We start from the raw sequence: 60,948 nt of genomic DNA, 5'->3' as shown, positions 1-60,948 counted from the left end.
GATGTAAAGTGAGTGTAGAGACGAGAAGCCAGGAATATCTGGTAAGTGTCTGTCATTATTAACCTGCACGTGTAAGGAGCTGGATGGATGGGCATTCTGAATCAGAGCAATGAGAGGCAGGGGCAATTTAGAGGCCAAATTCTGTTTTATCTCAATCAATTGGGTGTAAAGCAGAAATCCGTTCAGTGGGGAATAATCACAAGTAAAGCAAAATTAGTTGTTTTGGCAGAATTACTACTTAGGCTTACATCATAAACCGGAGGTTTTCAACTTTTTTGCATTTGCAACTCCCTCTGGAAATTTCGAATGGAGGTGCGAGACCTCTTTGGAACTCTATAATCTGTATGTATAGTTGAATTCTGTTCAGTCAGTTTTCAGTTTAAGTCTTTTGCGGACTCCTTAGACATGTCCGCGAACCACAGGTTGAAAACCACTGCCATAAACTATTATTCTTATCTACTCTATATTTATTACTGTTAGCTTAATTAAACTCACTTCATAGGTTACAATTTACATTAATGAAATAATAGGATTTTGAATTAGAAAATCGAATGCACTAGAACACCCTCCCCACCCCCAAAATACATGGTCACTCTGCAGTTTCTCAGTTTTCAGCCTCTGTCAGCCCAGAGTTTGGAGGACGTGTAGTTATAACTTGAGGAATCCTCTTATGTGAGCTTTGTTTACTGTTCTGAGTTCCAGCTTAAATAAAGTCACGTAATCCTGGGTGTGATGTGTTGGGTTCTCTCCTTCCACTCCCTTCTGGTTTACAGACCCTTTGTGCTCTGACAATTTCTCCAATCCTGTCATTCCCCTTGTATGCCTGAGGGTGCTGTCCAGTGATGTTGTTTTACAGTCCTTACTATTTCCTTATTTTCACTACGGCTCACACCCTGCTTATTTCTTAAATCAGTTTCTCTTTAATTGCAGTTTCTCTTTTATTACATGTTATTTCCTTCACATTTCACTCTTGTGAATGATTGCTCCGTTGCTTCATGATCCTGGGATTTTGTGTGCACACACGCACGTGCACACATCCCTGCAGAGGGTCCAAAAAATCCTCTCCCTACGAAAGGGCAACATGATCCTCTTCAGATTCTAAACTTTCATTTCAATTAATGAATTAATTGCCAGATTTTGTGGCTGTGATAAAAATCTTCCCAGTGTGAACTGAATGTAAACAATGCAGAACTCTCTGCCTGAGCCTGCAGTTTGTGTGTGTCATAGTTTTATTTTATTTTTTCTCTCCCCCTGTGTTTGTCAATGTGGTTCGGGGCAGAGCTGGGCAAATACCAGATCAGTTTTGTTTCCGTTTTAACCATTTCTTTAATATCTAAAAACAAGGAAATTTTATAACAAAAAGTAATTTGAACTTTAAAATCCTGGAAAAAAAATTAAAAATGGAAATGTTTTGATTGTTCATTCATTTCTTTTTATAACAAAACAACTGGGTGACGCAGATAGAAATCTATGAAACATTTCAGTGTCAACAAATCTGCATTTTCCCTGGAAAAAAAATTGAGTGCAGAAAATGTCCCCCAGCTCTAGTGCTGAGTCCTGCCCCCTGCTGCTTTGGATCTGCGTCTCCGAGGCCATCAATAATGCATGATCCGAATCATGTCAGACATGGGAACGTGCCTTTACAAGATTCTGGGGCCAAATAGAAAGGTGTGAGAATTCTCTCTAGTAACCACAGGATACTGTTCAGTGTCAGAGATTACTTAGAATCTGCAAAGAAATTCTCCCTCCTGCACACTCAGCGCTCTGCGCGAGGACCCCACACTCCATCCATGTCCCTGACCAGCCCTTTCCCTATTTTTTGTTACAGAGAAAGACAGTAACAAAGGCCTGGTCTACACTATGAGTTTAGTTCAAATTTAGCAACGTTAAACCAAATTAACCCTGCACCCATCCACACAACAAAGCCATTTATTTCGAAATAAAGGGCTCTTAAAATCGATTTCTGTACTCCACCCCGACGAGGGGAGTAGTGCCGAAATCTATATTGTCATTTCGAATTAGGGTTAGTGTGGCCGCAATTCAATGGTATTGGCCTCTGGGAGCTATCCCAGAGTGCACCATTGTGACCGCTCTGGACAGCAACCTGAACTCAGATGCACTGGCCAGGTAGACAGGAAAAGCCCCACGAACATTTGAATTTAATTTCCTGTTTGCCCAGCACAGGAGAGCACAGGTGACCACAGAGCACTCATCAGCACAGGTAACCATGCAGGCCGATAATCGAAAAAGAGCACCAGCATGGACCGTACGGGAGGTACTGGATCTGATCGCTATATGGGGAGAGGATTCAGTGCTAGCAGAACTTCGTTCCAAAAGACGAAATGCCAAAACATTTGAAAAAATCTCCAAGGGCATGATGGAGAGAGGCCACAATAGGGACTCAGATCAGTGCCACGTGAAAGTCAAGGAGCTCAGACAAGCCTATCAAAAAACAAAGGAGGCAAACGGTCGCTCCGGGTCAGAGCTGCAGACATGCTGCTTCTACGCCGAGCTGCATGCAGTTCTAGGGGGGGCCGCCACCACTACCCCACCTCTGACTGTGGATTCAGAGGCAGGGGTAATCTCATCAGCCATAACTGAGGATTCTGCGGACGGGGAAAAGGAGGAGGACGACGACAAGCTTGTGGAGAGCACACAGCACTCCGTTCTCCCCAACAGCCAGGATCTTTTTCTCAGCCTGACTGAAGTACCCTCCCAAGCCAGTACCCAAGACCATGACCCCATGGAAGGGACCTCAGGTGAGTTTACCTTTTAAAATATAAAACATGGTTTAAAAGCAAGCGTTTAATGATTAATTTGCCCTGAGGACTTGGGATGCATTCATGGCCAGTACAGCTACTGGAAAAGTCTGTTAACGTGTCTGGGGATGGAGCGGGAATCCTCCAGGGACATCTCCATGAAGCTCTCCTGGAGGTACTCCAAAAGCCTTGCCACAAGGTTTCTGGGCAGTGCAGCCTTATTCCGTCCTCCATGGTAGGACACTTGACCACGCCATGCTAGTAGCAAGTAATCTGGTATCATTGCATGACAAAGCCTGGCAGCGTATGGTCCCGATGTTTGCTAGCATTCAAGCAACATCCGTTCTTTATCTCGCTGTGTAATCCTCAGGAGAGTGATATCGCTCATGGTAACCTGGTTGAAATACGGGAATTTAATTAAGGGGACAGAGGTGGCCGTTCCTACTGGGCTGTTTGCCTGTGGCTGAAAAGAAATCCTTCCCTGTAGTAAGCCAAGCGCGGGGGGGAGGAAGATTGGCGCTGAGCTTTTCACGTGTGGCTAGCAGGGATCTTCCCTGATACCAGCCATGCGGCGGGGGGAGGGATAAAGCGATCATTCCAGAGAACTGGATGGAGGGGGGGTTAGTTTGTTTTCTGCTGCCGAAGGTTAACAGGAAAACCGCAGCACTCAACGAGCTTTGCTTGGTATGTGGAAAAGAAGGGCGCAGAAGCCGAAAGACAATGGCTTACTATGGCCACATGCAAGCCGAATTCTGTTGCCTGGACCTGCGTCTGTGATCTCTAGCAGCAAAGCCACAGGCACTCAATATTAAGAGGCAAAATGTGACCTTGCACAGAAATCACATGTGCTATGTAATGTGAATAGCGTCGTTCACCGTGAAAGAGTATAAGCATTATTCTGTAAAATGTATCTTTTTAAAAAATTCTCTCCTTTTTTCCCTCCCTCTAGCAGATGCAAATTTTTCAAGCCTCTCTCTTCCGTCCCGAAGGATATCTCAGATAAGGCGTCGGAAAAAGAGGACGCGAGATGAGATGTTTGCGGAAATCATGGAATCCACCCGCAATGAACGAGCTCATCTGAATGAGTGGAAGGACATGGTATCAAAGTACAGGAAAAGATGCCAGTGAACGTGAGGACAGGAGGGACCAACGTAAGGAGAAGAGAGACGCTCGAGATGAGAGGTGGCGGCAGGAAGATCAGGAGGAGGCAGGATGCAACGCTGGGGCTGCTGCGTGAGCAAACGGGCATGCTCCGGCATTTGGTGGAGCTTCAGGAACGGCAGCAGGATAACAGAGTGCCGCTACAGCCCCTGTATAACCACCCTCTCCCCTCACCATGTTCCATAGCCTCCTCACCCAGACGTATAAGAACACGGGGGGGGGGGGAGGAGGAGGCTCCGTGCACCCTCCCATTCCACCCCAGTGGACAGCCCAAGTAAAAGGCTGTCATTATTTTAACTTTTTTTTAAGTGGCCTTTTCCTTCCCTCCGATCCTCCTCCCAAACCCCACCCAGGCTACCTTCTCAGTTCTCTCCCTCTTTTTATAATCAATTAATAAAGAATACATGATTTTTAAACGATAGTGACTTTATTTCCTTTGAAAGCAAGCTCTGATCGAAGGGGGAGGGTGGGTTGCCTACAGAGAATGAGTCAATAAAGGGGGTGGGTTTTCATCAAGGAGAAACAAACAGAACGTTCACACGGTAGCCTGGCCAGTCATGAAACTGGTTTTGAAAGCTTCTCTGATGCGCAGCGCTTCCTGGTGTGCTCTTCTAATAGCCCTGGTGTCTGGCTGCGCATAATCAGCAGCCAGGTGATTTGCCTCAGCCTCCCACCCCACCATAAAGGTCTCCCCCATACTCTCAAAGATTGTGGAGCACACAGCAAGCAGCAATAACAATGGGGATATTGGTTTGGCTGAGATCTGAGCGAGTCAGTAAAGTGCGCCAGCGACCTTTTAAACAGCCAAATGCACATTCTACCACCATTCTGCACTTGCTCAGCCTGTAGTTGAACAGCTCCTGACTCCTGTCCAGGCTGCCTATGTATGGCTTCATAAGCCATGGCATTAAGGGGTAGGCTGAGTCCCCAAGGATCACGATAGGCATTTCAACATCCCCAATGGTTATTTTCTGGTCCGGGAAGTAAGTCCCTTGCTGCAGCCGTTTAAACAGAGTAGTGTTCCTGAAGACGTGAGCGTCATGAACCCTTCCCGGCCAGCCCACGTTGATGTTGGTGAAACGTCCCCTGTGATCCACCAGTGCTTGCAGCACCATTGAAAAGTAACCTTTGCGGTTTCTGTACTGGGTACCCTGGTGCTCCGGTGCCAAGATAGGGATATGGGTTCCATCTAACACCCCACCACAGTTACAGAATCCCATTGCAGCAAAGCCATCCACTATGGCCTGCACATTTCCCAGAGTCCCTACCTTTCGTAGCAGCAGCTCAATGATTGCTTTGGCTACTTGCATGACAGCAGCCCCCACAGTAGATTTGCCCACTCCAAATTGATTCCCAACTGACTGGTAGCTGTCTGGCGTTGCAAGCTTCCACAGGGCTATCGCCACTCGCTTCTCAACTGTGAGGGCTGCTCTCATCCTGGTATTCTGGCGCTTCAGGGCAGGGCAAAGCAAGTCACAAAGTTCCATGAAAGTGCCCTTACACATGCGAAAGTTTCGCAGCCACTGGGAATTCGTCCCACACCTGCAACACTATGCGGTCCCACCAGTTTGTGCTTGTTTCCTGGGCCCAGAATCGGCGTTCCACAGCTAGAACCTGCCCCATTAACAACATGATCTCCAAAGCACCGGGACCCGCAGTTTGAGAGAAGTCTGTGTTCATGTCCATATCACTCTTGTGGCCGCGCTGCCATCACGGCTGCGCAACCATCACCACCGCCTCCTTGCCTCGTTTTTCTGGTCCTGGTTCAGCATAAACTGCACGATAATGCGCGAGGTGTTTACAATGTTCATGACTGCTGTCTTGAGCTGAGCGGGCTCCATGCTTGCCGTGGTATGGCGTCTGCACAGTTCACCCAGGAAAAAAAGGCGCAAAACGGTTGTCTGCCATTGCTTTCAGGGAGGGAGGTGTGAGGCTGTACCCAGAACCACCTGCGACAATGTTTTTTGCCCCATCAAGCACTGGGATCTCAACCCAGAATTCCAATGGGCAGGGGAGACTGCGGGAACTATGGGATAACTACCTGCAGTGCAACGCTCCGGAAATCGACGCTAGCCCCGGTACATGGACGCACCCCGCCGAATTAATGTGCTTAGTGTGGCCGCATACATTCGACTTTATACAATCTGTTTCCAAAATTCGAATTCTGTAAATTCGGATTAATCCCGTAGTGTAGACATACCCAAAGAGACAGAAGATTGTGTCTGAATTTCAGCAACTGCGGCGGTTCCTGGAAACAAGAGCGACTCCTGCTGGCCCAGCTGGCAGATGTGAACGAGGAGATTGTGAAGATACAGAATGAAAATATCACCACACTATCAGAGGAGATTTCCCGTCTCAGTGAGCTGATCAGTGAGATTGAGGGAAAGTGTCAGAAGCCAGCAAGTGAAGTCCTGCAGGTGAGACTGAGTTAGAAATACTCCAGATCCCAATACAGGAACAGGACAGCTCCTAAAACATGAGCACGGGAGTCCAGCAGTCAGAGATCAGTGTAATTCAGCGTGTGCGTTCTGGAAATGTAAATTCTTCTTCTTTGTAGACTCACAGACACATTGATATTAGAGATGCAAAAGCCCTATTAGCTCAGCAAATCCATGGCCCTGGGGCCGAGCCAGGGCCTCTATTCCCCACACTTGCTAAATCCCTTCTTTCGAATTCAAAGTGTGTCATGTGGGACTTAGTTTTTTTCTCTCTCCCCTCTAGGACGTCAGAAGCCCCCTGAGCAGGTACGTGGCTCTCTCTCTCTCTCACTCCCCCTCACACTTCAGAATGCTGGGAAAGCGCTTTGAGAGGACGTTAGCACTGCATCTTCCCAGGGTTCTACAGCAAAATGTGTGGGGAAGGTCACACTTTGGATACAAATCCCCCCAGTAAATTTAATCATGAGGTTCTCACCCTTCTAGAGAAGACTGGAATTTCCCATTCAGTGGGAATGACTAACAAAGTATTTTCTGGACATGTCTGCCTCAGGATAGTGGAGATGGAATATGGGCCTGTCACTTCTGGGGCCCTGGTTACCATTCAGCCCAGGGCAGCATAGGTCACACCTGAGGACTGTTTGGAGACCTGTGTGGAATGAGCTGGGGGGGGGGGAGAAGAGAGTGAGTTGGTTTTTCAGTCTAGTTTCTAGTGGTCAGATTTCTACAGCACTTCACATGGGAACCTCCTGCCCCCAGAGCAGGGAGGCCATGGAGTGAATTAACCATAAAGACTCAATTCCCCATTTTTCCCCAGATAAGCCCCAGATAATGGGTCCTTTGAAGGGAATGTTGCACGGCTGTGGCCTGTGCTGCACCTGCTCTGAGGCTGGGAGAAAGAAGAATTGTAACTCCAGACCCATTAGAGCAGCGACTCACTAGAAATAACTTATGAGTCACTACATGAAATGTAACCATGTAAAACTGTTTCTCTCCAGGTGGGAGAAGGGGAAGTTCCAGCAGCCAGAGGAGATTTCTCCTGAACTCAAACTGAGACTCGGTGATTTCTCCCAGAAAACTGTTGCTCTAATGGAGACTCTGAGGAAGTTCAAAGGTAACTGGAAGGGATCTAGGATGGAAAATTTGGAGAAGCCTCTGAGACTGTGGGAGGAGAATGGCTCTGGCCAATTGGTTCATAATTAGATGATGCATCTATTTAATAGTTGGATGAGAATGCCACACACTTGGGGTGCAAATCACTCCGTTTGAATAATTCAAACTTTTATTTGTACCAGAAGCATGCCTTGCAATTACAGTTACTATTAAAATAAGAAATGACAGACATACTGAAAGATGTACTGGCCAGTTGGCTTCTCCTGGGCATAGGTGGGTCATAGTGGATTTTTCCTATGAAACTCAGACTGTCATATTATACACACATCTAAATTATGTATTTATTCTTTTCCCAATCACCTTTGAGTGTTATGAATATTTAGTATCTTATACACTGGAACCCCGCTATAACGCGCCCAACACAAATTCATTTATAACGCGGGGCGAGTCTGGCCCCGGCGGCTGCAGCAGGCGTGGGGGCAAATCTGGCAGGCGCGGGGCGTTTGGGGTCCACGCCCCAGCGGCTGCAGCAGGTGCGGCTCTCCCTCCGGCTGGAGCGCGGCCAGCCCAGCTCTCCCGGCGGGACCTCCGGACGGAGCGCGGCAGCCCTGCAGCCCCGCGACCCCGGCTGCAGCGCGGCAGCCCCCGGCTCTGCTCTCCTGGCCGGAGCATGGCCAGTCCCGCGACCCCGGTGGGACCTCCGGCCGCAGCACGGCCAGCCCCGCGGCCCCCCATTCCCCAGCTAGCAATCCCAAGTGCCGGCCCAGGAATCGGGCCCCGCCGGCCCTGGCAGCAGGAAGGGCCAAGTGGACAGTGCCCCAGCTGAAGGAAGCCCTGGCCACCCCCCTTCTCTCTCTCCCCTGCTCCCTTCCTCCCCCTAGCCAGGGTGCGGAAGCTGGACACAAGTACAGTGGAACCCCGCTATAACGTGACCCCGCATTTACCGCAATTGAATTTTTTGGACCCCAATGATCGCGTTATAGCAGGGTTCCACTGTATAACTTAGACACTAAACATACATGAACTTTTTAATTGTCAGAGCTTTTGCTGTCCAAACTATTTCCATGTTGTTATTATTTTCTTTTCTGATTGGCTGATTACCACTGATTATGCATAGGTCACTTTGATCCTGTTCTCTACATAGAAGTTTTGGACTTTGCTAACTGCTCCTTGGCAATACGTTATGGGTGTCTGTTGTATCTAAGCACATTGTGTGACCAAAACATCTTGTCCCACATAGGATCTTATGAACACATCACGGCAACTTAAGGAAACATTTCTCTTATGTCAAGCAAACTGCTAACCAGGCCACGTCACTCAGTATAAACGCACAATCTCGGTCTGTCAAAGTTACTGCATAAGAAATTACCCTTGTACCAACCATCTCCCTGCCTCAATGTCCACATGGATAAAATTATTTTATTATTATTCCTATTTCTGCCTATGGAGGACGAGGCCCCATCGTGCTGCTCTCTGTAGAGACGCTGAGTAAACAGACTCAACAGCTCACAATTAGAGCCAGGATTTCACAAACTCTGAACATCCCATTAGTGTCAAAGGGACCCAAGTTGGTAAAGTTACTTTTATGTCAAAGTCTTTGCATGATCTGGGTCTAGGTTACTATAAAAGGCAGCAAGTGAATGGGAGAAACCAATTGGAGTCTGAAGGGTGGGAGGGGATGATGAGGGAAAATTAAATCTCTTAGAGATTGTGTGCCCTGGGGTAGTTGTGAGGCTTCATGCACGTTGGTTCCATCACTGGGAGATGCCTGAATGAGAGAGGAAGTAGAAGATTTCAGAACTTTATATATTAAATACCTGAGTGTGTCTCTGGGCCTCTCGGTCTGTTTCTCTGTCATGATGAAATGAAAACACAGCTCTAGGAGTCCAGAGTGGGAATGGAGTTACAAATATGAAAGCCTGAAATCTCGTCTCTTTTCTCCTTTCCCTCTCCAGTCACTCTGTCGTCTCCACTGGTGACAAAGAGGTAGGGTGATGATATTTCTCAAAGTGATAATGGGACACCATGTGGGGCTAGCCTTCCCCTCCCCCACCCTGGCAGGGCTACAGGTGCTGCTTGCCCAAGCACTGCCTGCCCCCACGCACGGGTGTCACTGTTAGCTCGAGCCCCGCTTGCCTCTCTCCTGCCTTCCTGCCTGCATGGGGCTGGCATTGCCGCTCACCCCCCTGCACGTTCCTCTGCACCCCACTTTTGCCAAAAAAGTCGGGATGGCCAGGACAAGGCTTAAATGGGATCGTTCAGACAGGATGAGATAGTGTTTAAATTATGAGAAAATTCCAATGAAAACATCTTCATGAGATTGTAGCTAAAGTTACCAACCAAACCGACACCCTGCCATGACACACACAGCCCTAAAAATAAACACCTTGAACAGTGAGGAGATCCCACGCTGAAGTCACAGAAACAATCCTGACATCAACCTTGGTGTTGCGTTCATGTCCACACTGTTGCACAGAAACACTCTCCCTGAGCAGCATCCAAACACCCTTAACTCTGACTCTGGGGTTTTCACAGACAATCACAGGACTTTTAATATGAAATGGAGAGGATTGAGTAGAGAGCTCCCTCCTTTGAGGGCAGACATCCCTCTCCTTTATCCCAGCAGAGGGGATCTCCCCCATCGCTCTTATCCAACATCCTGCCTTTCCTTTGGGCTGGGCTGGGCTTTCCCATTGGAGCGTCTCACTGCTTCCTGGATTGGGGAGACGCTCTCCCTCTGATACTGCCAGCTCCTCCCTTCTCTCAGAGCTGGGGATGGGGCTACCCCACCCAATGCCACTTTTTACTCTTTGGTCTTCAGCAGCTCTTCCCCAATGCTGCCCCTTCCTCTCTGTTCCCTGGCCTGGGAGTGGAGGCTGCATTAGGGGAGGGAGGTTGCCTCAGGGGGTTAAATCTGGTACCTGCCACTTCTGTTCCCTCCTCAATAAAAGATTCTGACACCTTCCTGTCTGTGTCTTTGCTGCTGGGAATAGATAAGCCCCAGAATGGGAAGCTGGGAGCTGAAGCCTCTGCAAACCAGTGAGAAACTAATGAAGTGGGTCACACTATATAGACTGAGGAGCTGCAGTGACATCCATAGGCGCCGACTCCATGGATGCTCTGCACCCACTGGAAAAAAATTGGTGGGTGCTCAGCACCCACCGGCAGTGCCCTCCCCCCCCAAGCTTACCTCCGCCTCCTCTGCGAGTGTGCCGCCGTGTTCTGCTTCTCCCCCGTCCCTACCAGCACTTGCACCGCGAAACAGCTGATTAACGGGGCAGGGAGGGAGGGGGAATGCGGTGCGCTGGGGGAAGAGGCAGGGCCGGGGCGGGGATTTGGGGAAGGGATCCAATAGGGGCAGGGAGGGGCAGAGTTAGGGCGGGGACTTCGGGGATGGGGTTGGAATGGGGGCGGGGGTAGGCGCAGGCACCCACTGGCACCGGAGAAACTTTGCGCCTACAGTGACATCTCTGTTCAGTCTCAGGTGCCCGGGATCCAGGCCTGTCCCAGCCAGAACAGGGCTGCTGGGGAGTGTGAGAAATGGTCCCAGCCTCCCCCAGGGCTAAGCTCTGCCTCTTACGCTCTGATTCTCTTTCCCCACAGCGAATATGATGCTGGATCCAGACACGGCCCATCCTGACCTTGTCCTGTCTGAGGATCAGCAAAGTGCGAGATATGGATTAACCTGGCAGGATCTGCCCAAGAACCCTGAGAGATTTGACACTGAGCCCTGCGTGCTGGGCTGTGAGGGATTCACCTCGGGGAGACATTGCTGGGAGGTGGAGGTGGGGAGTGGGCAATACTGGGCTGTGGGGGTGGCCAGAGAGTCTGTGAGGAGGAAGGGAGAGATTAGCCATAGCCCTGAGATGGGGATCTGGGCTGTGGGTGGGCCGGTTCCAGGCTCTCACCTCCCCTGTGACCCCCCTGCCCCAGCGCCGGGCCCCCAGCAGGATCCGGGTTTGTCTGGACTGTGACCGGGGGCAGGTGACATTTATTGATGCTGGTGACAATGCCCTGATCTTCACTTTCCTACTGGGCTCATTCAATGGGGAAGAATCTCTCCCTCACTCTGGGTTGGATGGGGATCCCAGCTCAGACTGTGTCCCTGAGGGAGGAAGGGGCTGGAGTTTCTGTGTTGCAGGGATCCTGGGAGAGGGAGACCCAGGGATTGGGGAGTGTGACCTCCAGGCCACCAGGGAAGGGATGCTGCTGTGGGAAGGAGTTGCGAGTGGGGATATGTCATCTGGATGAAGAAGAGGTGGCTGTGCAGAGGGGAGAGTCAGGTACAGGGCAGGTTTAACCAGAAGGGAGAGAAGAAATGAAATGGGAAAAAGTGAAAATAAAGTAAAACAAGAATAAACAGAGAAGCCTGGGGCAAGTGGGGGGAAGCTGAAATGAGGAGACTGAAGGCAAAACAATCCTGAGAAGGGAAAAGCTCAGGGGGCACTGAGAGTGGAGGGATTAAATTCAGCAGAGACAACTTGGTACGTGAGTTGGAATGATCAGTGACATGGATTAGAGAAGAGTTAGAGAGACTCCGAGAAATAAACAGACCGAGAACAAGTGCTGGAGAAAATGATGGGTAAAACTGGATTAAATCAAAGAAAAGGGAAAAGGAAAGGGAAAGAGAGAGTGAGATGGAGATGTATAAACTGTTTCTGAAAGTGAGACTAACATTAATTCCACCCCATAGTTCATGGACGGTATTTCCACTTGGTATCTTTCAGAAAAAAGATTTCAAATTTTTACCCTGTGTTCTGGTTATGAAAGTTCCTGATCAGCTCCTTTTCAGCCTGAAACATATAAAAATATGCTTCTTGTCGATTTCCCTTTAATTTCCCAGCTGTGACTTTTGAAGGTAGACATGGGATTGTTTTCCCCTAAATTGTTTGTGTCAACCTGGCCCCAGAGAGGATATCTGGGTCACTTTACTTCTCAACTTCCCAACCTATCCATGCGTGACACCGGCAATCAAAATGCGTGACAGATGTTTGCAATCTGGAATACCTGGCTTTTATGGCACATAGCCTGACAATCAACAGATTATAATGGTTTTAACTATTGTGGTAATTAAATAAACTATTAAAAAAGAAAACTAAAATATCTATCAAACAAAACCACACAATCCCCACTCCCACACCATCAGAGTTTGTTGTACGGCCTCCCTGGTACCCAGCACACATCCCCACCACTTGAACCTCAGGAGAAATTGCCATTATTTCTGAGGCCAATCACAGGAGGGGGACTTGACACACACTTTGCCAGCAGGTACAGAAATGCTTACTAGACAGATTAGAATATTAGGGATCAGAGCTCCAGGGTTCTCTTCCTGGCTTCATTGTGCAGTGGTAGTGACAGGTAACCAGATCGTATCTGTTGTCTACATTCATCCCAAAAGGCAGTAGGAATGAATGGCTCCTGCCTGGACTTTCCATATTGGAGACCTGGGTTCCCTTCCCTGTTCCACCTGAAGTGACCTTGTGCAGCCACTCAATTAACTTGTAATCTGGAGGAGAAAGTGCCTAATACTTCTCTAGTTACTCGGGTTGGGGCTGTGATGATATTTGAACTCATGGGTTTCTAGCTCCTACTTTGTTGCACTTGGTCATTGGTAGTGGATATTTGCTGGCAGAAGAGTCTCTCTCACATGTCTATGAAAGACTGCCTGCTTTTGAAGCACAACAAAAGCACAAAAAAGCAGCTGAAATTAGTGCAAATAGTGAACTTCCCACTAATTCAGTGACTTGGGAGCTCTGCTGGCCACGTGGTGCTGATCCTCCTGCTTTCCATTTGGAAAGGGAACTAACGTACTTGAAGTATGTTGTTCACATTTCTTCCACCCATCAGCAATTGCTGTGATAGCCACAGGGGTGTTAATGGGAGGGGAGCTGCTCCAAAGGTCAAACTTGCACTTTTCCTTGTTGAACCTCATCAGATTTCTTTTGGCCCAACCCTCCAATTTGTCTAGGTTTGAGGCACCTCCCCACTACCTGCCTCTAGTGTGAAATGGGCTGCAACGCAGCGCCCCCCAAAATCCACAGCCTCTGGCAACCCAAGCCCGGTCATCTGGGTCCCCACAGCCAAAGATTTTTTTAAAGAACCCCCCAAACAAGAAACAAAAACAAAACAAATGCAAACCACACTGAACTACAGAGTTCCCTTCTATGGTTCTGCTACAGAATTTGAATCATGTCTTTGCAGATCCCCACTGAACACCCCACCACTTCCGATATGGGAAAAATTGCTGTGCGTGGACCAGCTGCCACTTTGCCAGTGGTTTACACAAGTATTTGCTAGTCATCAGTAGAACATTTGTGATCAGGACTCCCAGCTCCTGTTGCTTGCTCTGGTGTAGTCCAGCAGTTAGCAACAGGAGAACCAAAACACACGTCTAATGCTTTCAGACTAAAGACAGTGGAGCTGACTAGCTAAGACCTGGGGCTTCCCTGTTGGAGACCATGGTCCTATTCCCCATTTTGATGTCAGTGATCTTACGCAACTTCTTTTTAACTTATTTGTAAAATGGGCAACAAAGACATTCAATATTTGATTGCCTTCGAGGGCTGGGAACACACTAGCTTGGTCAGCGAAAAAGGGCTGGGAAGTGCCTGCAAATGCAAACAACACTCAGTAAAGGTGAGCTTTATACTCAAGGTCTCTTGGCATCTAGGTTGTTCCCTTTACCCCAACCCACGTATTTTTAGCCTTGCTGACAAGGGCAGGGGGGCTTGTGGAGGCTGTAGCCACCCCAAAATTTGCCTTAGCGGCCTCCCCCATAGCCACCCCTCCAAACCTGACACAGGGAGGGTACCACCCTCACTGCTCTGATGCTGCTGGCCTGGGTCTGATCCCTGCAATCTGCTTGAACCCCCCAGCTGATAGGGTACGGATCCAATTCTCCCACCCACGTGGCCCAGGCCCAACGTAACAAAGGAGCGGTTAGTACCTGGTCTGACCTCCAATCACAGCCCCCTTTGCTCTTCGCACTGGGCCAATCATCGACCAGGGTCGAACGGAAACATCCTCCCCGCACCCCCTCTGGGATGGCTAAAGTATAATAAAGAGAAGGCGGGACGTTCCCTTGCACACCAATCAGAGAGCAGGGAAGTGTGATAGGCAGGTGAGAGCACCAATCAGGCAGTGGAGAGGGCCTCAGTGTATCTCTTTGGCTGAGCTGGCTACACGGAGTCTCCGGAATGGTTGGCCCAGGGATTCCCCGCCTCCTGCCAGGCCTGCTCCGGCCCGGGCTTTGGCTCCGTTCGGGGTGAATCGCGGCCGCTGGGTCCCAGCCTGGCTCCTGGCGAGATCCCCGAGCCCCGGCGGCTGGTGCTGGGAGCCCGGAGCCCGGGCTGCAGCCGGGAGAGGGGAATCTCCAGCAGGGCCCTTCCCGCTGCTCCCCAGGAGCCTCTCCCAGGGCAGAGCCCCCAGCCCGGCCAGGCCCCTTCCCGGCCCGGCTCTGCCCCAGGGGGCCCCGCTCGGAGGGAAGGTAAGAGAGACCCGCCCCCCCGTCACCCCCGGGCTGCAGGGGGGGGTTGGCCCTTGGCTCCCCGCGGAGCTGGCTGCGATTCCCTGTGTTGTGTATCTAGGAAAGATGGCCCCCAAGTCCCATTGTGTGCAGGGCGGGGGACGCGACACGACACGTGGGGGCGGGGTGTGTGGGTAAGGGGGGAACAAGGAGGCCGGGGGCAGGACGGGATGCAGGGTCGGTGATTGCACTGAAGGGAGGTTGGGGTGATGCAGGGTGATCGGGGGCAGAGGGGGAATTATGGGGCTGACGGGAACGAGGCTGGAATGGAGGGAAGATGTGAGGGGGGGTCACTGCGAGGGAAAGGGGGGGATGTGGGGAAGCTGGAGGGAGACTGAGAGCAAGAGGAGACTGGCTGGGGAAGGGAGAGGGGAGGGGAGAGACACAAGGCAGCTCCCCCGCCCCATGGGGTAGGGGAGGGTGACAGGTTGCCCCGCCCAGCAGCCAGTGGGTCCATCCCCCCTCCCCCGCCAGGAATGGTCAAACAAGCCGGGGGGGTGGGTGGGCGGGCAGGAGACTTCCCGGAAGGGCTGAAAATTTACAAGGCAAAAGTCCACATGCAATCCCTCCCCCCCACTCCTCCACACACTTTTTACTTCCAGTTTAAAGACAATCTCATTATTTGGGGGGATCTGACTCCTGGGTTGACAGCACTGAACAGGGGCTGGTCTGATTTCTGCACAGGATTCGGTGTCCAACCAGAGTCACTGCGAGCCACAAGGAGTGGAACTGGGGTTTGGTTCAGTGGCAGTCAGTGTGTTCAGTTCCTGATTCAATACACCACAAAATGGTTTGGTTACCAGGCAGTGCCTAAGAAGGGGGCCTCACAGCTTGTTTCAGTGGGGAGATGAAGTTGGGGCATGGGGCCTGTGTCAGGTGGGGCAATTGGAGGAAGGAGCTGCACGAGGGGATGAGAGCAATCCTGTCTAAGAGGGAGAAGAGTTGAACAGCCTTTCTCCTTGGACTTGAAGAGTTATTGTTAACTTCTGGGACTAGGAAGCCCCCGCACTTCTTTTCTCATCTCCCTCCCTGCTCCTGTTGGCTCCCCTCTTCTTTTCTTCTACTGGCTGGGATGATTTAGTTGGGAATTGGTCCTGCTTTGAGCCGGGGGTTGGACTAGATGATCTCCTGAGGTCCCTTCCAACCCTGATATTCTATGATTCTAAGCCATTCTGATAGCAATCACATGCCAGTGTGTTATTTTGTTTTTATAATGAAAGTAAGATCAGAGTAGCTTTTATTTCATTTTTATCAATTATTGAGCTGAAAAATTGCTGAAACTTTATTTTAACTGGCAACCATTTCCCCCCTCCCTTCCTCCCCCCCAGTTCGATTCAGATTCACTGAGTAAGAGGAAAAATTAGGGTTTAAGTCTGGTTCCAGTTCAGTTAAAAATATCAGTTCAAACTGGTTCTGTTCTGGTGTGAGTCCAGGTGGGCAAATGAAATCTGCAGCTGCTGAACTGTCCATGGGGGCTGCCAGGACAACCCCAACCCAGGGAGGCTCAGTCATGAGGGGATGGAGGGGGGAAAGCTGGTTATTGCTAAGGGCTTGTCTACACTGGCAGTTTACAGCGCTGCAACTTTCTCGCTCAGGGATGTGAAAAAACACCACCCTGAGTGCTACCGAGTTTTAGCTTTGTAACATGGCAGTACAGACAGTGCACCAGCGCTGGGAGCTACGCCCCTTGTGGAGGTGGGTTTTTTGGAGTGCTGGGAGAGCTCTCTCCCAGCGCTATGCAGCGACTAACCAAGTCATATTAAAGCGCTGCTGCGGCAGCCCTTTAACGTTGCCAGTGAAGACGTGCCCTAAGGCAGAGGAGGCTGGTGTCTTTGTCTTTGGCTGTGTCTACACTGCCACTTTCAGCGCTAAAACTTTTGTCATTCAGGGGTGTGAAAAAACACACCCCGAGCGACAAAAGTTTTAGCGCTGAAAAGCACCAGCATAGACAGTGCTTTATCGCTGGGAGCCGCACTCCTGGCGATAAAGCTACCACCGCTCGTTAGGAGTGGGTTTTTTTATTGCCTGGACAGCTCTTCCCTGGTGATAAAGCAAGTCGATACTGCCCACGTCACAGCGCTGCTGCGCTGTAACGTGGGTAGTGTAGACATACGCTTTCTCTGCTCATGATATTAGAGTCCTAGAGTTAGTTGAGCTTCCTGGATCAGATGCTTCCAGGGATTTCCCTGCACTCCGTCCTGCTGCTCCCAACTCTCCCATCACCCACTTCAGTGGTCAAAACAAACAAGATGACGAACATATCAAGAATATACCAACATGTCACCTGAAGGTTCAAGTGGTGTTTCAACATCCAAACAGCCTGAAGCACAAATACAGCCACCTACTGAAGAAACAGTGTCTCCGCAACCTAAATCCCGATGTTTGTCGGTCACCGTCAAAGCCAGTTTTAGAAGTACTTGATGAGGCTGTTAAGAATGCTGGAGACACAACATGGTTCATGCGAACAAGCATGGCTGTCACTCCATACTTTCTATTTAAGCAAGGGATACCACACACTACAAGCTGGAGGCCAATGTTAAGTGCATTGTCACTTGTTAACCCTGAAATTGGACACTGATTCCAAAGAAGACTGGCAAATGCTTGCTATCTTTCTGCTAGAAACTCAACTGACTGCTTAGAAGCATGCATTGCAACAGTGAAAGTCTCTTGGCATTTGGAAAAAGTGAAGAACTCTTTCATCATCTTAAAACATTTGCATACATGGCTGATGAATGCACCCATGCAAATGGGTATTAAGTCAGTGTTTACATTGTCATGATGTTAGTGGTAGCCCAGTAGATACATTTCTAGATGTTCAGGTTGGCTGCATCTGTGACAACCCACATCTTAGAAGAGTTAAATGCTTGTCAATTGGACCCCAAACAGATGCCTGCTTGTGCATTTGATGGAGCTGCAAACTTCCCTGGAAGACACGGTGGAGTACGAGCTTTGCTCAGAGAAAAGTGTATCCCTAATATTTCCTATACACACTGCAGAGGCCATCTTATCTTCAGTACCCAGAAAGATAATGGAGCAAATAATTAAAGAATCAATTTGAAAACAACTAGGAGATAATAAATAAGTAACAGCATGGATTTTTCAAGAACAAAGCATGTCAAACCAACCTAATAGCTTTCTTTGACAGGATAACAAGCCCTGTGGATAGGGGGAAAGTGGTAGTTGTATATCTTGACTTTAGTAAGGCTTTTGATATGATCTTCTCATAAACAAACTAAGAAAATACAACTTAGATGGAACTACTATAAGGTGGGTGCATAACTGGTTGGAAAATTGTTCCCAGAGAGTAGTTATCAGTGGTTCACAGTCAAGCTGGAAGGGCATATCGAGCAGGGTTCCACAGGGATTGCTCCTGGGTCTGGTTCTGTTCAAACATCTTCATCAGTGATATAGATAAGGGCATAGAGAGTGCACTTGTAAAGTTTGCAGATGATACCAAGCTGGGAGGGGTTTCAAGTGCTTTGGAGGATAGGATTAAAATTCCAAATGATCTGGAGAAATGGACTGAAGTAAATAGGATGAAATTCAATAAGGATAAATGCAAAGTACTCCATTTGTGAAGGAATAATCAATTGCACACATACAAAATGGGAAATGACTGCCTAGGAAGGAGTACTGCGGAAAGTGATCTGGGGGTCATAGGGGATCACAAGATAAATATGAATCAGCGGTGTAACACTGTTGCAAAAAAAGCAAATATTCTGGGATGTATTAGCACAAGTGTTGTAAGCAAGACACAAGATGTAATTCTTCTGCTCTATTTTGTACTGATACGGCCTCAACTGGAGTATTGTGTCCAGTTCTGGGTGCCACATTTCAGGAAAGATGTGGACAAATTGGAGAAAGTCCACAGAGAGGCAAAAAAATGATTAAAGGTCTAGAAAACATGACCTATGAGGGAAGATGGAAAAGCCTGGGTTTGCTTAGTCTGCAAAAGAAAAGACCGAGAGGGGACATAACAGTTTTCAAGTACATAAAAGGTTGTTACAGGGGGAGAAAAAATGTTCTTCTTAACCTCCAAGGATAATATAAAAAACAATGGGCTGAAATTGTAGCAAGGGAAGTTTTAGGTTGCACATCAGGGAAAACTTCCTAACTGCCTGGGTAGTTAAGCACTGGAATAAATTGCCTAGAGAGGTTGTGGAATCACCTTCACTGGAGTTTTTTAAAAGCAGGTGAGACAAACACCTGACAGGGATAGTCTAGATAATACTCTAGTCCTGCCTTGAATGCAGGGGACTGGACTAGAAGACCTCTCCAGGTTCCTTCCAGACCAGTGATTCTATGATCTACTCCACTAGCACTAGTACAAGCTGCAGAATCTTCAAAAGACATTTAAAAAGCCATAAATTTAATGTCTTTGTTATAATCTCTTTTTCAACAAGAGTCCAAAAAGACTGAACGTCTTGAAAAAACTAGAAGATGCTCCAGGACTGAAGTTCAAATTAGTCCAACCTGGGAAATCCCACTGGTTTTCTCATGAGTGATCCTTGGATGTTGCCTTAAAATTACTGCAACTATTATTCCTGGCTTTGGAAAGTATGTACCAAGATGGGATGGATCTAAGTAGTGAGGCGGGTGGACTACTTTTGCTACTATGTTCAGAGAAGACAATCCCCATTCTCTCTCTTTTAAGTCTACTGTTAAAACCACTTGGGTCATTAAACAATGTCATCCAGGCATCTGCTACAACAGTAGTAGATCTTTGTCCAGCAATAAAAGCTATACTTGGCTCAATCAGAGAGAGATCCACTGAAAACGTACTGGAAGAAGCAAAGACTTCAGTCCAGAAGTTGACTAATGAAGGCACTTGTGTTGAATCCTTAAGTGAAGAGGAGGAGAAGTGTTTGTTAAGCCAGCTGAAAAAGTACACAGACTTGATTCTTACAAATCTACAACAGAAGCTTCTGGATTCCACTCAACCTTTTACAGATGCCTATCTTGTAAAACACCGATAGTTGAGTGGAGTGAGGCACTACCAGAAATGGGGCTGAGATGTGATCAGGACAGAATAGAGAATTTGAACACAGAATGGAATGTCATATGACGAATGAATGAAGATTTCACTTCAGCTTCGTTTTTATCGTCACTAGTGGCTCGACCCGATCTTTGTGTTATGTGTCCTGGGATGAAAGAAGTAGGAATGCATCTCTTGCTACTCCCAGTCACAACAGCTACAGTTGAGTGTTCTTTTTCATCATTGAATAGAATTTTGTGTTCTGAAAGAAGTCCCCTCCTGCCTGATCAGGTGAATGAACTAATGAACATATCACTTGAAGGCCTGGAAGTTCCATACACACAAGAAGCCAGCAAAGATGAACGCATTGCATTCAAGAAGTTCATTAACAGACTTGTGCAAAATTATAGCAGGAAACGAAGAAGGATGTAGATGTCGTGCTTCATAGAAGGCTTGAGTAGCCAATTTAAATTTGTTTGATTTTTACAACGTGAGTTAAATCTAATAAAATGAAAAAAATGTTTCACCATCAGTCCATGTTCGCCCTCACGGTCTCACCCCTGGGCCCTCATCCTTCCTTTACATTCGAACACCCCCCAAATTTCAATTCCTGGGGAAAATACTAGATGCAGTTGCTCCTCCCTTGTGATCTGGGAGCCTAGACTGAGCAGCTGCTGCTCCCTCAGCAGGGGTCTGTGTCAGGGAGAGACTGTCATTATAGCTCCCTCTGTGCCCAGCCCAGGTGGGGACTTGCCGCAGTGCTTGGAACTAGCCCCCTGGGGCAGCCCCAGGCTCTGCCAACATCAGCTCCTGAGCCAGAGCCTCCGAGTGAGGAGAGACACCTGGGGGAAAGGGCTGGGGCCGGGCAGGACAGTGACACTCTGCTAGTGAGTTTGTACCGGAGGGTAGGGGCTCCCTGTATGTCTGCGGCTCCCAGAGCTGCTGCCTTCAGACCCACACCCACTCTCACATTGAAGAGCAAATGCCTATGGGAACGGGACAGTCACCAGTTCTCTTCGGGAGAGGGACGGAGACAGGAAGGGGAGGGGTGAGACCGAAAGGGGCAGCAGGAGCAAGAAGTGGGGAGGGAGGTTTCCAGCCCTGCCCGGATCCATTCCCTGCATCCCCCTGGGCCGACTCACTCTCCTGGGAAGAAGGGGAGGAGCTGACAGAGGAAAAGCCAGGTTTTGCCCCAGCTGAGTCCCCGCACTGCATGTGCTGCCCTCCGGGCCAGTGTCAGGGGGAACCCCCAAAAGTGATTCTGCTCTTTTCTAGCATTTGTCTTAGAGACTCTGTCCCTGGGGGCGGGGGGTTAAAAGTGACCTGGTGGGTTCAATGCTGGTGGGAGGGGCCGGGTCTGTGTTGTAATAAAGTGACTGAGGGTTTTTTAAGCTAAGCGTTTTCCCAGCATGGCAGAACATCTGTCTTCAGGGAAAGACCCTGGGGGGAATCAGGGTATGAAATAGACTCAAACCCCTTCTGAAACCTCCCCCATCGCCCCTCTCGCCCTGACAGGCTGAGGAATCACGTCCATGTTTCGCTCCTGATCGTCCCATCCTCCTAGGAAACAGGGAAGTGGCTGTGGTGGAGCCAGCTCAGGTAGGGGATTTTCAGCGAGCTGCCGGGGGGCTGGGGGGGGGGGGGGGGGGTTGGGGTAGGGCAGGAAATACACAGGGTGAGGTGAGGGATGGTGGTGGTGTAATAAACCTGCTGGGACATGTTCAACCTGGGCCTGATTTTCAGAACAGGCCCATTGGCAGGGAGTGAACATTCCCCCATTTCTATAGTTACCATATTTCAAGTTCCCAAACGGGGGGGGGGGAGTTCTGTTTTTACAGACAGTTTCTTTCCACTTTGAATATCTAACATTTATAAATAACAAGCGTAACGGCCTCAAAAATAAATTTAAATTTGATTTACAATGTACCTCTTTGCATGCAGTCAGTCCTTTCCTACTGCGCTTCTTCCTGTTGTGCCCATGCACACGTCTCTGTAGAGCGTGTCTTTCTCCGCAGTGGTTGATTGCTCATCAAATAGCCATGAACGTCTTTGCCAGATGTGTGCCTGAAGTTGAGCTGTACAAGCAGGATTCCTTTCAGCAACTCAGTAGCCAATATCATGCCACCCTTATTTCTGGGCGGCTGCTGCTGGTGGCGGCCCTGATTTCAGGGCTGGGTGCCCAGCCAGCAGCCGCTACTGTCCATTAGCTCTGAAGGCAGCGCCCCGGCCAGCAGCAGCACAGAAGTAAGGATGAGAAAACCAGTGAACGTGCGTGCCGCTGTTAGGGTACGCCAGGAATAGCAGTTCATCCAGATTCAGTGCTGGAAAAAGGATGAGCAAGGAAAAATCACGGATATTTGTTCATATTTCAAAAATCTGCCTGGATGGAGATCAGAGGGTCAAAAAAGAGGTCATGTCTGGGGAAAACCCAGGCGTATGGTAACCCTAGGAAATATCCCCATGGACAGGGCTGGGAAAACAGACCAGTTTCTCAGTGCTGAAGCCTGAACCCACTAGCCAGAGGCTACCATGAAATATGAAGCTCTTGGGATTCCTGTCCTGGTCCCCTGCTTGGGACAGGATTAGTTGGCAGGCACTGAGTGGGGCAACTGATGTTGTTTCAGGGTTCAGTGACCTTCAAGGAGATGGTTGTGTATTTCAATAAGGGGCAGAGGGCTCTGATGGACTCCGGTCAGAGAGCCCTTTATAGGGACATCATGCAGGAGAATTATGAGACTGTGACCTTGCTGGGTAAGGGATTCCTGTGCCCTCGGCTATTAGAAGCCGTGGGGGTCTGCATTTCTGACTCTGGTAAGGTTCTTCCCTGCTCAGTTGGATTTGGGGAGAATGGGTCACATAGTCCACAGCTCCAGTGTGAGAGACACTTTCATTTCTATATCCCCTTGAAGGGAACAGGGGAGTCAAACCTAATGGACAGGCTAATTCATCTCCATCTCCCCAGCTTCCAAGGGGCCAGAAACAGGGTATTGTCCTGCCTGTATTATTTCTTCTTCACACACCGTTCACCTGCCATCTTGGGACTAGCTCCACCCGTGGGGAGGGCTCTTGGTGCTGCAGGCTTGGAAATAGGCAGGAGTTTAACGTGTGTGTGTCTCCGTTCGTCCGTCCCAGAGCGCATCTATCCTGAGAACTCCTAGTGAGGGCGTGACAACACCCCCTGCCCCCAGATATCTGCTGCTCCCAAGGGGTCGGAGTTACCACAGTCCCATGTAGGGCCAGGTTAAACTCAGGGAATGTTCCTTGTGACAGATATTCTACCAAGACTCCATGTGCCCTGATCTTGCCTGATTTTATCCCCTGCACAGGATTCCCCATTACCAAACCTGACCTGATCACCGGGTTGGAACGAGGAGAAGAACCGTGGGACCTCCAGGCCTCCAAGGAAAGGGAGATCCTGAGAGGCACCCACACAAGTGAGGAGTCCGTGAAACTGACAGAGAAACCATCTGGTGAGTGAAGGAAAAAGCCTTGACTCCCAAAAATGGGCTGTGAGCAAGAGCCCTCAGTTCTGCCCCGTCCCACTCAGGTCAGGGCTGCAGTCAGCAGGTTTTGTGGCATCAAGGCAAATATCAGCCATGGCTTCCCACACCCATCCTGTTAGCTGTCAGGAGTTTCCTCCCTGACTTTACTTCCCTATGAGTGTTTGGATGGGATGTGGAGGTAGAACCCAGTTTCTGAGGCTTTGTGTATGCTACAGAGTTAGATTGACATAAGCTGCCTCACTATGGAGATGTCTACAATACAGTGTTCTTCCCACTGCTTTAACTCACCTGCTATGCCAACCTAATAAATGCACTTCACCGAGAGGCATAGCACTTAGGGTGACGTGGTGTCAGTGTAAACACTGCATTGCTTATGTCCACTTCAGTGGCCTCCAGGAGGTGTCCCACAATGCCCCACAGTGACTTCTCTGGTCACCATTTTGAACTCCACTGCTTGGCAGCCAGGTACATACCCCTCCCCTTTTAAAGCCTGGGAATTTTTGAAATTGTTCTTCCTGTTTGCTCAGCGTGGAGAGCTCACCTAGCAACTTCTCAGCTGAGCATGCCGGCTCCACGCGGCAGACGGGCTCCTGCCTGGAGTACGCCGGAGGTGGTGGATCTCCTGGGCCTGTGGGGACAGGGGGACGTGCAGGCACAGCTCCGAAACAGCCGTCGGAACTTCGACGTCTACAGCCAGATTGCTCGGGGCATGGAGGAGAAGGGCTACGACAGGGACCCGCAGCAGTGCCGCGTAAAAATCAAGGAGCTGCGGCAGGCGTACCAGAAGGCAAAGGAGGCAAATAGTCGCTCTGGTGCAGAGCCGCAGACGTGCCGCTTCTACAAGGAGCTGCACGCCATCCTCGACGGCGACTCCACCTCCACCGCCAAGCATCCTGTGGATACTTTGGGGGACCTGGAGTCACAGGCCACCGGAGTGAACCCTGAGATCGAGGTGATGATCAAGGAAGAGGATGACGAGGAAGAGGAGGAGTATGGGGCACAGGCGACAGGGGGATCCGGCGGTGTGGCGAGCCAGGACTTCTTTTTGACTCCTGAGCAGTCTAGCCAGTCCCAGCAGTCCAGCCCCGGTGAACCTGATGCAGGGGAGGGAACCTCTGGTAAGTACTCAGTTTGCTTCAATGCTGCAGACACACATCTGCTCATGTACAGCTTTTTGTAATAGGCTAGAAGAGGAAGTGAAATAACCCATACAGGTACAGTTGCTATCTGCTTCTCATTCCCCTGTACAACTAGGCAGAGGGGGCCCTGCAGAATAGTTTGTTTATTCACACCAGGATGTTCTGTGAATCCTCCATAGAGATCTCTAGGAAACTTTCCTGGGAGGTACTCGGCAATCCTCTGCCGAAGGTTTCTTGGGAGGGCTGCCTTGTTTCTTCCCCTATGGTGGGACGCTTTGCCACACCACTCAGCAATTACTTCATCAGGCACCATGGCAGTGCACAGGCTAGCAGCATACCGACCCGGTCTGCAGCCAGGAGCTGTTCCCTCAGGAGTGAGAGATCCGCTACAATCACCACCGCCTGTGGAAATGGGGCTAGTCTGCAGTACACTAGCCTTATCCGCTTGTATTGATGCCCCAGTGCTATCCCCTCCTTATTGTCCCAACGCCCATCCCACCCCCAGCCATACTCGCCATGGGTGGGGCTGCCACCGTGCTCTGAGTCCCAAGGGGAAGTGAGCATGTTGTGCTTGTAAGGGGAGTAAATGCACTGGCAATGGTACCTCTGTCCATTGTTTCTTTAGCAGCTGCAAATGCGGCCTTGAGGGCCTCTCCATCCACCCCAGAGGAGCGGCTGGGCCAGGTGAGGAGGAGAAAGAAGAGGACAAGGGAAGACATGTTTCAGGAGGTCCTGCGAGCCTCCCGCGCTTCGGAGCGTGAGCAGAGGGCTTGGAGGATAATGATCAATGACAAAATGCACAGGGATAGCGAGGACAGGAGAAACGGGCAGCAAGAGATGATCACATTGCTCCGGGAGCAGACAGACATGCTGCGGTCTCTGATTGAACTTCAGGCCGAACACATCCGTGCTCGCCTCCCCCTGCAGCCCATAGAGAACTGCATTCCGGGACCTCCCTATACTGGCCTCCATGTATCTTCTGGGCCCGCAGCAGTACCCCAGGCACTCCACCCCACGGAAGATTACACACAATGACAGCTGCACGTACACCCAGCTGTGAGAGCCTTTTGGGTGTATGTGCTTGTGAATTCCCTCTTCCTTCCCCTTCAAAGATACTTTCCCTTGTATGTATGAAGTTTTTACTTTAGCATTACCTAGGTATGTTTGCATAGGTGTGGAATAAAAATGTAAATTCAGTTTTCATAAGTATCTTTATTAGTCTCCAGCCAGGGGTGCCTGAACAGGGTGGGGCCATGAATTTGGCAAATAACTATAGGTATATAAAGGCCTATGATTAAGGGTCAAAGTCTGATCGTGGATAGACTCTTGTTGCACCTATTTAACTCAGAGAGGAGCACATCAGTATCCAAGGGCAGAAATTGTTACTAAGATACTGCTTTAAAAAGTAGTGACTCCTATGTACCAGTCCACATGATGGTCAAATGACATGAAAACTTCTAGGGACTAAGGCTGACTAACATGAAGGGCCCTTTTACACAGCTTTGACTGTGTAAAGTGAGCCCTTACAGTGGACGTAAATAGTTCCTTGCAAATCAAGGCCCCTTTATGTCGATTGAGTTGCGTAAAAAAGGACTTTGTGTAAATGAGAATCGGGCTCTGTATTTAAAAAAAAAAAAACTTGTTTTTTAAAGAAGAGTACAGGAATGAATTCCTGTATCTTTTGTTTTTGCATTTACACACCTCTAAGAACAGAGAGAGCCTTTTTCAAAAACAAAACAAAACTGTACCAAAAATATAATTTGGGCTCAGGTTCTTTAATCCCAAAATGGAGCCTGGAGCAAATATCTATGCCTAAAAGGTAAGATCCTAATGGTTGAGATGTATAAAATAGAACTGTTACAGAGCCTTTAACCATAGCTGCACTGTTATGCAATGGAGCTGAAACAATACATATTTCCATAAACTCACCCTTTCAAAATACACAAAGTGAGATGTATAAAAATAGCTATTGCACTAGTTTTAATTATGAATTAAATTGTTACAGAGGTTGGAACTCCTGCAGCCTATCATGTTATATATAAAAACATGTTAAAAACTTTCAAGCCGATTGTGGCTTATTTTAGTATCGGAGTTTGGAAGAAAACAATGCTTAGTACGCATGAGCTCTCCATCTTATCTTTATGATTCGTCTTTCCAATAACAAATACACACCCACACATGTGTATTAAAAAAAAAAATCATGAATAATTACTGTGAAATACCTGTTAAAACTGTGGTATCGCTACTGAAAATGTCATTTTATACAGCAATACAAATGTAAAATAAAATATGCGTGAATAATTATAGTACTCACCATCAGTGGCAGGTCCTCTACTGGACAAGGGACTTGGAGTGAGTTCAGTCAAGGCAAGAAAGCCCTGATTGCCCCCCATCCAGTTCCCCTCTCCTAATCACCCCCTCCCCAGCTCCCCCTCCCCTAGCCCCCTCGATCATCCCTCATCTTCCCTTCCATGATACCCCCAATTGCCCCCCACCCAGGTCCCCTCCCCAGCCCCCCTGCCCTGGCCAGAGAGGCTCCTGCCCCCCACTCACTGAGCCCAGATACCAGCACCTGCTTATTCACCTTCATGGCCCACTCACTTCATCCCTGTGCTCCTGCTGGAGCTGGTGAGGCTGCAGCTACACAAGCAGCCTCCCAGGGGGACACTGCACCTCAGAGCCTGTCCCAGCTGGGGTGGCCCTGCACTAGGGAGTGGGCACGGCTCTGCACAGCTCCAGCCCCAGCTCGGCTTCAGCCCATTTCACCTTTGCACTGGGAGGGGTGGCTACAGGGGTGGGTAAGGGAAATTTTGGGGTGGCTATAGTCCTCGGAATTCCCCCCTAATGCTGCCACTGATCACAAACTTTATCATTAATAAAACCCCATATCCCCAGCCCTAGAAAGCAGAGAAGTATCAGACACTTCCTCCCCCAGTTTCCAAGGTGATTGGGAAGCTGCGCAAGGTCACTTCAGGTGGAACTGGGAAGAGAACCCAGGTCTCCAATGTGGAAAGCCCAGGCACTAGCCACGCATTCCTACTGCCTTTTGGGATAAATGTATGAAATAGATACAACCTGGTTACGTGTCACTACCTACCACTGCACAATGGAGCCAGGAAGAGAGCACTAGACTTGTGATCTCTAATATTCTAATCCAGGAGTTGGCAACCTTTCAGAAGTGGTGTGCCGCGTCTTCATTTATTCACTCTGATTTAAGGTTTCGCGTGCTAGTAATACATTTTAACGTCTTTAGAAGGTCTCTTTCTATAAGTCTATAATATATAACTAAACTATTGTTGTATGTAAAATAAATAAGGTTTTTTAAATGTTTAAGAAACTTCATTTAAAATTAAATTAAAATGCAGAGCCCCCCGGACTGGTGGCCAGGACCCGGGCAGTATTAGTGCCACTGAAAATCAGCTCGCGTGCCGCCTTCGGCACCCGTGCCATAGGTTGCCTACCCCTGTTCTAATCTGTCTAGTAAGCATTTGTGGACCTGCTGGCACAGTGTGTGTCAAGTCCCCCTCCGGTGTTTGGCCTCAGAAATAATTGCAATTCCTCCTGAAGTTCAAGTAGTGGGGACGTGTGCTGGGGACCACAGAGGCCAGGCTACAAATTCTGCAGCTGTGGGAGTGGGGATTGAGTGGTTCTACTTGATCTATATTTTAGTTTTCTTTTTTTTTAATAGTTCAATTCACATGCTAGTTAAAACTGTTATAATCTGTTGATTGTGGGCCGATGTGCCATAAAATCCCACTGTTCCAAACTGCGAACATCTGCCACGCGCTGACAGGTTTGGAAACTGAGAAGTGACCCAACCAGCTCTCTCCTCTTGAACAATTCCTGATGTGTATCTTTATATAAAGCATATGACCCACAGTGCAGGCTCAATAGCCTGGATCTTACCATAATATGTTGCTATCATCATAATGACATACACAGAGGTCCTCATTGGAATTGGGATTTCCCCCCCCACACACACCCCAATTGCTTATGTCAATCCATGTCTGCCTTCAAAAATCACAGCTGGAAAATTAAAGAGCAATGAAACATATAAAACATGTGTCTTGTTTATTTACCTTAAGTAAATGTCAGGTTAAAAGGAGCTGAGAGGGAACTTTCATAACTAGAATACATGGTAAAAACATCCACAAATTTGAAGAAGTGTTGCTCTGAAAAGTACCAAAGTGGAAATATTGGCCCTGAACTATGGGGTTGAATTAATATTACAGTCTCTCACTTTCAGAAATATTTTATACATCTCGATCTTATGTTCTCTCGCCTCCCTTTTCTTTAATTTCATCTACTTTTACACCTCATTTTCTCTAGCACTCCTTTCCCATCTGTTTATTTCTCTGCGTCTTCCCAACCCTTCTCTATTCCGTATCACAGATCACAATACTCCAGGTTTCCAGTTCTATCCCCTGAGTTTATCCCTTCCTCTCTTGCTGCCTGCCCCAGAGCATTTCCCTTCTCAGGATGATTTTGCTTTCACTCTTCATTTAAGTTTCCCACCACTTTCTCCAGGCTTCTGTCTTTACACTGGTTTTGTTTTATTTTTCCTTTTTTATTCTTTCATTTCTTTCCCCCGTTTTGGTTAAACCTACCCTGTACTCGACTCTCCACATCTTCAGCCAGCTGACGTCACCTCACCCTCTAACTGGTTCCCACTATAGCATCCCTTCCCTCCTGACTTGTAGGTCACACTCTCCAGTTTCTGGGTCTCCCTCTCCCAGGCTCCCTGCTCCTAGGGAGCCTCCAGCTTCTCCCCAAAACCCCAAATCCTAATTAATTAATTCTGTGTCCCTGTCACCCCCACATCTGCCTGTCCCCAGCTCGGCTGCTAATTCTACTACTTAACCCCCACATCACTTCTGCCCCCAGCTCCTCCCTCAGTTCTGCCCCTGCAGCCCCACATCTGCCCCTCAAGACCCCTCTGCTCCTCCAGGGGTTCTTCCTCCCATCCCTGGTGCTGCAGGGAGGGGGAGGAGCTTTCAGGGGCCATAGAGATGAGATATCGGGGGTTGGGTAGACGGGTCCTCCAGGGGCATAGAAATGAATCAGAACACGCTAGATGGGAATCCTCCTGGTCATAGAGACTAGGATGACTGTGGCTAGAGAAGCCCATTTTTCATCCCAGTGGGCTCTTCCCTCCCATGTCAGTGGCACTGTCTGACCCAGGATCCCCAGAGTCCTCCTGTATCATAGAGGACAGTGGCAAACAGGCTGCACAATCCCTGAGGCAATGACGAGACTGGATTCTCTACCTCACCTAATGCTCTCTATGGTGTGACACCAGAGACTGCACAGAGTTGAGACCCGATGCAACTTCGAGGGTCGCAGAGACTTCATGATAGACAGTCCACAGGAGCAGATCATAGAGACGACACTGTCTGAGGCTAGAGAGGCTGATTTCAGGCTTCCCAGTGGGATATTCCTCTCCCTCTCCCCCCACCCCCATGGTCTCAGGGACACAGGCGGAGCCGGGATCCTACCCCCAGCACCCCAAGCCAGGGTCGGATTCTCTCCCCAGGGACGGAGCCCGGCGGGAAAGTGAAGATCGGGGCCTCGTCACCAGCATCGATAAATGTCACCTGCCCCCGGTCACAGTCCAGACAAACCCGGATCCTGCTGGGGACCCGGCGCCGGGGCAGGGGGGTCACAGGGGAGGTGAGAGCCCAGAACTGATCCAACACATACCCCACACCCCAGATCCCCTCCTCAGGGCTGATCTGTCCCTTCCTCCTCACAGACTCTCTGGCCACCCCCACAGCCCAGCCTCCCCCACAACCCAGCTCCACCTCCCAGCAATGTCTCCCGGAGGTGAATCCCTCACAGCCCAGCACACAGGGCTCAGTGTCAAATCTTTCAGGATTGTCAGGCAGATCCTGCCATGTTTCTTCCCATCTCACACTTTTCCAATCCTCAGACAGGACAAGTTGGGGATGAATCGTGTCTGGATCCAGAGTCACGTTCACTGGGGAGAGAGAATCAGAGCGTTGAAGGCAGAGGTCAGCCCTGGGGAAGGTTGGGACCATTTCTCACACTCCCCAGCAGCCCTGGTTTGGCTGGGACAGTTCTAGATCCCAGGGAGCTGCCTCTGTCCTGGGCACTTGAAGCTGAGCAGAGATGTCACTGCAGTTCCTCACTGTTTAATAGGAACCAATTCACTGGTTTCTCATTTGTTTGCAGAGGCTTCAGTTCCTCCTGCTGGGGCTGCTCCATTCTCAGTGACAGAGACACAGCAAGGCAGGTGTCAGAAGCTTTTGGTGAGGAGGGATGAGAAGAGGCAGGTACCAGCTTTAAACCCCAGAGGGAAGCTCCCTTCCCTAATGCAGCCTCCACTCCAGGGTCAAGGAACAGAGAGGAAGGGGCAGCATTGTGGAGCGCCAATTAAGGCCAGAGAGTGGGAGGTGGCATTGGGTGGGGTAGCCCCATCCCCAGCCCAGAGAGAAGGGAGAGGGGCCAGCATCAGAGCGAGAGCATCTCCCCAATCCATGAAAGAGTGAACAGCTCTAATGGGAGAGCCCAGCCCTACCCAAAGGAAAGGCAGGATGTTGGAGAAGAGTGATGGGGAGACCCCCTGCACTGGGGTGAAGGAGAGGGATCTGTCAGCACTCAGGAGAGGGAGCTCTCATTCCTCTCAATTTATATTAAAAGTCCCGTGATTGTCTATGAAAACCCCAAGGTCAGAGTTAAGGGTGTTTGGATGCTGCTCAGGGAGAGTGTTTCTGATCATCAGTGTGGGCATGAATTCAGCAAAAAAGGTTGGTGTCAGGATTGTTTATGTGACTTCAGCTTCTGATCTCCTCACTGTTTAATGGGTTTATTTTTCAGGTTGGGTGCCATGGCTGGGGTTGATTTGGTTGGTAACTTTAGCTACAATCTCATGAAGATGTTTTCATTGGAATTTTCTCATAATTTAAACACATTCTAACCCTGTCTGAACGATCCCATTTAAGCCTTGTCCTAGCCATCCTGACTTTTTTGACAAAAATGGGGTGCAGAGGAACGAGCAGGGGGGCGAGTGGTGATGCCAGCCCCAAACAGGCGGGGAGGCAGAGCTCAGGCAGGGAGGAAGGCGGGGCTCAAGCTAGCAACGATGCCAGTGCATGGGGGGCAGGCAGTGCTTGGGCAAGCAGCAACACCAGCCCTGTTGGGGTGGAGCGGGGAGGGCTCGGACTAGCCCCACACGGTGTCCTGTTTTCCCTTTGGGAAATTTCGTCAACCTACCTCTTTTTGTCTCCAGTGCAGACGGCAGAGTGTCTGAATGGGGAAAGGAGGAAAGAGATAAAACTTGTGACTCTGCTGTTCCGTGGCTGCAGGGGCTGGTGCAGACCTTGGCACAGGCTGAGGAAGTTCTGAAGCCAGCCAGAGTTACAGCCCTATGACAATGGGCCCCGTGTGTCTTGCCCAGTGTGCAGAGTGTCAGAGGCCCAGCTTTACACTGCCCACATCCCTCTGTCCCTCATCCACCCCCCCTCCCTCTTCCACCCGCCCTCACCCCCTCCCCACCCCATTCCCAGCCCTCTCAGGAACACGCCTTGTGCCTGCAGCTGCTGGGGAGGAGGCACCAGAGGCTCCTGTGCTAGAGGGATCCCACACCGTGGGGGAGGGGCTTTCTCCTTCCATAGAGCCCATGTGCCCAGACTAGCTGCTGTATGGGACCAGAGCACAGTGATGGGCTGAGTCCAGCTCTAACAAACGGCCTTTCATTTAGGGTCTAGATTTTGGGTGCTGACCTTAGACACCTGGGGCCTGGTTCTCAGTGGGGTTGGGCACCTGCAGCTCCCACTGACTCCACCTGCAGCTGTGGAGGCTGCACAGCTCTGGAGCACCTGCCCTGCAGCTCTCTAGTTGGGAGAGAGAAACTCAGGTGCCCCAAATTAGGTCGTTTTGCTCAATTTGGGCCTGAATGTTGTGACCTTCAGTAAGTCATGAATTTATGTAAGACATCCTGATACCTGGGCCCCCTACATCTCCTCAGTTTATCTGCTTTCCACTAGTTATTATGTTCAGAATTGAGAATTGGTACAAGGGTCATGCAGAAGTTTGCACAGACCGAGATTGTGCGTTTATACTGACTGACTTGGCTTTCGCCTGGTTAGTAGTTTGCTTGACATAAGGAAATGTTGCCTTAAGTTGTCTTGTAATTAAGTGACGTGTTCATAAGTTCCCATGTGAGACAAAGATTTTTTGACCACACAATGTGCTTAAAGACAACAGACACCCAAAATGTACTGTTCAGGAGCACTTAGCAAAGTAAAAAAAAAAACCTATGCAGAGAACAGGATCGAAGAGACCTATGCATAATCAGTGGTAATTAGCCAAACAGAAAAAAAAAATAATGACATGGAAATAGCTTGGACAGCAAAAGCCCTGAGAATTAAAAAGTTCATGCATCTGCACTGTGTGAGTTATAGAAGATACTTAATATTCATAACACTCAAAGGTGATTGGAAAAAAAACTAATAAACACATAATTTGGATGTGTATAATATCTCAGACATTGTAAGGATTAATCAGAGTTTCATAGAGAAATCCACCATAACTTGCCTATGGTCCAGGAGTAGGCAACTGGCCAGTACTTTTTTCAGTATATCTGTCATTTCTTACTTTCATAGTAATTGTAATTGCAAGGCATGCTTTAGATACAAATAAAGGTTTGAATTAATCAACTTGAGTGACTTGGACACCAAGTGTGTGGCATTCTCACCCAACAATTAAATACACACATAATCTAATTATGAACCAATTGGCCAGAGACATTCTCCTCCGATAGACTCAGATGCTCATCCCAATTTCCCCTCCTAGATCCCTTCTGGTACCTTTGAACTTCCTCACAGTCTCCAATAGTGCAATAGTTTTCTGGGAGAAACCACTGATTCGCTCTTCCAGTTCAGGAGAAATCTCCTCTGGCTGTTGGAACTTCCCCTTCTCACACCTGGACGGAATAATTTCATGTGATTCTATTTCATGTATTGACTCATAAGTTCTTGCTAGTGAGCTACTTCTCTAATGGGCCTGGAGTTAGAATTCCTCAACTTCTCCCAGCCTCAGAGCAGGTGCAGTGCAGGCCATGGCAGTGAAACCTTCCCCCAAAAGGACCCATTAATATTCTTCAACTCTGGCCTGGAGATACCAGCTCTGGGGATAAAAGGGGAATTGAGTCTCCATGGCCAATTCACTCCTTCGCCTCCATGCTCTGATGGACAGGAGGTTCCCAGGTGAAGTGTTGTAGAAATCTGACCACTAGGAACTAGACTGAGACACCAACTCCCCCGTCCCCACCTCATTCCACACAGGTCTCCAAACAGTCCTCAGATGAGACAGACTCTTGGACCACTGCTGCCCTGGGCTGAATGGTGACCAGGGCCCCAGCAGTGAAAGGCCCATATTCCATCCTCACTATCCTGAGGCAGCCCGTCCCCCAGGGAGGTGACATGTCTAGGAAATACTTGAGGTCAGTTTTCCCCACTGTATGGATAATTCCAGAGTCTTCTATAAAAGGGTGAGAACCTCAGGATAAAATTGATCAGAGAGATTTGTATCCAGAATGTGACCTTCCCCACACATTTTGCTGTATAGCCCCTGCGAGATGCGGTGCTAACGTCATCTCCAAGCTCTTTCCCAGCGTTGTGAAGTGTGAGGGGGAGTGAGAGAGAGAGACACGTACCTGCCCAAGGTGCTTCTGACATCCTAGAGGAGAGAGAGCGAGAGAGTGTATTTCAGTCCCACCTGACACACACTTAACACTCCAAAGAAGGGATTTTGGAAGTATGGGGGAAAGAGGCCATAGACGCCAAATTCCCCTCTAGCCAGGGGGTGCTTGACCCCCCCCACTCCAGTCCTTCCCCCAATTCCCACACCCCGCCTCTTCCCACCCTGACCCCTCACATGCCCCGCCCCCACTCCACCCCCTCCGCCAAACCCACGCCCCCATCCCACCTCTTCCTGACCGCTTCTCCCCACTCCGCCTTTTTCTGCTCCCTGCCACCAAGCACGCCCCATAACCACTCCTCCTCCGCCCTCCCAGAGCTTCCTGCATGCTGCAAAACAGCTGATTTGTGGTGGTTGGGAGGCGCTGGGAGGGAGGGGGAGGAATTGATCAGTGGGGCTGCCAGCGAGCAAGAGGTGCTGGGAAGAAGTGGGAGAGGGGGAGCTTGGCTGCCCATGGGTGCTAAGCACCCACTAATTTTTCTCCGTGGGTGCTCCAGCCCTGGTGCATCCATGGAGTCGGCACCTATGAAAGAGTCCCTTCCCTGGCTCCAGGGCCATGGATTCCCTGAGCTAATGGAGATTGTCCATCTCTAATATCAACGTGTCTGTGGCTCTGCAAAGAAGAAGAATAATTCACATTTCAGGAACGCACACACTGAGTTACACTGAGATCTCTGACTGCTGGACTGCTGTGCCCATGTTTTAGGAGCAGTCCTGTCCCTGTATTGGGATCTGGAGTATTTCTAACTCAGTCTCACCTGCAGGAATTCACTTGTTGGCTTCTGACACTTCCCCTCCATCTCACTGATCAGCTCACTGAGATGGGAAATCTCCTCCGAGAGTTTGGTGCTATTTTCATTCTGTATCTTCACAATCTCCTCATTCAGCTCTGCCAGCTGGGCCAGCAGGAGTCGCTCTTGTTCCTCCAGGAATTGCCGCAGTTGCTGAAATTCAGACACAATCTTCTGTCTCTTGGTTAGTGTCTTTCTCTGTAACAAAAAAATAGGGAACGGGCTGGTCAGGGATATGGATGGAGCCTGGGGTCTTGTCACAGAGCGCTGAGTGTGCAAGAGGGAGAATTTCTTTGCAAAATTTAAGTCACCTGACACTGTGCAATGCCCTGTGGTTACTAGAGAGAGGATTTTCTCACACCTTTCCTTTTGGCCCCAGAATCTCATAAAGGGACATTCCCACGTCTGGTATGGCTCGAATAATGTATTATTGATGGCCTCGGAGATGTAAATCCAAAACAGCAGGAGGACTCAGCCACTACACCTGGGTGACATTTTCTGCACAATTTTTTTTTTCGGGGAAAAATGCAGCTTTGTCGACACTGAAACGTTTCATGAATTCCTGTCACTGTCCCTCAGTTGTTTTGTTACAAAGATAAATAAATGAAAAATCAAAATATTTTCTTTTTAATTTTTTTTCCAGGATTTTAAATGTGAAATTACTTGGTGATTGAACATTTCCTTCTTTTTTATATAATGATATATTTTTAAAGAAATGGTCAACATTGAAACCAAACATTTTGATTTTGTCAAAATGAAACCAAGAAAAAGTCAAATTTATTATTTGCTGAAAATATTGTAAAAATAATTTTTGGTTCGAGCCAATTTTTTTTTTAATATCTAGCCAGGGGAAAAGCTCTGGTATTTGCCCAGCTCTACACAGAACCAGGTGGACAGAGACAGATGGGGAGAAAAAAACAGATGAAACTATGACAAGAAAAACTTCAGACTCAGGCAGAGAGCTGTGCTTTTGATACACTCAGTTCACATTGGGAAGATTTTTATCATAGCCACAAAAGCTAGAAATTAACTCACTAATTAAAATGAAAGCTTAGAATCTGTATAGCAACATGTTATCCTTTTCTGGGAAGAGGATTTTTCAGGCCCTTTATATGGATGCACATATACACACACACACACACACACACACACACACAGTATCCCAGGATCATGAAGCAATGGACAGAAGTCCACATTCCCCAAGGCCACAAATCAATCATTCACAAGAGTGAAATGTGAAGGAAATAAGCTGTCCTAAAAGATAAATTCTAATGAAAAGAAACGGACTTAACAAATAAGGAGGATGTGAACTGTAGTGAAAATAGTAAGGACTGTAAAACAACATCTCTGGACAACACCCTCAGGCATACAAGGTGAATGACAGGAATGGGGAAATTGTCAGAGCGCAAAGGGACTGTAAGCCAGAGGGGAGCGGAGGGATAGAACCCAACACATCACATGCAGGAATACATGACTGTATTTAAACTGGAGCTTAAAACTGTAAACAAAGATTGCACAAGAGGATTCCCCAAAACTAAACATCCTCCAAACTCTGGGCTTATAGAAGACTGAGAACTGTGAAACTGCAGAGTGACTGTGTATCGGGGGGTTGTTCTAGTGCATTGGATTTTCTAATTCAAAATTCTGTTAGTTCATAAATATAAACTGTTACCTATAAAGGGAGTCTAATTAAACTAATAGCTAATATGGAGTAGATAAAAATAATAGTTTACAGTAGTTTATGGCAGTGGTTTTCAACATGTGGCCTGCAAACCTCTGGGGGTCCGTGGACTATGTCTAAAGGGTCCACAAAAGACTTAGACTGAAAACAGACTGACCAGAATTCAGCTATACACACAAACAATAGATTTCCAAAGGGGTCTCTGCACCTCCATTCGAAATTTCCAGAGGGGTCCGCAAATGAAAAGAGGTTGAAAAATACTGGTTCATGGTGTAGGCCAAAGCAGTAATTCCTGTTAAAACAACTAATTTTGATTTCCTTATGATTATTCCCCACTTAACGAATTTCTGCTTTACCCCCAAGTGATTGAGATAAAACATAATTGGGCCTCTAGATTGCCCCGGCCTCTCCTTATTGCTCTAATTCAGAACGCCCCTCCATCCAGCTCGTTAACAATGCAGGTTAATAATGACAGACACTTACCAGATATTCCTGCCTTCTTGTCTCTACACTCACTTTACATCTCAGCAGCTTTTCTCTCTCTTCCCTCAGAGTCTGCAAATGGGCCTGAATCTTTTCCTGGAGAAACAGAAAATGATTTGAGGGGTGTTATTTAGGAGTGAGAGTCTGGGGAGCTTTTCCAGCACAAACAAACAAACACTCTACTGATGAGCGGAGAACCCAGTAGGTTTATGATATCAGATATACCAAGGAAGTGGAGTCATATTACTGGACACTGGGAGTGTTTTATTTTCAGACTCCTTGACATTGTTTGATCTTGTTTCTCCATTAATTTACACCAACATGAAACTGAGGTCAGATCGTTGGATTTTTCAGTCACTATGTGAAATAGCCTGTTTTTAAGAAGGTTTAACGAACAAAGTGATACAAATTCCAGAAGCCACCAGGGCTTGAAATATGGGCTGGGATTCTCAAAGGAGCCCAATTCCCACTGAATTTCAGCCCTGAAGCCCTGGAGACTGGACTGCTTGGACAGAACTGGTCTGAGCATGAAGGCAAACCCTATTAGATGTGTTGATTTTTGACAAGAATGTTTGGTGTTTGCCCTAGTGCTGTCCTGAACCCTTCCCGTGCTAATGCTGCCTGGGTAGCTGTTCCCCAGCTCCCAGCAAAGCTCCCAGAAGGGGGTTCCAGAGATTTCAAAATGCTGCATTGTGGGAGAGCAGTGTAAGGACTAATGGAACCACTTTGGCAGGTTCTTCAGCCTGACACAGGTTAGCACCGCCCAGGGGGTAGTTTTGCTGCAACACAGTCTAATCCCCATGGTATTTGGCATGGACCTGTGCTGCATGGAGCCCTTTTGTGTGTGGACTCAAGGTCCTCGGGGTCTACACAGTGTTAGCCCAGTGATTTCCTCTAGTGCAGGCCGGCATTAGAGTTAAACTTCTCATGGAGAAACACCGGAGTTCTGAATCCCAGTGGGAAACCTCATTTCCATTCTGGGCCTGGGACCTTTATCTAGGTGTCTTTCCCTCCTAATGGTCTTTCTTAATTATTGCTCAGTCAGGAGACAGCTGTATCGGATCCCTCCCAGCATTGGGGGTCAGCAGAAAATATTCCCACCCTCCCAACTGACAGGTTCTCTGAAATACTCCAGACAGGTGGGACAAGTAGATTCATGATGGAATTTTTCCACAGGGTTCTCTACAGCCATGACCCCTCTGTGGAGAGCTGGACCCAGCCCTGTGGGACAGAAGCTGCCACTGGGGCTGAGTATGGTGGGTTGCGGGTTCTTCACTCCCTCTTCACTCCAACTTGTAAGACTTAGGATGTTTATCGAGGGCCTCACTTCTCCACCTGCATGACCCTTTGGAGGACTCCCAGTTGCTGGGAAACCTATTTAGGCCTGAAATCCCTTATTCTTTGCCAGTGGAGGCTCACTGAGTGGCTGTCTGGAGCTCAGGGAATCTCTAATGCTGGTAGAAGGTGAGTTTCCCAAGCCTCTCGCTAGCTATAAAAATAACAGTTGGTCATTTCCTACCTTAAATTCTTCCGCAGCTTCCTCTGCAGGAATGACGGTGTGATCTCTGTGCTCCTTGGATCTGTCACACACCAGGCAGATGAGGATTTCATCCTCTTTGCAGAACAGTTTTAGAGGCTCCTTGTGTTTCTCACACAGTCTCTCTATTTCTGGTTCTTTCGCTGTCTGCAACCTGAGTTCTCTGGCTGCTTCCACAATATTTCTGAGCTGCCTGTTTGGCCTGAGGTTCCCCTGTGGAAAGATCTCTCTGCACTGAGGGCAGGAGATGTCTGTAGCGAATATCTCCCAGCACTGGGTGATGCAGGCTTGGCAGAAACTGTGATCACAGTCGAGAGACACCGGATCTTTAAAATACTCCAGACAGATGGGACAGGTGATTTCATCCTGGAGAGTTTTTGCTGGATTCACAGCAGCCATGGCCTCTAGTGCAAGAAAGAGACAAGAGAGGAATTTACTTTCACTTCCTTCTGCTCAGAAATGGGTTGATCGAAGTTTGCGTTTTTATTAGGCGTTTCTTTTCTGGGTGCGGTCACATGCTGTTTGTTTTTTGTGCACTGTAAAGAATCTTTGAATGAAGTGTGATGAGTAGGACCCTACCAAATTCACGGCTGTGAAAAATGTTTCATGGACCATGAAATCTGGCTATTGTAGGGAAGGGACAGGACTGGGAGCATCGCAGCTGCTAGACCCGGCCCAGGCTGGGACTTTCTATTCCCCTGCAGGAGCCACTCCCAAAGCCATCTCAGAGAGGGAGCAGTGGAAGTCCCACCACTGACTGAGCTACATCCATTGTCATGAGCATACATGTCTTAGTATCCTTGTAGAATCTGCCAGGTGCTATTACCGTGCTTCGTCGACAATAAACCTGGCCGGGTGCTTTCAATGAAAACCGAGTCTGTGGATTTACGGGGCAGTTTAATTAAGGTTTGCTGTGTCCGCTATCTCCTCACCCGCCTGCCTGCCGCTCACCTCCTCTCCCCCTCCCACCTCCTGGCTGGCCACCGCTCGCCTTCCCACCCACTTCCTCACCCCCGCCCCCACCTCCCCACCAATCTCCTCACCATCTGCCCGCATGGCTACCACTCGCCTCCTCCCACCCGCACACCGCCTACCCGGGTGATCATCCCGATTCACCCTACCCAAGGAACAGCTCTGCTGATTCCTTTGCTGCCTCTAAACTCAGCTGTTTGGCTGTTTCTGTGTCTTTCACCAGCTGCCTGTTGGGCCTGAGGTTTCTCTGTTGCACAGTTTCTCTGCACTGAGGGCAGGAGACATCTGCATCAGATCCCTCCCAGCACTGGGTGATTCAGGGTTGGCTAAAATTGTGCCCATGCTCCAGAGTGACAAGTTCTCTGAAATACTCCATACAGATGGAACGAGTAGCTTCATCCTGGAGACTTTCCACAGGGCTATCTGCAGCCGTGGCTCCCTCTGGACAGTAAAACAGGGTCAGTTTCACTTTCCTGAGCTCAGAAATATGCCCCACCTGCAGCACAACTCGGTATTTCCCTTCCTGGAACTGACTCTGCTGTTTGCTAAAGGTCAAGCATCAAAGAAAGACACTGTGTGGAGAGGGAGAGGGGGCATTGAAAGCTCACTAACAATGACTAACAGATTTGAGATGTTCAAAGCTGAGTTAGCGCTCTTAGAGGGGTCACACGACCCTCTTCTAGGCAGGTCATCCCACTCTGGAACTCCCCCCCCCGATTGGTCAAATCCGCTCTCGGGGAGGTCCTCTGCAGCTGAAATCCATCCTGATTGGTAGAGGGCGGTGGGAGGAGTTCTTAGAGGGGTCACATGACACCATTTGCTTCCAGTCATGTGTCCATATTGACCCTGGAAGTAATACCCCCATGGGATGGGTCTTAGAGTGACAGGTGGGTGGGTCCTGAGGGGTTAGGGGCAGGGCCTATGTTTGATTGATGGTAGGCCCCTTATACTACTAGCCTCCTCCATGAGAAGCACAGTATGAGATCTGTGCTCGGTGGATCTCTCACAAGCCACACACACGGCTTCCCCATCCTCTGCACAGAACAGATCCAGGCATTTGTCGTTCCTCTCACACAAATTCTCTTTTCCTTGTTTGAAATCCAATTTTTAATATTTTCCACTATATTTTCTGGCTGATAGTTATTTTGGAGATCCCCTTTCTGGATCAGGGCTCTGCAGCTGGGGCAGCACCAAGGATCATAGTCCCCCTTTGTCCATGTCTCACAGTACTGAGTGATGCAGCCCCGGCACAAGTTGTGCCCACAGTGTATGGTCACTGGGTCCATGAGATATTCTAGGCAGGTGGGACATTTAGTTTCCTTTTGGATATCCCATACAGGTGTCACTGTGGCCATGACTACTGGAATCTCTGGGCTTCTGTTCTTTCTGAATCAGAAATGGTTTTGCTGATAATGGGAGGTGCCTCATGTCAGCGGCACAGAAGCAGAATGAGGTGAAGAGAAAGGAGAGGCCAGGAGGTGGAGCAGGAGAAAGATAAGGAAAGAAGGAAGCAGGAACTACATAGGCAAGGAATAGGAGCAGCGGGATGTAAAGAAGCAGAAAGGGAATGAAAGGAAAAAGGGAGAAGGAAACAAACAAACAAGAACACAAAAGCTTAAACGCAGGGTCTGTCTACACAGTACATGTCCAGATGGGGGTCTGGCTGGATTGTACTCCAGTGTCTAGCCCACACCGCCCCCTTGCTGCCATGGCCCCACTGCTATTGGTAGTGTGTTCGCTCCAGCAGTGTCAGCATGTGTACATGTACCCAAGCTGGGAATCACATCTCCCAGGTGCTGTGTAGATGTGCCCTTAATCGAACTAGGACATTCTTAATGCAAGTAGTCCCTGAATGAGCTCTCCCCCACACCTAGTGATGAGCTGGGAAAGAGGACTTAAGGAGCTGCCCTTGTTTGCATGGACACAACTACCCGGTCTAGGTACTCAGCATGATGGAGCTGCTTTGCCAAAATGCTCACTTTTGGCTGGTGTTGGATCACCAGTCACTTTGTTATTGGGGTGGGTACTAAAGGGTTGTTATCCTTCAGTAGAACTGTGCTTGGCATTCCCTGATTGAGGAGCTCACCCGCAACTAAACTGCACTCGCTGGGCGGGAGATGTGGGTGCCAAAGTCCAGTGAAGTTGATAGAGGGTTGGGACAGGTACTTGTGCCCTTTGATGTGGGCCCTAGACACTATTTGATCTTTTTTTTCTCTACTGTGTAATAACAAAGCTGATTGAGACTCCAGGGTGGGTCTGGTTGCACATCAACAAAACTGAAATCACAGATAACCAGGCCTAAGCATTAGGTCTGCTTTGGGACACTGTCTCTGATACAATAGACTGCCCTGCCTATGCCAATAATGAGGCTACCCCACTAACAGCTGAAATCACTGAGAACTGTGCTAACTTGTAGGACCTCAAGACCGCCCAGAGAAGGTGGGGTGGGGAGCGGACAGCTGGCTGAGTGGCAGGTGAAGTGGCGAGTAGAGCGGTGAGCTGCTGGCAGGGCAGCCAATGCCAGAGCAAGTGCCTGGACAGCAGAGCGAGCAAGGTGTACCACCCCCCACACTCCCGACAGGTGGGAGGTGCACTCTGCAGATGCACCACTGAACTCTGGGTCTTTACTGTGAGTGTGGCGGGGGGAGAAGGGAGGGGTACATTAAAGGAACTTTTGGTTGCTGGACTTAGAAACCTGAGGCAAAAGGCCACTGCCCAATGAACTCTGAGATGGGTGTTTGCTTGTGGTTTTATGTTTATGAATCCTGCTTGTGGCGTTTTCCCAAATTAATGCCGGGTTACTGCCCTCCTTTCATTAGAAGTTTCTTTTATACACTCTAACTCTGTGCTTGCAAGAGGGGAAGTATTGTCTCCCAGAGCCATCCAGGGGCGGTGTGTAATTTTCCTAGGTTACTGGGTGGGGTCTAGAGCCAGTTCTGTGTTGTATTGTTGAAGAGGAACCCCTAGATATTGAACCCAGCCCTGGTTGCTGCTGACTCCCCGTGGCAGAAGGGTTATATTAATACACAATGAGGGCGTCCACAGCCACACACAGACTCGCACTGAAACAACAATAGGTGGGAACTAAACCCCCTTGAGTTATTTCAGTGAAAATGTGTGTGCAGAGGAGCCTTGCTTGGCTGTGTCTTGCTGAACATCTAACCCCCCGCCTGGGACCAGCCAGGCTAGAGGGACTCCCTGGGTTAAGGTCAGAGGGAACTGGTATGTGCTAGTGACAAGGCATGAAAATGGCAACAACTCATTAATCTGGAGCAACCCTTGAGCTGAAGGGTGATTTTATTGGTAAAAGCTCTAAGCCAGGGGTGGCCAACCTGTGGCTCCAGAGCCACATGCGGATCTTTAGAAGTTAATATGCGGCTCCTTGTATAGGCCCTGACTCCAGGGCTGGAGCTACAGGCGCCAACTTTCCAATGTGGCAGGGGGTGCTCTCCTCCCCCCCCCCCCAGCCTCCTGCACACCACGAAACAGCTGATCGGGACGTGCGGGAAAGGAGGGGGAGGCGCTAATCAGCGGGGCTGCCAGTGGGCGGGAGGCGCTGGGAGCGGGGCAGGGGGGAGCTGATTGGGGCCTGCTGATGTATTACTGTGGCTGTTTGGCAATGTACAGTTACACTGGTAAATTCTGGCTCTTTCTCAGGCTCAGGTTGGCCACCCCTGCTCTAAGCTTTATGACTTTGCAGTCTAAAGGTTACAGCCCAGACCCTTCAAAACGCCAGCTAAGAGCTGGAAAGATTTTAGGTTTAAACTTTGTAAAACAGCAAACACAGAACGGAAAGTAACAATCCTACCCATTCCCCACCCCCGCCCCCACCCCATTCCAGCTGCCCCAGTCTCTTCCAGTCGTTTTTTCTCCCTGAGCCAATACTGAGCCCGTAATCGCTGCGTGGACTAGTTCTGCTAGGGGGAATATGAGCCAGAGATCCTAGTTTGGGTTTTGCCGGACTCTGGGGAGAGGTGTCAGCTCAGCGAGAAGGAACAATGGGGCCTGCTCAGCACACAAAGCTGGATATGCTGAAGTCCACAATTAGCACCAATCTGCTCACGATCTTTGCTGCTGGAGCTTCCTGGAAGTGTTTCCCACCTACGCATTTGCTGCCACAGGTCTAGATTCTGACTCGGGTTGTTCCATTGCTCCTTTGACCTCAGCAGTTAGCCAGTGTTTGGGGCCTTGCTAAGTTCTTCTGTTGGCAGGAGAAACTGATTATAGGAGTCAGGTATTTCTTTGGTGCAATCTTTATTATTTACAAAGAACATCTACACATGTCTGTGTCCTAAACACGGTAGAAACAAACAGTAGCCGACAGTTTCCTGTCTCAGAACTCCACGTCTGCCTTTCCAGGGAACCCTGTGCCTGAAGCAAGTTCTCAGGCTATGTCTATACTACCTGCTGGATCGGTGGGCAGCAATCGATCCAGCGGGGGTCAATTTATCGCGTGTAGTCTAGACGCGATAAATTGACCCCCGAGCGCTCTCCCGTCAACTCTTGTACTCCAGCGCCACGAGAGGCACAGGCAGAGTCGACGGGGGAGCAGCAGCAGTTGACTCACCGCAGTGAAGACACCGTGGTGAATAGATCTAAGTATGTCGATTTCAGCTACATTATTCACGTAGCTGAAGTTGTGTAACTTAGATTGACCCCCCCCACACACACACACCGTGTAGACCAGGCCATAGTCTTCTGCCAGGATCACACTCACAACTGCTTCTCTTGGCTTTCTGCCTCACACACAACAAGCTGCCAGACAATCTCTCACCCCCTGTGTTTCCAGCTAGCTCCAGGGAAACGCTTCTTAGGCCTGTTCTACTTAGATCAACCTAGTGACATTATTCAGGGCCGTGAAACATTGTGTGCTCTGAGTGCCACAGCTAGATCGACCTAACCCCCTGTGCAGACAATGGAATTCTGCCGGTGACCTGGCTATGGCCTCACAGAAAGCGGGATTAACTAGAACAATGGAAAAAACACTTCTGTCAGTGCAGTATTCAACAAATTTTTAAACGTTTCCATTACCTGGAATGTATAATTTTTCATTTCTACCGTGGTCGCGGAACGTTAAATTTTGCCCACCGAGAACTCTCACTAAAGCAATCAGATGCTGTAAGATTTGTTGCCAATATTCTTCTTTTTTCTTGATCACATGTACATTTTCTTCATCGATAGTTTTTCCTTTTTTCAATCGTAATACATGTTCTTTCCAATTCTGAAAACATTCCAAATGGTCTGTACTTCTTTCATGTGAAGAGAGAATTGAAGATATGTTTTTCCAGTCCTTCGAACCATTTTCAGTAAGTGATGTACCAATTGCCTGATTTCTAAACAACTTGCAGCAAAAGCAAAACACAGAGTCCTTCGACACTGAATATTGTAACCAGTTTTGATGAATTTCTTCCCCATTAACGAGTTTCCCCTTGTAATGCTGAGCAGAGAATTTTCTTTTATTTCCATCCTTAGGGAAGGGAAATTCATGAACTTGTTCGGGTCCATGTTCCATGAGTATTTGCCACACACTGTCATCACATCTGGGCCATGAAGCTGGGTGCCCATACTGTAACTTGTTTGTAACTTCCTCATCCTTTCTTCCTTCTACTTCATTTACTTCAATTTCTGCATGTGTCTCTGAAGGTGAATAAATTTTCTTCACTTCCATATCAGTCTGATGCTGTGAGCTGCCTTCATCTAGAGGTAAGTTTCCATCATCTTTAGTTTCCAAACTGTTTTTTTGTGGATATGAGCTACCCTCATCTCGAAGTAATATACCTTCATCTTGATGTTCCAAACTGCTTCCATGCGGATGTGAGCTAACCTCCTCTCCAAGTAAAATTCCTTCATCTGGATGCTGTGAACTGCTTCTATCTTTATTTGGATTAAAGAGAAGATATTTCAGGAAGGATCCCTGCTGTTTTGTTTGGTCCTTTTCCTTCTCAGCCTTTCGTTTACGATACTCAGCTCCTGAGGGTTTTCTTTTTCCTCTTTCTGCCATGGGGCATTTGAATATTGTTATGTACTGTGCTCCCGACTACAAGCATTATAGCGTTAAGGATGGCTGACATACCCACCACATGGTTGGTGATTTAAACCACATTGCAGCCATCCCAACATGTCTTGTCACTGCTTAAAGGTCCAATGATTAGTAACATACACTCACTCACCTATTAAAACAGTTAGTTACAGCATTAACACAGAAACAAAATGACCTTTTTCGACGTTATATCCCAACACCGGTTGTTAGGAAAGTAATTCCCTTCCTCACAGTTACCCGCTTGGAGTGTGACATCATCACTTTCATAGTCTAGTAAGTGTTAATGCTGTTACTTTTCTTTTATGGACCTTATTTATTACATGTGAACCATCTATAACAAAGAAAAGTTCATATTTATACTGATAATAACGCTAAGGTTTAATAACACTTAAAGATACTCACATTTTGGATTTATAACGCTGAAAGATGTTATTCTTTATTCTTTGGCACCAAGAAACACAATTTTCCACAGTATTCGCTCGATTCTTAACCATCTACCTGTGACGTGTTAAAATGACCTTTTGACATGTATCAACTCACGATATCTCCGCTCTACATGAATTTACGGCTACGTGACCTTGATGTATATTCAAGTTATGTGTCACTAGCATTGCAGCTCTTGCCGCTGGCAGATGTGTTTCATTGTGGCTGAGTTATTGCTTATCAAAATTGCAGAGTGGGTCATCTTGACCCTATATCGCAAATTGAAAAAAAATTCACTAAAATATTATTTATTTCTGTAGTAAATAAAAGATTTCACATATTAATAAATTCTCAGAAATGTAGAGAAATGAATTATAATTCATATTCCCTCCGTACGTGCATGGGAATTGAAATAATGACATCTTCGTTATTTTATTTGTATTTTTTTCATCTTTTTCATTTTTTTTAATTTGAATTTTTTCCTTGAATTTGGCGCTCCATTTAACTTGGCACCCTAGATGACCGCCTAGTTTGCCTATATGGGCGGGCCACCCCTGACAGAGAAAGAGACAGAGACACACTCAGGTATTTCCTATAAAAACGTCAGAAACCTTCTATTTCCTCTCTCATTCAGGCCTCTCCCATCAATGGAACCAGCATCCTTGCGGCCTCACAACCATCCCAGGAGACAGAGTCTGTAAATGAGATTTACTTTTCTCCTCACCATCCCCTCACACCCTTCAGATTCCAGTTGGTTTCTCTCATTCACTTACTGCCTTTTGTCATAACCTAGACTCAGATCATGCAAAGACTTTGGCATAAAAGTTACTTTACTTTGACACTAACAGGATGTTGAGTGTTTGCAAAATCCCGGCTCTAATTGTGAGCTGTTGGGTCTGTTTACTCAGCGTCTCTACAGAAAGCAGCACAATGGGGCCTCGTCCTCCATAGGCAGAAACAGGAATAATAATAAAATCATTTTATCCATGTGGAAATTGAGGCAGGGGAAGGTTGGCTCCATGGGCCAGATTCACCCCTGTACCGGCGAAAGGAGAGAGGGGAGGGGCCATTTGTGACTCTGCTGTTCAGTGGCTGCAGGGGCCGGTGCAGACCTTGGCACAGGCTGAGGAAGTTCTGAAGCCAGCCGGAGTTACATCCCTATGACAATGGCTCCCAGGTGTCTTGCCCAGTGTGCAGAGTGTCAGAGGCCCAGCTTTACACTGCCCATGTCCCTCTGTCCGTCGTCCACCTCCTCCCTCTTCCACCCGCCCTCACCCCCCCCCCCCCCATTCCCAGCCCTCTCAGGAACACGCCTTGTGCCTGCAGCTGCTGGGGAGGAGGCACAAGAGGCTCCTATGCTGGAGGGATCCCTCGCAGTAGGGGAGGGGTTTCTCCTTCCCTGCAGCTCATTTGGCCCAGATTAGCTGCCCTACGGGACCAGAGCCCAGTGATGGGCTGGGTCCAGATTTAACAAATGGCCTTTAATTTAGGGACTAGATTTTGGGTGCCAATCTTTAGGTACCTGGGGCCTGGTTCTCAGGGGGGTTGGGCACCTGCAGCTCCCACTGACTCCACCTGCAGCTGTGGAGGCTGCACGGCTCTGGAGCACCTGCCCTGCAGCTCTCTGGTTGGGATTGAAACTCAGGTGCCCCAAATTAGGCCATTTTGCTAAATTGGGGCCTGAATGTTGTGACCTTTGGTAAGTCGTGAATTAATGTGCGATCCTGATGCCTGGGCCCCTGCTCCATTTGTTCCATTTCTCTGCTTTCCACTACTTATTAAGTATTGAGAATTGGTACAAGGGTCATTTCTTAAACATAAATTTGGACAGACGGAGATTGTGCGTTTGCACTGACTGAGTCGTCTTTGGCCTGGTGAGCAGTTTACTGGACATAAGGGGAATGTTGCCTTAAGTGACCTTGTTATTAAGCGATGTGTTCATAAGTTGCTCTGTGGGACAAAGAGATGTTTTGACCACACAATGTACTTAAAGACACCAGGCACCCAGAATGTGCTGTCAAGGAGCAGTTACCAAAGTCCAAAAAATCCCATGTGGAGAGAAGGGTCAAAGTGACCTGTGCACATCAGTGTGTAATGACTGGTAATGAACGAATCAGAAAAGAGAATAACTTGAAAATAGCTTGGACAGCAAAAGTCCTGCCAATTAGAAAGTTCATTCATGTGTAGTGTGTGAGTTATACAAGATACTAACAATGAATAACACACAAAGGTGATTGGAAAAGAACTAATAAATATATAATCTGGATGTGTTTAATATGTCAGACATTGTAAGGGGTAATGGGAGCATTATAGGAGAAATGCATCATGCCCCACCTATGCCCCAGGAGAAGGTGACTGGGCAGTATTTCGTTTGGTATGTCTGTCATTTCTTACTTTAATAGCAATTGTAATGGCAAGACTTGCTTTTGGAACAAATAAGGGGTTGAATTAATCAGTCTGTGTGTCTTGGACCCCAAGCGCGTGGCATTCTCATCCAACAGTTAAATAGAAGCATAATCTAATTATGAACCAATTGACCAGCGCCATTCTCTTCCCACTTTTTCATACACTTATCCTAATTTCCCCTCCTAGATCCCTTCTAGGTACCTTTGAGCTTTCTCAGAGCCTCCATTAGTGCGATACTTTTCTGGGAGAAACCACTGACTTGCTCTTCCAGTTCAGGAGACATCTCCTCTGGCTGCTGGAACTTCCACTTTTCCCACCTGCAGAGAAACAATTTCGCGTGATTATATTTCATTTAGGGACTCATTATAAGTGGTTGCTAGGGAATCACTGCTCTAATGGGCCTGGAGTTAGAATTCCTCTACTTCTCCCAGCCTCAGAGCAGGTGCGAAAGAGCCCATGGCGGTGCAATCTTCCCCACAAAGGTCCCATGAATATTCTTCAACTCTGGCCTGGAGAGATCAGCTCTGGAGATAAAAGGGGAATTGAGTCTCTATGGCCAATTCACTCCATGGCCTCCATGCTCTGAGGGACAGGAGGTTCCCAGGTGAAGTGCTGTAGAAATCTGACCACTAGGAGCTAGACTGAGACACCAACTTCCCCCTCCCCAGCTCATTCCACACAGGTCTTCAAACAGCCCTCAGATGGGAAAGACTCTTGACCACTGCCGCCCTGGGCTGAATGGTACCCAGGGCCCCAGCAGCGACAGGCTCATATTCAATCCTCACTATCCTGAGGCAGACAGTCCCCCAGGGATGTGATATCACTAGGAAATACTAGATCAGTCCTTCCCACTGAATGGATGATTCCAGAGTCTTCTGTGCAAGGGTGAGAACCTCAGGATGTGACCTTTCCCACACATTTTGCTGTAGAGCCCTGGGGAGATGCAGTGCTAACATCACCACCAAGCTCTTTCCCAGTGTTGTGGAGTGTGAGGGGGAGGGAGAGAGAGCCACGTACCTGCTCACAGTGCTTCTGACATCCTAGCGGAGAGAGAGAGCAAGGAAAGAGTCTCAGTCTTATCTGATTCACACAGGGGATCCCAGGGAAGGGATTTTGCAAATATGGGGAACAGAGGCCCTACCTTGGCCCCAGGGCTATGGATTCCCTGAGCTAATGGGGCTTTTCCATCTCTAATATCTCTGTGTCTGTAACTCTGCAAAGAACAATAGTCATTCACATGTCAGGAATGCACACGCCGTGTTACACTGAGATCTCTGACTGCTGGCCCCAGTGCTTATGATTCAGGAGCCCTCCCTTCCCCGTGTGGGGATCTGGAATGTTTCTAACCCCAAGTGCTGACTTCTAATTGTTCCTGGGAGTGCTCAACCCCAGACCCTGCCCCCACTCCACCCCTTCCCCCATGCCACACACCCGCTTCTTCCCAACCCCACTCCACTCCCACCTCACCTCTTTCTGCTCCCTCCCTCGTGCGCACCCCATCCATGGTCCTCGCCCTCCCTCCCAGTGCCTCCTGCACACCACAGAACAGCTGATTGAGGCAGGTGGGAAGCGCTGGGAGGGAGGGGGAGGAGTCGATCGATGGGGCTGCCGGCGGTCAGGAGGTGCTGGGGGAGGCAGGGGGGAGCTGGCTGCCGATGGGTGCTAAGCATCCGTTGATTTTTTTTCGTGGGTGCTCCAGCCCTTAAGCACCCACAGAGTCGGCGCCTCTGTTTCTCCCTCAGTCTCACCTGCAGGAATTCACTTGCTGGCTTCTGATGCTTCCACTCCAACTCACTGATCAGCTCACTGAGATGGAAAATCCGCTTGGAGAGTTTACTGACATTTTCATTCTGGATCCTCACAATCTCCTCGTCCAGCTTTTCCAGCTGGGCCAGCAGAAGTCTTGTTTTTCCAGGAACTGCTGCAGTTGCTGAAATTCAGACACAATCTTCTGCCTCTCGGTTTGTGTTTGTTCCTGTATGAAAATAGGGAAAGGGCTGGTTAGTGACAGGAATGGCGCCTGGGGTCCTTTCATGGAGAGCTGAGTGTGCAGGAGGGAGAACTTCATTGAAAATCTTGATTTCTGACATTTGATTTTACCCTAGGGAGAGGATTCTCTCACAGCTTCCGCTTCAGCCCCTATATCTCTGAAAGGGAGGTTTCCATGTCTGTCATGTGTGAAAGTAGAATGAATTATATTGTAAAATAGAATGGATTAAAGAAATGCTGTATGTTCCTTTAAGCAGGAATAAGGAATGTTGAAATATAGTTGTCAGGAAGAAAAACATTAAGGTATGAAACAATGGGTCCACTTAAGCTAATGGTGGGACATTGACAGGAGATTGGTAATAGTTAATAAGGAAATAAGATATGTATGTCTAGCCTCAGGTAAACTTATGAGTTCTGCTTCCTTTGTTATCTTGTTAAGTTTGCACCCTTTTATCTGTATAAATAAGATAGTTTGAGTCTTGCATGGTGCTCACATTATCTGGGTGTATTAGCAGAGCGCTTTGCTAATAAACAGAGTCGTCTGATAAATTGTGAGTCCTGAATCTGACTTTGACAATTTGGAGGTTCCACCGAGATGGCAACCGTCTTCACTGCGGCCATGTGATTCCTGATCGTTTTTGTAGGATGACCGTGGCAGCCGGCACCTGGGCATTTGGCCCGAGCGGTCCTCCCCCTTACCAGAAGGGTGCACGACCACAGTGAAGTCTACGCCATCGAACCTGTTGGTTCCCACTCTGTTCTAATAGGGATCCCGGGATCTGACATCAGGAATCTGGTCAGGTAATTATTTTTGTGTTTCCTCCGGACTGAGGACTGTCCTGTCTCTGTGTCTATTCGTCCTCCTGTGGAGTGTTTGAGTCTGGGTGCCGTCTCCGTCTGGGGATCGGCCGACCAAGGGGTTCCTGTCCCCGCGGTCTGAGTGAGTGAAATCTGCACAATCGCAGCTGCACCCGCACCTTGGGTAAAACCCTTGGTGTGAAAGCAAGGGCGAATGAGGCAGTAGCCTGTGGGCTCCTTTTGTGTGTTGCACCGGGCATTGCTCTGACGAACCTGAATTTCCTTCTTGTGTGATTGGTGTGTGAAGTCCTCCTGTATGGCTAACCAGACATCTAAGTCGGGACAGTTCCCTCAAGGACCACCGGCTCATTTTATGCATTTTAGGAAGGGTCCAGACTCCTGTAAATCTCTGGAAAAATGGTCTAGGCTAACTCAGGGGAATCCCAAAACTCAGTGGCCACTGTTAGGATCTTGGGACAAAGACTGAGTGGATGTCTTAAAAGACAAACTCAGCCAACCTAAAACTAAATTGGCAAAAGGAGAGGTTGATTGTTTCATGCAGTGGTGGGAAGAGGCAAAAAGGTTTTAACCTTTTCTACCACAGTTTCACATTGACAGATCATGTTGAGCAGCTCGTCCACTATGGCCCTAAAATCCTTTTCAGGTTCACTGCTTTCCAGAGACAGGAAAACAAAAAGGAGAAACCCCAATGTCCCCAGTGATTCTAAGGGACAAAGTCCTAGGTCGGAAATAAAATGCTGCCCCCACAATCTAGTGTTTTCCTTTCCTAAAAATCAGCCGGCACCTGATGGATCAGACTGAACAGGTTCCAAACCTCTCGGAGGCTCTTACCTTCTATACAGGGACGTCTGTTTTCTAGCAAAATCAATAAAAGAAAAGGAGAAAACTCCGAAGAGGGTCCTCCTTGCGCTCACGTATGTGAAAGTGAATTGTCTCTCAGTCCTCAAGGAGAGACTTTGAGAAGGAGACGTGCTGAAGCAAAGCCCCAGGGATCTCCAAGGTTGCCCCTGTCCTGCACCCCTGTCCTGCTTGGCTGATGTCAAGATCTCTCTGTGAGATCATCGTCTCCCCACCACCTTTGTCCAATAGGCTGAGATCCTGCCAAAGGCCCTTGTGATGTCATTGCCACACCCACCCCTCCCCTGCAGTGCTGATGTCCTGCCGCTGTCCAGCCACATTGGATGTTTGAGCTGCTCCCCTGGATCACCCCACTCAGGGCCGGCTCTAGGCACCAGCGCTCCAAGCATGTGCTTGGGGCAGCACTTTCCAAGGGGCGGCACTCCAGGGCCCCCCCTTTTTTTTTCTTGGGGTACAAAAAGCCGGGAGCCGGACCTGAACCAAGATGTTCCCTGTCAGCTGAGGCTTTCAGGCTGCGCTGGAGCTGACACTGCAGTTCTGGCTGCAGTCGCTAGATGGCGCTCATGGCAACCTGAGTCGCACAGGCTGGACGGCAGCCCAGCCTGGGTCTGAGGGGCCGGGGAGGAGGGAAGTGGAGCCCGGATGCAGCGAGGGAGGAGGGGTACTGCTGCCGCTGCTGCTCTGAGTCTCCCCAGGGCGGCGCGGCGTTTCCCCGCCCGAGTGGGCTGGGCAGGCGCCACCGGGCTGGGCAGGGGGCGCGGATCCCGGCTCACGCGCTGATAGGGCGAGTGGCTGGGCAGCCCAAGCTGCCAGGGAGCTGCCGCTGCCCCCTCCTGCCCCCGGACCCAGCCCGCCATGCACCTCCCCCGCCTCAGCCCCGCGCTGCCTGCCCCGGGCGGGGAGAGACAGAGCCCGGCTCCGAGCGGGGCAGCGGGGGATACTGCCCTGCCGGGGGACCCCCACAGCTCGGGCACCTGGGGGTCAGTTTCTGTCCTCTTGGCTCTGCCTGGACGGGGCTGGGGAAGAAGCTGTCAGCGCCTGCCCCTCTCAGCCCTTGTACCCCCCATCCCACTCGCAGCTCCTCCACTTGTACCTCCCCCATTGCTCCTTCGCTGCACCCCTTCCCCTTGTACTCTCCCTTCACCCACACCTCTCCCCTTGTACCCTCCCCCAGCCCTCTCCTCCCACACCTCCCCCCTCCCCTGCACCTCTTCTCCCACAACCCTCCTGATACCCCCTCTCCTCCTCCACAAGCACCCCAACACCCGCTCCTCTGCCTGAACCCTCTTTACTAGATCCCCATCCCTTTCTGGGTACAAGGTTTGAGGGTTAGTCCCTATGCCTTCCATGTGCATTTGGAGCACTAAAGATGGGGTTGCGGGGGTGAGATTTATACTAAAGTGAAATAAAAATAGGAGAAACAGTTTGATCCCCACTGCAAGTGTAAGCAGAGTCAGGATGAGCTCTACCCTGACATCTGGTGGTGAATTATGGCGAGTGTGGAAAAGAACTCCAGGGGCTGATCTTGTTTGCATAGGCACACCCACTCGCCTGGCAGGAAACAACAGCAACTCAAAGTGGTTACTTTGGCTGGTGTGGGATCCCCAGTTCCTCTGTTATTGGGGCAGGAAGAATAAAGTTTTGTTACCCTGATTCTGTGAATCAAGGCCAGTGGAACTGTTGTATGACAGAAGGACTGAGGGAGTCCTTCACCATTACCTAAGTAGCACTTGCTTGACAAGGGGCATGGGTTACAAAACCCAGTGAATGGAGAGAGGATGGGGATAGGTATTTGTACCTGATGGGATGGGTCCCTCTCTGAGGGGTTGAAACACCAATTGCACTATCTTCTCTCTCCACTGTTGAATGTCAGAGCTAACTTTGATTCCATTAGGAGTCTAGTTACTGACTGCTGAGCTGAATTTGCTTTGGGCCAATGGTGCACTAGCACTGGGGCTCCCCTACTATGAGCTGAAATCACAGAGGCTGTGTTAACTAGTGGGGGAGCCTGAAGTTATATTGCTAAGCGGCTGGCAGAGCAGCGAGCAGAGTGGAGCCTTGCGAGCGGAGCCTTGTGGGAGCGGCCCAAGGGACGCCTGAAGTGGAGCAGAGCAGAGCAGAGCTGAGCAGCTCACAGATCGGTGAGCAGAGTGGAGCAGCTGCCAGAGCAGTTCGTGGGACGGCGGGAGCAGCTCACGGGGCAGCTGGTGGAGTGGAGAGGCTTGTGGTGAAGGCTGCGGCGGAACCCCATCGGCCTCGGATCACGTAAGGTGCCCCTTAACACCCTGCGTGCCCCCCCCGAACTCTGGGGCTGAACTGACCAGGGACAGAGACTTTGGGGGGTTGTTGGACTTTTGGGACTTTGGTGAACCTTGGGTTGCTGGTTTCAAGAACCCAAGGGAAAGGACACAGCCCAACTTACTGGGGTGGGTTTTTGCTCATGGTTTGTGTTATAAATCCTGTTTGTGGTGTTTTTTCCAATTTAATGCTGATGTCATTTACCTCATGTTATTAAACATTTTCTGTTACACTCAGACTCCGTGCTTGCGAGAGGGGAAGTATTGCCTCTTAGGGGCGCCCAGGAGGTGGTATGTAATTGTCCCAGGTCACTGGGTGGGGGCTCGAGCCGGTTTTGCATTGTGTTATTGAAACGGAACCCCTAGATACAGAACCCGGCCCTTGTTACTGCCAACTAGATGGGCAGAAGGGTTACACAAGTGTAAATGGGGATTGCTGTGGTGAACAAGGAGGTCATTTTAGGGGGGGAGCTAAGGGCTGGGGCAGCAGGGGGTGCGGGTGGGGGGGGAAGAGAGAGCCCAGGGCTGGGCCGTGCGGGTGGGGGAGGGCACTGGTGGGTGAGGGGGGGAAGAGCCCAGGGCTGGGGTGGGGGCAGCCAAATTTTTTTTTTGCTTGGGGCGGCAAAAAACCTAGAGCCGGCCCTGCTCATGAAGCCCTATACAGGTGCCCTGGACAGTGAAGAAGAACTCTTCAACTACCGGCTGAGCAAGTGCAGAATGGTGGTGGAGTGTGCGAAACCGCATCCTCAGCCCGCTCCATTTGGGCCTGGTCGGGGCCTCTCCCAGCTCGGCGCCTGCACCGGGAGCTGGTTTTGTTTGCCAGAAGGCTGGGCACTTCCGCCTTCTGGCCTGGGTGGGCGCTGCTTCCCCGCCAGTGGGGATGGAGGGGTTTCTCTGCCCCTTGGGAAGATGGCAGCTGCTTCCTTCAGGCTCTGAGGCCATGTGCAGAGCCTTCTTCCTGAACATCCTCAGGAGCCTGGCCATCCTGGAACCGAGCGGGGAGCAGGTGTGAGTCTGGGGTCAAGGCAGCCTCTCACTCATGGGCCTTTTCGGTCCCTCCTCATCCCTGCTCCAACCAGAGCAGCCCCTTCTCCCCCCACAGGAGTGCAGGGAGTGCAAGTTACCCACACTGGCAGGAGTTCATTGCATGATCTGCTCCCAACGTTCCCCCTCATAATCCCTGCTGCTGCTGCAATATCCAGGAAGTCTCATCATTTTAGAGCAATGGGGTCAGTCCCAAAGACCATCGGTTACTCTGGACAAGCAGCCCCCTCCTGTCGTCCCAGGCCAAACTCCCCCGCCCAGGCTAGAGAAAGAACAGAACCCAGGAGTCTGGACTTCTCCTGGGAAACAATTCCCCACGTCAAAGTCACAAAGACCCTAGGCACAGGAAGACCAGGGCCCTCCTCATTCCCCATTGATTTCCATGCTCAGCAGCTCACAGGGTCTGGCCCAGCTCAAAGACTCTCAGCCTGGGGAACAGTGTCCCACAAGGGAAGGGCTCGGAGCCCCATTGCTGGAACCTTTCCAAACACACTGGAGATGGCTCTGGAGAAGCCCCTGCCCAGTCGGAGAGTGAGGGGCTATTGGGGGCTGTTTGCAAATGAAATCCCCCTTTGGAGATGTTCTCTCCCCCTGTTTCTGCCTCTCCCCAGACAGACAGGGGAAGCCACCGAGGAACCCTAATGCCACTCACTTGCTCTAGGTGATGGTATAATGGATGGCGGATGTTCAGGGTCAGCAGATGTCCCTCACCCTCCTCCTCACTCTCCAAGCCCAAGGTAGGCTGGAGAGGGTGGTGACCTGAAGAGTTACCCTGCCCAGCCAGCAGGCAGGGTGATGACAGTGGGCGATCAACTGTCTGCGAAAAGAGGAGTTTGTCTTATTGTCAAGGGACGGAGAAACTCAGCCAGCAGCAGCGGGGTGCAGAACACTGCCCTAGTGCGGAGGTGACAGCGCCTCCAGGATCCTGACCTCCCAGCACTTATACAGCTTCCTGGAGCCTCCCAACCCCCCGGGCTGTAGCAATGGGACCCCAACCATACTGATGGCAAACGGGCCTGAGCTACCGGCTCAGGGTCACACCGAGTGTCAGAACCACGGATGGACCCCTTCACTAATCACTGCTGCACACTCCCTCCCACAGCTGGCAATTACAACCAGGCCCTCATGTCCGGTCCCCCTGCCTTTGAGAGGGAATGTCACTCCTGGTTCCATTGCTGCCTATTGATCTGTGGGACTTTGGGCAAGTTATTCCCCCTCTCTATGGCTCTCTGGGACTCACATCCCTGAATGGGCTTTAAAAAAGATAATGGTTCAAGTTTGGCCCCAAGTATTTCTTGTTTCTCTAGACTAGCCATTTTAGCAAAGTTTAGAATTCTTGACGTTCAACACCTGGAAACATCCCTTTGCAGACGGCTTGAACATCCCTTATCTCACCCAGGCTCACTGCTGCCTGGAGTTAGAGAACCGACCCTATTCCCTTTGGACCTACCCAAGGTGTCACACAGCAAAGCGGTGACAGAGCCAGAAAGAGAAGCCAACAGTTCTGACTCTTGTTCTAACTAACAGACAACAACCCCCCCGGAGGCAGGGATAGAGCCCAGGAAATAAGGGGTGAAAATTTTCATGGAAACCGTTTTCTGTCAGAAAATCCATTCAGACTAAACCACTTTGTTTCTTGAAATCATAACAAGTAGGATGAAAATTCTTTGCAAAAATATTTGTTTGCAAAACAAGAGCATCTCCTGTTTGTCACAGTGCATTAAACTGTCTCGTCGTACACAAAGGGGAGACACTATGATCTAGAAAATTAGACGAGATGCTTCAGTCTGAGCTAAGTAGTTGCTGCTCTTAACAATTTCAAAAGAATAAAATACAAATAAAATAGAATATTATGTCATAATCTGATATGACTCAATGTGATAGGACACCTCCTATTCTGCACTGCTACTAGTGACACTCTTCTATGGATCCCCATCATCCACCCATCGCGAGGTAGGTGGGAGAGGATTGTTATTCTTACTTGACAGAAGGAGAAACTAAGGCTGAGAAAGGAGCAGTGACTTGTCTTAGCTGATGCAGCCAGTCAGTAGCAGAGTTGCTCTCAAATGAGCTACAGACCAACAATTGTTCATAGTAATTATTCAGCAAGTATTTTAGAAGAATTGGAATGTTAGAGAGGATCATGAACTGCTCTGAGACAATTAATGGAAAGCAGGATCAACATTGGTCAAACATATAACTGGTTGTGACTTATTTGCTTGGTCATAAAAGAGAAGAAGAAAGACTAGAGTTTCCTCCCTGTCAATAGCCCCCCTCCTCAGCCAATCAAGGTTGAGACCTTGAGGGGTGGGAGGCTAAGGGTTCTTATCAAATAGCCCAAAGAATGGCCCAGGTCACCACTGAGGGGATCACTCTCAGAGCACTATTCCAGTCTCACCTCTCTGTGAGGGCCTCCCACAATGCCCCCCAGCCTCCACTGCACACACAGAGCTCCTGGTGGTGGAAGGAGAGCAGAGGAAAAGGACAAAGGAAGCAAGAAGAGAAAGGTAGGAGGGACAGAGGAAAAGGGAAAACAAAAAGGAGAAACCCCAATGTCCCCAGTGATTCTAAGGGACAAAGTCCTACATTGGGAATACAATGCTGCTACCTCAATCTAGTGTTTTCCATTCCTAGAATTCAGCCAGCACCTGATGGATCAAACTGAACAGGTTCCAAACCTTTCAGAGGCTCTTAACTTCTATACAGGGACGTCTGTTTTCTAGCAAAATAAATAAAAGGAGAAAACTCTGAAGAGGGTCCTCCTTGCGCTCATGTACGTGAAAGTGAATTCTCTCTTAGTCCTCAAGGAGAGACCTCGAGAAGGAGACATGCTGAAGCAAAGCCCCAGGGATCTCCAAGGTTGCCCCTGTCCTGCACCCCCTGTCCTGCCTGGCTGATGTCAAGATCTCTCTGTGAGATCATCAACTCCCCACCACCTTTGTCCAATAGGCTGAGGTCCTGCCAAAGGCCCTTGTGATGTCACTGCCACACCCACCCCTCCCCTGCAGTGCTGATGTCCTGCTCCTGTCCAGCCACATTGGATGTTTGAGCTGCTTCCCCTGGATCACCCCACACAATGACTCTTCATTGTGGGGATGACACTGACTACACAGTAGAACACGAGAGGCTCTTCTCCAGGCCGCAATCAGGTTTTCATAAGTTAGTAAACTTTGTGGCCAGAAGGAACCATTAAAGCATTTAATCTGATCCCCTGCATATCCTAAGGCCTCCTGTAAGTCAGAAGAGCTGGGTTATTCTTTTACTCACACATTTTCCAGGAAGGCATCTAGTCTTTATTAGAAGATATCAAGAGATGGAGAAGCCATCATTTCTCTTGGTACTTTGTTCCAGTGATGAATCGCCCTCTTACAAATCTGGGTCTTATTGTCATTATACTTTTTCTGATTTCTGCTTCCATCCATGGGGTCTTCTCATGCCTGTCTCTGCTAGGTAAAAGAGCCCTTTTATACTCAACATTTTCTCTCCATGAAGTCAAGCAACTCACCTCTCATTCTTCTTTTGTATATACTAAACAGATTGAGCTTTTTCAATGTCTCATTATAAGGCATCATCCCCATCACTCAATTATGAATCTTTTCTGTCCCCTCTCCAATATTTTTAACATAATATTCAAAATGTGGACACAAGAACTGGAGTCAACATTCCAATATCAGTCTCACCAATGCTGTATCACTTCTCTTTCCATACTCACCACTCTATCCATCCAAGAATGGCTTTAACCTTTTCTACCACAGTTTCACATTGAGAGATCATGTTGAGCGGCTCGTCCACTATGGCCCCGAAATCCTTTTCAGGGTCACTGCTTTCCAGCAGGCTGTCCCCCATTCTGTAGGGTGCCACCTGACTCCTTTGTTACTGGAAGTATGGGTTTGCATATGGCTTTATTAAAACCTAATTATTCAGTAAGTATTTTAGAGGAACTAGCCCATTAGAGAGAGAAGCATGAATTACTCAAACACAATGAATGGAGAAAAGTGGCAAGAGCAATCAAATACATGTTTGGTTCTGGCTTATTTCCTTGGTCTTAAAAGAGAGTAACAAGGACCGGAATCTCCTCCCTCACAAGAGCCCCATGCTCACCCAATCAGCATTGAGACTCTGAGAATCAGAAAGCTGAGAGTTCTCACCAGATGTCCCAGGTCACCACCGGAGGGAGTCACTCTTAGAGCACTTTTCAGCCACATGTCTTGGGGAGGGCCTCCCGCAATGAGAGTTGGAGTGCAAACCCCCGCCTGCCTCCCACTCCACATTCACAAACAGGTCCTGGTGGTGAAAGGAGAGCAGGGGAAAAGGACAAAGATGCAAGAGAAGAAGAGAAAGGAGGGAGAGACAGGAAAAGGGAAAACAAAAAGGAGAAACCCCAATATCCTCAGGGATTCTAAGGGACAAAGTCCTAGGTCGGAAATAAAATGCTGCCCCCACAATCTAGTGTTTTCCTTTCCTAAAAATCAGCCGGCACCTGATGGATCAGACTGAACAGGTTCCAAACCTCTCAGAGGCTCTTACCTTCTATACAGGGACGTCTGTTTTCTAGCAAAATCAATAAAAGAAAAGGAGAAAACTCTGAAGAGGGTCCTCCTTGCGCTCACGTACGTGAAAGTGAATTGTCTCTCAGTCCTCAAGGAGAGACTTTGAGAAGGAGATGTGCTGAAGCAAAGCCCCAGGGATCTCCAAGGTTGCCCCTGTCCTGCGCCCCTGTCCTGCCTGGCTGATGTCAAGATCTCTCTGTGAGATCATCGCCTCCCCACCACCTTTGTCCAATAGGCTGAGATCCTGCCAAAGGCCCTTGTGATGTCACTGCCACACCCACCCCTCCCCTGCAGTGCTGATGTCCTGCCGCTGTCCAGCCACATTGGATGTTTGAGCTGCTTCCCCTGGATCACCCCACTCAGGGCCGGCTCTAGGCACCAGCGCTCCAAGCATGTGCTTGGGGCAGCACTTTACAAGGGGCGGAACTCCAGGGCCCCCCCTTTTTTTTTCTTGGGGCACAAAAAGCCGGGAGCCGGCCCTGAACCAAGATGTTCCCTGTCAGCTGAGGCTTTCAGGCTGAGCCGGAACTGACACTGCAGTTCTGGATGCAGTCACTAGATGGCGCTCATGGCAGCTGGAGTTGTACAGGCTGGACGGCAGTTCAGGCTGCCCGGCCGCTGGAGAGCCGGAGCGTCATCCCCGGAGCTGAGCCTGGCTGCGGTGGCGAGAGGGGCTCAGCTCCGGGGGATGATGCTCCGGCTCTCCAGCGGCCGGGCAGCCTGAACTG

General features: G+C 49.2%; 2 protein-coding genes and 1 pseudogene across 2 annotated transcripts; 2 read left to right on the top strand and 1 right to left on the bottom strand.

Annotated features, from left to right (window-relative positions):
- Positions 1 to 3,877: 3,877 nt before the first annotated feature.
- Positions 3,878 to 11,887, top strand: LOC135974855 (E3 ubiquitin-protein ligase TRIM15-like; annotated as a pseudogene).
- Positions 11,888 to 14,632: 2,745 nt separating this feature from the next.
- Positions 14,633 to 25,806, top strand: LOC101931664 (uncharacterized). The gene is made up of 5 exons (XM_065565078.1): positions 14,633 to 14,954; positions 21,484 to 21,567; positions 23,295 to 23,438; positions 23,999 to 24,589; positions 25,236 to 25,806. The coding sequence occupies exons 4-5, from the start codon at positions 24,034 to 24,036 to the stop codon at positions 25,643 to 25,645; spliced, it is 966 nt and encodes a 321-aa protein (XP_065421150.1). The 5' UTR covers positions 14,633 to 14,954; positions 21,484 to 21,567; positions 23,295 to 23,438; positions 23,999 to 24,033; the 3' UTR covers positions 25,646 to 25,806.
- Positions 25,807 to 28,669: 2,863 nt separating this feature from the next.
- On the bottom strand, positions 28,670 to 39,427 carry LOC135975035 (zinc finger protein RFP-like). The gene is made up of 7 exons (XM_065565094.1): positions 38,805 to 39,427; positions 37,286 to 37,381; positions 35,089 to 35,319; positions 34,287 to 34,309; positions 33,439 to 33,554; positions 31,844 to 31,876; positions 28,670 to 30,587 (listed from the first exon to the last, which is right to left on the bottom strand). Exons 1-7 carry the CDS (start codon positions 39,219 to 39,221, stop codon positions 30,076 to 30,078), a joined length of 1,428 nt encoding a protein of 475 aa, XP_065421166.1. The 5' UTR covers positions 39,222 to 39,427; the 3' UTR covers positions 28,670 to 30,075.
- Positions 39,428 to 60,948: the final 21,521 nt, after the last annotated feature.

The sequence above is a fragment of the Chrysemys picta genome, chromosome 12 (genome assembly GCF_011386835.1).
Source record: "Chrysemys picta bellii isolate R12L10 chromosome 12, ASM1138683v2, whole genome shotgun sequence".
NCBI classification, from domain to species: domain Eukaryota; kingdom Metazoa; phylum Chordata; order Testudines; family Emydidae; genus Chrysemys; species Chrysemys picta.
Note: the sequence above shows the minus strand (reverse complement) of the source record. Positions and strands in the feature narration are given on the sequence as shown.

Coding starts and splice junctions, on each gene's coding strand:
- LOC101931664 (XM_065565078.1), top strand. CDS start 24,034: ATGCCGGCTCCACGCGGCAGACGGGCTCCTGCCTGGAGTACGCCGGAG. Junction 24,590..25,235: donor TGCAGGGGAGGGAACCTCTG/GTAAGTACTCAG, acceptor TTGTTTCTTTAG/CAGCTGCAAATGCGGCCTTG.
- LOC135975035 (XM_065565094.1), bottom strand. CDS start 39,221: ATGGCTGCTGTGAATCCAGCAAAAACTCTCCAGGATGAAATCACCTGT. Junction 37,382..38,804: donor AAGCTGCGGAAGAATTTAAG/GTAGGAAATGAC, acceptor CTGTTTCTCCAG/GAAAAGATTCAGGCCCATTT. Junction 34,310..35,088: donor CAACAAGTGAATTCCTGCAG/GTGAGACTGAGT, acceptor TCTCTCCTCTAG/GATGTCAGAAGCACCTTGGG.